Raw genomic sequence first — 72,089 nt, forward strand, 5'->3', positions numbered from 1 at the left:
CCGGAAGGGAAGCGGAAGACGTTTTACATGGGGAGACAGACAAGTCCATCTGCAAAATCCTTAGAGAAAAGCAACAGTTGAAACAATCCGTCCACCTGCAAATCTCAGCATGCACCGAGGACGGTGCAATCTTTAAGTGTGGGGAGGTCGACACCGATCTCCATGGGTTAGTTATTCTCTTCTCAACACCAATGTCTTATTTTCTTCATTAGTTCATTGTTGCATTACATAATAGATTGCATGTGTAGTTGATTATTTGCATTTAAATACTACTTGGTTGAAAAATAATAAATTTCTTCTAAAGACCCTATTTTTGAAAAAATTTCACTAATTCAAATTGAAAATTTTTAAGTTAAAACTTGTTTGAGGTTGTAATTGGAGCATGGTTTTTGAGCCAAAGAACACACAACCTGTGAGATTTTGAGCTTATTTATATGGTTACATTATTTAACCATAAATTTTTATTCTTGTGTGTTTTCTTCTCTATGATTGTAATCTATATTTTGTTCCAATATATATGTCCATTATTTAGTGTATTTACATGCTTGCATATGATTGAGGCCATTATTTGTTATTAGCTCACTTATCCCAAATAAGCCTACCCTTTAAATCACCCTTGTTAGCCACTTTGAGCCTTTTAATCCCTTTCTGTTCTATTTTACCACATCACTAGCCTTAAGCAGAAAAACAAAAGTAATATCCCAATTGAATCTTTGGTTAGCTTAAGATAGAGATTGTGCATCAACTAAGTGTGGGGAAACTGTGGGAACATGGGTTAATAAGGGAATGTATCATGTTTCTAATTTATTTGAATATTGGGAATTTGGGAACCTACTCATAAAAAACCAAAATAGAAAAATAATGAAAAATCCATGTGCATTGATAAGTTATGTTTGCTTTTATGTTAAAAAAAAAAGAAAAAGAGAAAAGAAAAAAAATTATATATATAATATAAATAAATAAATAAGGGGACAAAATTACCCCAATGCTAAGTTAATGAAAACATCAATGCACATGTGACAAAAGTAAAGAAATATCAAAATTTGGTACATGAGTATGGAAATCATACAAAAGTGAGAATTATGGGTAGCTAGGTATGATTTTAAAGTTATATAGAGTATATGTATGTTAGGTGAGAACTTAGGTTAGTCAAAGATTCAAATTATAGCTCACTTAGCCATATATATATCCTTACCTTTACCTTAACCCCATTACAACCATGAAAAGACCTCATGATGTTTGTATTGGTATACTAAATTTTGTTGATTGGTTAGATGAAGAACAAAGTTTTAGAAAGCATGATTAGAGAAGACTAGAGTGAATTACCCTATACACTTGAGAGATTAGAGTGATATACACTTCCAGTGAGGGTTCAACGCTTAAATTCTATGTTCCCTGCTTTCATGAGCTGTCTTCTTACAAGTTCACTTGCTTTTTATTGTATGATTTGAATTAGTGAAAATTGGTTTGTATTTGTCTTGGAGAACTTATTTACTCTTAACCAAGTAAGTAAAAGCATTTAGCATGTAATTGCATTCATTTGTTGCATTTCATACCATTCCTCTTCATCTTTATAGCTTCTCTTGAGCTTAGCATGAGGACATGCTAATTTTTAAGTGTGGGGAGGTTGATAAACTACTATTTTATGGTTTATCTTGTGCTCAATTGAGTAGTTTTTATCTACTCTTTACCCACTTATTCATACTATTTGCATGGTTTTACATTTGCCTTCCTAATTATGTGCTTTGATTGAAAACATGCTTCTTTGATCTTATATTTGCTTATTATTAATCCTCTCTTATCACCATTAGATACCTTGATATGTGTATTAAGTGTTTTCAGATATTATAGGGCAGGAATGGCTCAGAGGATGGAAAGGAAGCATGCAAAAGTGGAAGGAATACAAGAAGTTGGAGAAGTTGCTAAGCTGTCCAGCCTGACCTCTCTGCACTCAAACAGCTATAACTTGAGCTACAGAGATCCAAACGATGCGGTTCCAGTTGCATTGGAAAGATAACGTCCGGGGCTTCGATTTAATATATAATATGCTATAGTTTCTCTGACGCTAGGCGACACGACCGCGTGCTCTATGCGGCCGCGTCGCAGTGACAGAATTCCAGCGTGGTTGAATTCGAGACCAGCGAATTCTGGGCTGTTTCTGACCCAGTTCTCGGCCCAGAAAACATAGATTAGAGGCTATAAAGTAGAGGAATACATCCATTTATGAGGAGGCTCTCATAATTTAGATTAGTTTTGAGAGAGCTTCTCTCCTCTCTCTCTTAGGATTTAGGACTTCTCTTAGTTTTAGGAGTGACTCTCAATCCCAGGTTCTTTATTTTTATTTAATTTATGAACTCTTCCATGTTACATATAATTTTCTTAATTAATGTTATTTGAGGTATTTCAATTCATGATTGCTTTCTTTTATTTACATGATTACTGCTTCCCATCTGAAGACATTTTTATTCCAATAGGTTTACTCTTTTCCTTTTGATTTTGGTTGAGAAATCAGTAACTCAGGAGTTATCCAATTCAACAGCATAATTGTTAATTGTTATCTTGCCAATTGAGTTGAACTTCAATAATCCCAATCTTTTCTTAGGAAATAAATAGGATTCAAAGATCAAACTAATTAATCCCTTGACTTTCCTTTACTCTAGTAAAGGTTGACTAAGTGGAATTAACATTCAATTTTCATTATCATTGATAAGGATAACTTGGTCTGGACTTCCAATTTCTAATACATTGCCAAGAGTTTATGTTTATTGTTATTATTTTATTCCCTCTGCCATTGCTTTTCTAACTTTTTACCTTGATCCAAATTTTCCTAATTTACAAACTCATAACCAATAATAAGAACATACCTCCCTGCAATTCCTGGAGAAGACGACCCGAGGTTTAAATACTCGGTTATCAATTTTAAAGGGGTTTGTTACTTGTGACAACCACACCTTTTGTAAGAAAGGTTGATTGCTTGGTTTAGTAACTATACTTACAATGAGAGTTTCTATAACCTCTAAACCATCAATCTTCAGTTCTTCAATCGCCTGTCAGGTAAATCACATTATTGTTTTTTAGATGGTTACACAGGTTATTTCCAGATTCATATAGCTCCTGAGGATTAGGAAAAGACCACTTTTACATGTCCTTTTGGGACTTATGCTTACAAGAGAATGCCCTTTGGCTTGTGCAATGCACCAGCTACTTTCCAGAGGTGCATGATGAGTCTTTTCTCTGATCTTATTGAGGACTGTATGGAGGTTTTTATGGATGATTTTAGTGTTTACGGCGATTCCTTTAGCCTTTGCTTAGATGGATTATCTAGAGTATTAGATAGATGTGTCAGTACAAACCTGGTATTAAATTTTGAAAAATGTCACTTTATGGTTAAACAAGGGATTGTACTAGGACATGTTGTGTCTAACACTGGCATTTCTGTAGACCCAGCAAAGGTAGATGTTATTTCTAGTTTACCTTACCCCTCTTCTGTGAGGGAGGTCCGTTCTTTTCTTGGCCATGCAGGTTTTTACAGGAGGTTCATTAAGGACTTCAGTAAGGTAGCACTTCCCTTATCCAGACTACTGCAGAAAGATATTGAGTTCGAGTTCAATGAAAATTGCAAACAAGCGTTTGATAAGCTGAAAACCGCCCTGACTCAAGCTCCAATTGTGAGAGGACCGGACTGGAGCCAACCATTTGAAATAATGTGTGATGCTTCCAACCATGCCGTAGGAGCAGCACTGGCTCAGCGTGAAGGTAAGGATCCTTTTGTTATTGCTTACGCGTCTAAAACCTTAGATGCCGCTCAGTCGAATTACACTACTACTGAGAAAAAGCTTCTTGCTATTGTTTTTGCTCTGGATAAATTCTGAGCCTATTTACTTGGTACTAAAGTAGTAGTGTATTCAGACCACGCAGGTCTAAAGTATTTATTAGCTAAAAAGGAGTCCAAACCAAGGCTTATACGTTGGATACTGCTATTACAAGAATTTGATTTGGAAATTAAGGACAGGAGTGGTAACCAGAATTTAGTAGCAGACCACCTGAGTCGCCTTGAGCACATTACAGATGACTTCACTCCTATAGCTGATAATTTCCCATTTGATAACTTGCAAGCAGTATCTGAGATAGTCCCTTGGTATGCACCTGTAGCTAATTATCTAGTTAGTCGCACTTTTCCTCCAAACTTTTCTAAGCATCAAAGAGACAAGCTGAAAAGCGAGTCTAAATATTATATATGGGATGACCCATATTTATGGAGATGGGCGCTGACCAGGTAATTAGACGGTGTGTGCCTCAATCAGAATTCCAGTCAATCTTAGAGGCCTGTCACTCATCTGAGAGTGGAGGACATTTTGGCCCTCAAAGAACTGCTAGAAAAATCTTAGACTGTGGATTCTGGTGGCCTACTCTTTTTAAGGATGCTGCTGAATTTTGTAGATCTTGTTTTCCATGCCAGAAATTTGGTAATATATCCAGGAGGGATGAGATGCCTCAACAGATTATGCTTTTCTGTGAAATTTTTGATGTTTGGGGCATTGACTTCATGGGTCCATTTCCAAATTCTAATGGTTATTTCTATATATTGTTAGCTGTGGATTACGTTTCCAAATGGGTAGAAGCAATTCCTACCTATACTGATGATGCTAACACTGTTGTTTCCTTTGTGAAAAACCATATTATTTGTCGCTTTGGATCACCACGAGCAATCGTGAGCGATCAAGGCACCCATTTTTGTAACAGGAGACTAACAGGACTAATGAAGAAGCATGGGATAATTCATAAAGTTGCAACAGCCTACCATCCTAAGACTAATGGGCAAGCCGAGGTGTCAAATAGAGAGATAAATCATATCTTGCAGAAGATAGTCAAACCTCATAGAAGAGACTGGAGCACCAGGCTACAAGATGCACTCTGGGCATACAGAACAACATACAAAACACCCATTGGGATGAGTCCTTTCCGCTTAGTTTATGGAAAAGCTTGTCATCTCCCTGTTGAAGTAGAGCACAAAGCCTTTTGGACAGTAAAAGAATGCAACATGGGAATTGAAAAAGCTGGAGTAGAAAGAAAGTTGCAACTGTAGGAACTGGAGAGCCTTCGCCTAGAAGCTTATGAGAACTCAAGACTATACAAGGAGAAGATGAAGGCTGTACATGATCAGCACATTAAGAGGAAAGAGTTCTAACCTGGGGACTTAGTCCTCCTTTATAAATCTCAACTGAGGCTCATGCCAGGCAAGTTGAGATCAAGATGGGAAGGTCCATACAGAGTAGAGAAGGCAGAACCGTACAGAGTCTATCACCTAAGCCATCCTTCAAGCTCTGAACTTATCAAAGTTAATGGACATCGTTTAAAGCTGTACCATGGCGAGAAGCTGAAGAAAAACAAGGAGCTTGAGATCTTTCTCTTGGAAGATCCCCACATAGCCGAAGACTGAGCTAGTGGAGCGTCCAACTTACGGACGTTAAAGCAAAGTGCTAGATAGGAGACAACCCACCGTGGTATGGTTGTTCTTTTCTTTATTTTTAATTTTCTTATTCAATAACTCTTCTCTTCATTAGTACATTTCGTGCATCTGCATTTCCATACTTTTATTTTAATTAAAAAAATCATGCGACGCGACCGCCTCATTGACGCGTCCGCGTCGCGGGTGTTGGGAGAGCATAATAAAATGAACAGAGAGTCACGCGAGAGCGTGGCTGGAGGCGTGCCAATGGCACAAATCGTCCCACGTGACCGCGTCGCTGACGCGACTGCGTCATATGGGAATAATGGCCTCCCACGCGGCCGCGTGACCAGGATTTCGACGTCAAAGTGGTGCACGACCGAAAGTTGTGCGAGAGTGGTGCTGGATTGGTGCTGAATGCATAATCCTTCCCACGCGGCCGCGTGATCCACGCGACCGCGTGATCCACGCGACCGCGTGATCCACGCGACCGCGTCATTTCCTTCTAAAGCCCACCCACGCGATCGCATGCCCCACGCGATCGCGTCACCCGAAATTTTGCACTAATATGATTTTGAACAGAGAGTTGTGCAAGTGCGAGGCTGCCCTCGCGCCAATAGCATAAAACGGGTCACGCGACCGCGTAACCGACGCGACCGCGTCATTCAGTTTAAGCGCAAGTCGCGCGATCGCGTGCCCCACGCGACCGCGTCGCTTGCACCGCACAGTTTTCCTAATTTGCCATTTATCATATCTTTTTCTCCCCAAATCCTATTTTCTCTTTTCCCTCCTTATTTCTTCTCCCTCCCTTCCCCCCTTCTTCCTTCTTTCTCACTTTTTACTCTCTCTCACCCCCATTAACAAGGTTTTTCTTTTTTTCTCCTTCCCTCCTTACTTTTCTATTATTCTTCTTATTTTTATATGCCATCTTCTTTTCTTTTCTTTTTACCTTCATTATTCATATTTTCTTTTCTTTCTTTTTCCTTTTTACTTGGTGTTATAAATTTATTTGAGTCATTGTTTTTCATTATATGCTTGTGGATTGTTGTAAATTTGTTGACAATTATATATTGCCTTTTAAGGGATTACTTGCATGTTCAAATTCTTATTTTCAAGAGCTTCTTCTACATGCCTGCTATGTGTTTGTGAAAAAGCCCATTGACGAGCGGATAATTTATACGCTTTTTGGCATTGTTTTTAGTATATTTTTAGTAGGATCTAGTTACTTTTAGGGATGTTTTTATTAGTTTTTATGTTAAATTCACATTTCTAGACTTTACTATGAGTTTGTGTGTTTTTCTATGATTTCAGGTATTTTCTGGCTGAAATTGAGGGGCTTGAGCAAAAATCAGATTCAGAGGTTGAAGAAGGACTACTGATGCTGTTGGATTCTGACCTCCCTGCACTCAAAGTGGATTTTCTGGAGCTATAGAACTTCAAATGGCGCGCTCTCAACGGAATTGGAAAGTAGACATCCATGGCTTTCCAGCAATATATAATAGTCCATACTTTGCCCGAGTTTAGACGACGCAAAAGGGCATTGAACGCCAGTTCTACGCTGTTGTCTGGAGTTAAACGCCAGAAACACGTCACGAACCAGAGTTGAACGCCAAAAACACGTTACAACTTGGTGTTCAACTCCAAAAGAAGCCTCTGTACGTGTAAACTTCAAGCTCAGCCCAAGCACACACCAAGTGAGCCCCGGAAGTGGATTTATGCATCAATTACTTACTTCTGTAAACCCTAGTAACTAGTTTAGTATAAATAGGACTTTTTACTATTGTATTTACATCTTAGGATCATCTTAAGATCTTGGGATGTCTAGTTCTTAGATCATGGGGGCTGGCCATTCGGCCATGCCTGAACCTTTCACTTATGTATTTTTCAACGGTAGAGTTTCTGCACTCCATAGATTAAGGTGTGGAGCTCTGCTGTTCCTCATGATTTAATGCAAAGTACTACTGTTTTATATTCACTTCAAATTATTCTGCTTCTAAGATATCCATTCGCACCCAAGAACATGATGAATGCGATGATTATGTGACGCTCATCATCATTCTCACTTATGAACGCGTGCCTGACAAACACTTCCGTTCTACATGCAAACAAGCTAGAATGAGTATCTCTTAGATATCTAATACAAGGGACCGAGTCCGAGATATTAGAATCTTCGTGGTATAAGTTAGAACCCATGGATGGCCATTCCTGAGATCCGGAAAGTCTAAACCTTGTCTGTGGTATTCCGAGTAGGATCTGGGAAGGGATGGCTATGACGAACTTCAAACTCGCGAGTGCTAGGCATAGTGACAGACGCAAAAGGAGAGTGAATCCTATTCCAGTATGATCGAGAGCCTCCAGATGATTAGCCGTGCCGTGACAGAGCATTTGGACCTTTTTCACAGAGAGGATGGGATGTAGGCATTGACAACGGTGATGCCTTATATAAAGCTTCCCATGGAAAGGAGTAGGAATGATTGGATGAAGACAGCAGGAAAGCAGAGGTTCAGAGGAACGAAAGCATCTCTATACGCTTATCGGAAATTCTCACCAATGAATTACATAAGTATTTCTATCTTTATTTTCTGTTTATTTATTATTATTATTCGAAAACTCCATAACCATTTGATATCCGCCTGACTGAGATTTACAAGATGACCATAGCTTGCTTCATACCAACAATCTCTGTGGGATCGACCCTTACTCACGTAAGGTTTTATTACTTGGACGACCCAGTGCACTTGCTGGTTAGTTGTATCGAAGTTGTGACAAATTATGAATTAAGATTAGAGCACCAAGTTTTTGGAGCCATTACCAGGGATCACAATTTCATGCACCACCCACATGGCATTATGAACTTCTCTACATTTTTCTACTCTAATATTCAATGCTTGCTTTTCGCAAATTCCCTTTACTATTTTATTCATTGAATTTAATTTTCAATACAAACGTGATGGTTAGTTACGAGTGATAACATATTTAAATTGGACATTGAATGCTTGATCTATGCTACTCATGCCTTTGCCTGCATGCCAATAAACCTCTCGCATTTCATTGTCCTACATGCACTTGCTATATTTCCATTGATGAACTTTTCACATGTAGTCCGGACCATGTGTTAACGTCATTCTTCTTTATTGTGTATTGATTATCACTTACATCACCTTCTTCCTTGCTTCACCCCTTTAAATTTAATTTACTTTCTCTTCCCTTTTTCAGGATGGCCACCAAGAAAGGAAAGGAGAAAGCTACCCCCAAACAACCAGCAAGAAGAGGTACAAAAAGAGCATTAGTGGTAGAACCCTCTTCAATTGCGGTAAAGCCCTCAACAAAGAAGATTAAGAGGATCATAAAAGTTGATGATAAAGAAAGAGCCTTCCCAGCAAAGGACACTGCGCGATTCCCCAATCGCTACTGTGAGCAGATGTTCCCCATCCTGGCAGAAAGAAGTTACAACAACGAATACCTTCTTCTCCTCCCGCCCAATATTGCTACCTTTGTTGAGCCGCAAATTGCCCGAAGACAATGGGGTTTCCTACGGAGACACCCAAGGCAGGTCAATCTTTCTTGGGTAGTCGAGTTCTACTCCAACTTCCACCTGCCGACCCTGCAGTCTATCTATGTCCGTCAGAAGCAAGTCCCCATTACTGAAGAAGCCATTCAAAAAGCTCTAGGTCTTCCCCCTCTTCCAAAAGGATTGGATGCCTTTCAAGAAGCCGCACTCAAGCGCCAGATGTACTAATTTGACTGGGACGCCATTCTCAGAGTTATCGCACTACCTGGCAGTAGATGGATCTACGGATACCATCATACCCGCCCTAAGGGAATTTCGGCTTCAGCACTTACCTTGGAGGCTCGCGTATGGGCACAGATCATGTCCCAATACGTCTTTCCGAGCACTCACGAGTCCTCCTTCACTGCGGACATGGCCGTTCTACTATGGTGCATCCTTACAGACCAACCTCTGAATCTACCAAGACATATCCGGAATGCCATGGGACACGTACAAATCACGGGCAACTTACCTTTTCCAGCCCTGGTCTCAGATCTTGTCTCAGCAGCCGGAGTCTCCTACAGAGCTGGGGACACCAAAGCCATGCTTCCACGGGATGATCAGTATGTCCCCAACGGGAAGTACCTTAGACTTCCAGCAGCCACTATCAGTCAGCCTACTGAACCAGTTGAAGATATTCCTTCTTCAACGCCACAAGCACCTACAACAGCCCAACTGCTCCATCAGATACTTGAAAAGTTGGATCGGCATGCACAGAAAGCTAAGATGTGAGAGCACCGTAACGAGCGCCGATTCACATACCTCAAGGAGATGATTATGGGAAAATTCAAGGACTCAGACACCCTGGACTCCACTTCCTTTACCAGCACAGGGAGCCATGATGGTCCCGACTGTGGAGATACTACTACCAGCCCACCTTTGTTCTTGACAGATGGCACCGAGGATGGTGCAAAGCCTTAAGTGTGGGGAGGTCGGTCAGTACCTGACTTCCGGAGGTAATTTCTCTTCCCTAGCACCAATAAATTAGGATATTTAGTTAGACTTTTCTTTTCTAGAATAGGATATTTAGTTGCATGCATGTTCTGCTTGATTGAAAAGACAATAAGTTTCTTCTAAGACCCTATCGTTGGAACAAAATTTCACTAATTTTAATTACTTCTTTTATGTTAAATTTGCTTGAAGTTGTATTTGGAACATGATTTTTGAGCTAAAAAACACACAACCTGTGAGATTTGAGCCTTTATGAATGGTTACATTATTTAACTATAATTATTTTATTCTTGTGTGTTTACTTCTCTATGATTGTAATCTATATTTTGTTTCATCCTATATGTCCAATGTTTATTATATTTATATGTTTGCATATGATTGAGGCCATTATTTGTTTAGCTCACTTATCCAAATAAAGCCTACCCTTTCAATTACCTTTGTTAGCCACTTTGAGCCTTTAAATCCCATTTGTTCTATATTTTACCACATTACTAGCCTTAAGCGGAAAAACAAGTATATACCCCAAATTGAATTTTTGGTTAGCTTAAGATAGAATCGTGTGTGTTATCCAAGTATGGGAAATTGTGGGAACAAAGGATAATAAGGGAATGAGTCATGATAATATAATGGGAATTTGGATACCTACTCATGTGAAACTATAAGAATTAAAACTCTATGTGCATTGATAAGCTATGTTATTTCTATGTTTCTATGTTTATGAAAAAAAAAATCCAAAAATATTCAACAAATAAATAAGGGGACAAAATTACTCCAATGCTAAGTCAAGCATTCAAAGATCAATGCATGTATGATAAAATCAAAATAAAAGGTTGATACATGAGTATGGATGTGAAAGAAATTTTTGGGTAGCTAGGTATGAATTCTAAAGTTATATAGCATATATATAGGTTATGTTAAAGCTTGGGTTAATTAAAGATTCAATTTATAAGCTTACTTAGCCATATATATATCCTTACCCTCACCTTGGCCCCATTACAACCTTGAAAAGACCTCATGATGTTTGCATTGGTATATTAAATGTTGTTGATTGGTTAGGAGAAGAACGAAAATTAGAGAGCATGATTAGAGAAGGATAGAGTGATGACCCTATACACTAGAGAGACTAGAGTGTACATACATCATCAGTGAGGGTTCCATGCTTGAATTTCTATGTTCCCTACTTTCATGAGCTATCTTCTTGCATTTTTATCTGCTCTTGCTTTATAAGAATTGGATTAGTGGAATTTGATTTGTAATTGTTTTGAAGAGCTTAGTTACTTTAGATCAAGTGGATAGTTGCATTCGCATATATAGGCTGTATTGCATTGCATGGGTTTTGCATGTTCCCACTCATTCATTTTATCTCCTTCAACTAAGCATGAGGACATGCTAATGTTTAAGTGTGGGGAGGTTGATAAACCACTATTTTTTGGTTTATATTGCGTTTAATTGTGTGGTTTTATCATGATCTTTACCCACTTATTCATTAAATAAGCATGCATTTATAATTCCTTCCTAAAGTTATTGCATGACTGAAAACTTGCTTCCTAGAGACTTTTAATTATGTATTTTATTTCTCCTTTCTTCCATTTGATGCCGTGATCTGTGTGTTAAGTGTTTCAGGCTTTATAGGGCATGAATGAGTTGGAGATTGGAAAGGAAGCTTGCAAAAATGGAAGGAACACAAGAAATTGAGGAGATGACCAGCGAGAAGCGACGCGGCCGCATGGATGACGCGACCGCGCGGACGAGAGTAAATCGCAATGACACGGCCGCATGGATGATGCGGCCGCGCGAATTGGAAACTGCACAAGTGATGCGGAGGCGTGGATGACGCGCCCGCGTGGCAAAGCGAAACGCCGAATGACGCGTCCACCTGAATGACGCGTCCGCGTGACATGCGCAGTCTGCATAATCTGCAGAATCGCTGGGGGTAATTTCGGGCCTTATTTTGACCCAGTTTTTGGCCCAGAAAAGCATACTAGAGCCAGAGAACATGCAGAAACCAGGAACAACATTCATTTCGCATAAGTTTTAGTTTTGGATCCAGTTTTCCTCTCCTCTAGGTTTTCTCTCTACACATTCATAGTTTAAAGGATTTGTTATTTTCATTGTTTTTGCATTGGGATATTGAGAAGAGTTATTGCCTCATCAAAACTTCGACATTCTAGTTCGTTCTCTTTACTTGTCTCTTACTCTTCCATGTTCCTTAATTTACTTAATTTTACTATTGGACTATTTTAGCATTTATTAATACAAGAATTACTTTTATTTTTAATTAATCTTTTGATCATTATTTATCATGTCTTTCTTTAATTCCCTTTCTTATGTTATGAATTTTACATTTACAATGAGCGAGTAGTTCCCTAACTTGATGGGGGAGTTGATTGAAAGGAACCTTTGAGTTGGGATGCTCAAGAGAAAGATTGTAATTGGGTTTATTGTTGGACTGCTCTCTAGTCACTAACACCAATCCTCCCAAGAGCGGATTGGAACTTGTGGATAGAAACAGCATTCTAACTTATTTGACTTTTCCTTACTTAGTGAGGGACAACTAAACATAATAACCCCCAATTGTCAATTGATCTTGAAAGTACTCCAACACGAATAGGGCTTCCAGCTAATCAACTCCCAGTCAAGGCTTTTATTTAAATTTATATAAATTCTCTAATTTAATTTTCTGCCATTCAACTCAAACCTTTTTGAAAACATCTGATTAATAAAATAGCACACTTTTCTGCAACTCGTTGGGAGACGACTTGGGATCCATACTCCCAGTATTTTAATTTTAATTTCTGTGACACCCTTCTAAATTGATAAGCGGATTTCTGGTTGGTTGAGAACTATACTTGCAACGCATATTTTATAATCATTCTTAACTCGCCAATTTCCGCCAACATCACCTTGCCTTTTGGTTTTAAGGGCTATTGACTTTTTCTGCTTGCTTTTTTTCTTTCTTTTTTTTTTCCTTCTCTTTTTTTTCGCAAGCTTTTCTCTATTCACTGCTTTTTCTTGCTTCAAGAATCATTTTTATGATTTTTTAGATCATCAAATAACATTTCTCCTTTTTCATTTTTCTTTCAAGAGCCAACAATTTTAACATTCATAGACAACAAATTCAAAAGACATATGCACTGTTCAAGCATTCATTCAGAAAATAAAAAGTATTATCACCACATCAAAATAATTAAACTAATTTCAAGGATGAATTCGAAACCATGTACTTCTTGTTCTTTTGGTTTTAGAACATTTTTCAATTAAGATAGGTGATGGATTCATAGGACATTCATAGCTTTAAGACATAGAAACTTAAACACTAATGATCATATAGTAAAGACACAAACATAAATAAAACAAAAGGCTCAAGAACCGAAAAATAGGAAAATAAGAACAAGGAGATTAAGGAACGGGTCCACCTTAGTGATGGTGGCGTCTTCCTCTTCTTGAAGAACCAATGGTGCTCTTGAGCTCCTCTATGTCTCTTCCTTGTCTTTGTTGCTCCTCCTTCATAGCTCTTTGATCTTCTCTAATCTCATGGAGAATGATGGAGTGCTCTTGGTGTTCTATCCTTAGTTGTCCCATGTTGGAACTTAATTCTCCTAGGGAGGTGTTGATTTGCTCCCAATAGTTTTGTGGAGGGAAGTGCATCCCTTGAGGCATCTCAGGGATTTCATGGTGAGGAATTTCCTCATGCTCTTGTTGAGGTCCATGATCTCTTGTTTTCTCCATCCTTTTCTTCGTGATGGGATTGTCCTCATCAATGAGGATATCTCCCTCTATGTCAATTCCAGCCGAATTGCAGAGGTGGCAAATGAGGTCAGAAAAGGCTAACCTTGCCAAAGTGGATGACTTGTGGTGCACGAAATTGTGATCCCTGGTAATGGCTCCAAAAAATTGGTGCTCTAATCTTAATTCATAATTTGTCACAACTTCGATACAACTAACCAGCAAGTGCACTGGGTCGTCCAAGTAATAAAACCTTACGTGAGTAAGGGTCGATCCCACGGAGATTGTTGGTATGAAGCAAGCTATGGTCACCTTGTAAATCTCAGTCAGGCGGATATCAAATGGTTATGGAGTTTTCGAATAATAATAATAAATAAACAGAAAATAAAGATAGAAATACTTATGTATATCATTGGTGAGAATTTCAAATAAGCGTATAGAGATGCTTTCGTTCCTCTGAACCTCTGCTTTCCTGCTGTCTTCATCCAATCATTCCTACTCCTTTCCATGGCAAGCTTTCTGTAAGGCATCACCATTGTCAATGGCTACATCCCATCCTCTCTGTGAAAAAGGTCCAAATGCTCTGTCACAGCACGGCTAATCATCTGGAGGTTCTCGATCATACTGAAATAGGATTCACCCTCCTTTTACATCTGTCACTACGCCCAGCACTCGCGAGTTTGAAGTTTGTCACAGCCATCCCTTCCCAGATCCTACTCGGAATACCACAGACAAGGTTTAGACTTTCCGGATCTCAGGAATGGCCATCCATGGGTTCTAACCTATACCACGAAGACACTGATAACTCGGACTCGGTCCCCAGTATTAGATATCCAAGAGATATTCATTCTAGCTTGTTTGCATGTAGAACGGAAGTGTTTGTCAGGCACGCGTTCATAAGTGAGAATGATGATGAGCGTCACATAATCATCACATTCATCATGTTCTTGGGTGCGAATGAATATCTTAGAAGCAGAATAAGTTGAATTGAATAGAAAATAGTAGTACTTTGCATTAAATCATAAAGAACAGCAGAGCTCCATACCTTAATCTATGGAGTGCAGAAACTCTACCGTTGAAAATACATAAGTGATAATGGAGTTCATTGGTCTCGGCCCCAGAGGGGAACCGGATTAACCAAGACTCTAAATGATCCGAAGATGAAAATACAATAGTAAAAAGTCCTATTTATACTAAACTAGTTACTAGGGTTTACAGAAGTAAGTAATTGATGCATAAATCCACTTCCGGGGCCCAATTGGTGTGTGCTTGGACTAAGCTTGAAGTTTACACGTGCAGAGGCTTCTTTTGGAGTTGAACGCCAAGTTGTAACGTGTTTTTGGCGTTCAACTCTGGTTCGTGACGTGTTTCTGGCGTTTAACTCCAGACAGCAGCGTAGAACTGGCGTTCAACGCCCTTTTGCGTCGTCTAAACTCGGGCTAAGTATGGACTATTATATATTTCTGGAAAGCCCTAGATTTCTACTTTCCAATGCCATTGAGAGCGCGCCATTTGGAGTTCTGTAGCTCCAGAAAATCCACTTTGAGTGCAGGGAGGTCAGAATCCAACAGCATCAGCAGTCCTTCTTCAACCTCTGAATCTGATTTTTGCTCAAGTCCCTCAATTTCAGCCAGAAAAATACCTGAAATCACAGAAAAACACACAAACTCATAGTAAAGTCTAGAAATGTGAATTTAACATAAAAACTAATAAAAACATCCCTAAAAGTAACTAGATCCTACTAAAAACATACTAAAAACAATGCCAAAAAGCGTATAAATTATCCGCTCATCACAACACCAAACTTAAGTTGTTGCTTGTCCCAAGAAACTGAAAATCAAATAGGATAAAAAGAAGAGAATATACTATAAATTCTAAACTATCAATGAAACATAGCTCCAATCAGATGAGCGGGACTTGTAGCTTTTTGCCTCTTGAATAGTTTTGGCATCTCACTTTATCCATTGAGGTTCAGAATGATTGGCATCTATAGGAACTCAGAGTTCAGATAGTGTTATTGATTCTCCTAGTTCAGTATGTTGATTCTTGAACACAGCTACTTTATGAGTCTTGGCCGTGGCCCTAAGCACTTTGTTTTCTAGTATTACCACCGGATACATAAATGCCACAGACACATAACTGGGTGAACCTTTTCAGATTGGGACTCAGCTTTGCTAAAGTCCCCAATTAGAGGTGTCTAGGGTTCTTAAGCACACTCTATTTTTGCTTTGGACCTTGACTTTAACCGCTCAGTCTCAAGTTTTCACTTGACACCTTCACGCCACAAGCACATGGTTAGGGACAGCTCGGTTTAGCCGCTTAGGCCAGGATTTTATTCCTTTAGGCCCTCCTATCCACTGATGCTCAAAGCCTTGGGATCCTTTTTATTTACCCTTGCCTTTTGGTTTTAAGGGTTATTGGCTTTTTGCTTTTGCCTTTTGGTTTTAAGAGCTTTTGGCTTTTTCTGCTTGCTCTTTCTTTTTCTATTTTTTTTGCCATCTTTTTTTTTCTGCAAGCTTTGTATTCACCGCTTTTTCTTGCTTCAAGAATCATTTTTATGATTTTTTAGATTATCAAATAACATGTCTCCTTGTCATCATTCTTTCAAGAGCCAACATGTTTAACTTTCTTAATCAACAACTTCAAAAGACATATGCATTGTTCAAGCATTCATTCAGAAAACAAAAAGTATTGTCACCACATTAATATAATTAAACTAAGTTCAAGGATAAATTCGAAACTCATGTACTTCTTGTTCTTTTGAATTAAAAACATTTTTCATTTAAGAGAGGTGATGGATTCATAGGACATTCATAACTTTAAGACAAAGTTACTAAATACTAATGATCATGTAATAAGACACTAACATAGATAAGCACTTAACATAAAGAAAACGAAAAACAGAAAATTTGAGAACAAGAAATGAGTCTACCTTAGTGATGGTGGCGTTTTCTTCTTGAGAAACCAATGATGTCCTTGAGCTCTTCAATGTCTCTTCCTTGTCTTTGTTGCTCCTCCCTTATTGCTCTTTGATCTTCTCTAATTTCATGAAGGATGATGGAGTGCTCTTGATGTTCCACCCTTAGTTGTCCCATGTTGGAACTCAGTTCTCCTAGGAAGGTGTTGATTTTCTCCCAAAAATTCTGTGGAGGAAAGTGCATCCCTTGAGGCATCTCATGGTTTTCTTGGTGATGAGCTTCTTCATGCGTCTCTTGAGATCCATGAATGGGCTCTCTTGTTTGCTCCATCCTTTTCTTAGTGATGGGCTTGTCCTCATCAATGAGGATATCTCCCTCTATGTCAATCCCAGCCGAATTGCATAGATGGCAAATGAGGTGAGGAAAAGCTAACCTTGGCATAGTGGAGGACTTGTCAGCCACCTTATAGAGTTCTTGAGGTATAATCTCATTGAACCTCCACTTCCTCCCCAATCATGATGCTATGGATCATGATGGCCCGGTCTATTGTAACTTTAGACCGGTTGCTAGTGGGAATGATTGAGCGTTGAATGAACTCCAACCATCCTCTAGCTACAGGCTTAAGGTCCAGTCTTCTCAGTTGAACCGGTTTGCCTTTTGAGTCAATCTTCCATTGAGCTCCTTCCACACATATGTCCATGAGGACTTGGTCCAACCTTTGATCAAAGTTGACTCTTCTTGCGTAGGGGCGTGCGTTCTCTTCCATCATTGGCAAGTTGAACGCCAACCTCACATTTTTCGAACTAAAATCTAAGTATTTCTTCCGAACCATGGTGAGATAATTCTTTGGGTTCGGGTTCTTACTTTGATCATGGTTCCTAGCGATCCATGCATTAGCATAGAACTCTTGAACCATTAGAATTCTAACTTTTTGGATGGGGTTTGTTAGAACTTCCCAACCTCTTCTATAGATCTCATGTCGGATCTCCGGATACTCATTTTTCTTGAGTTTGAAAGGGACCTCGGGGATCACCTTCTTCTTGGCCACAACATCATAGAAGTGGTCTTGATGGGCTTTGGAGATGAATCTTTCCATCTCCCATGACTCGGAGGTGGAAGCTTTTGTCTTCCCTTTCCCTTTTCTAGAGGATTCTCCGGTCTTAGGTGCCATCAATGGTAATGGAAAAACAAAAAGCTTATGTTTTTACCACACCAAACTTAGAATATTGCTCGCCCTCGAGCAAGAAAAGAAAGAAGAGATGATGAAGAAGAAGAAATGGAGGAGAGGGAGAGAGGTTATGTTTCGGCCAAGAAGAAGAAGAGAGGATTGTGTTGGGTGAAAATGAATAAGAATTGAGGGGTTTATATAGTGGAGGGAGAGGGGTTAAGGTTCGGCCATATGGGAAGGGTTTGGGTGGAAAAGTGATTTTGAATTTTGAAGGTAGGTGGGGTTTATGAGGTAGGTTTATGGGGAAGAGTGGATGGATGTGAGTGGTGAATAGGTGATAGGGAAGAGAGCTTGAGGTGATTGGTGAAGGGTTTTGGGGAAGGGTGTTTATTGGGAAGAGAGGATGAACATTGAGAATAGGGAAGAGTATGAGTGGAGGTAGGTGGGGATCCTGTGGGGTCCACAGATGCTGAGATGATCTTGTGGGGTCCACAGATCCTGAGGTGTCAAGGAATTGCATCCCTGCACCAATTATGCATGTAAGATGCCTTTGCATGCAATTCTGGCGTTTAAACGCCGAATTGGTGCTTGTTCTGGGTGTTCAGCGCCCAGATGCAGCATGTTTCTGGCGTTCAGTGCCAGCTTTCCTCAGTGTGCATTCCTGGCGTCTGAACACCAGGATGCTGCTTGTTTTGGGCGTTCAACGTCAGATCCATGCTCTGTTCTGGCGTTGAACGCCAGCCAGATGCTCCTTACTGGCGTTTAAACGCCAGAAAGTCCTTCCTCCAGGGTGTGATTTTTCTTCTGCTGTTTTTGATTCTATTTTTGATTTTTCTATTTATTTTGTGACTCCACATGATCATAAACCTAATAGAACATGAAAGAACAATAAAAATAAAAATAAAATTAGATAAATAAAAATTGGGTTGCCTCCCAACAAGCGCTTCTTTAATGTCAATAGCTTGACAGTGGGCTCTCATGGAGCCACACAAGTGATCAGGTCAATTTTATAAACTCCCAACACCAAACTTAGAGTTTGGATATGGGAGTTCAACACCAAACTTAGAGTTTGGCTGAGGCTTCTCAACACCAAACTTAGAGTTTGACTGTGGGGGCTCTGGTTGACTCTGTTTTGAGAGAAGCTTACTGTGCCTTGGTGCACGAAATTGTGATGTCCAGGCTTGAACAATCCCTGGCAACGTGAGCAACTTGGTATGCGTAATCGTGATTACACTTTAATTATGTAAAATTCATGGCTCTTTCTTTCCCTGGCAATGGCGCCAAGAACATGGTGCCAATACCATGGTTCACAACTTCGATACAACTAACCAGCAAGTGCACTGGGTCATCCAAGTATTACCTTACGTGAGTAAGGGTCGAATCCCACGGAGATTGTTGGTATGAAGCAAGCTATGGTCACCTTGCAAATCTCAGTCAGGTAGATATAAATTGATAATGATGTTTTCGAATAATAAATAATAGAATAGGGATAGAGGTACTTATGTAAATCATTGGTAGAAATTTCAGATAAGCGAATGGAGATGCTTTTCGTTCCTCTGAATCTTTGCTTTCCTGCTATCTTCATCCAATCAGTCTTACTCCTTTCCATGGCTGGCTGTATGCAAGGGCATCACCGTTGTCAGTGGCTACATCCCCTCCTCTCAGTGAATAATATGCTCACGCACCCTGTCACGGCACGTCTATTCATCTGTCGGTTCTCGATCATGCTGGAATAGGATTCACCCTCCTTTTACGTCTGTCACTAACGCCCAGCACTCGCGAGTTTGAAGCTCGTCACATCATTCAATCATTGAATCCTACTCAGAATACCACAGACAAGGTTTAGACTTTCTGGATTCTCTTGAATGCCGCCATCATTCTAGCGTACGCCACGAAGATTCCGGTTAAGAGATCTAAGAGATATTCATTCTAGCTTATTTCATGTAGAATAGAAGTGTTTGTCAGGCACGTGTTCATAGAGGGGAATGGTGATGAGCGTCACACATAATCATCACCTTCATCACGTTCTTGGGTGCGAATGGATATCTTAGAAGCGAAATAAGATGAATTGAATAGAAAATAGTAGTACTTTGCATTAATATTTGAGGAACAGCAGAGCTCCACACCTTAATCTATGGAGTGTAGAAACTCTACCGTTAAAAATACATAAGTGAAAGGTCCAGGCATGGCCGAGATGGCCAGCCCCCTAAAACGTGATCAATAGTCTCCTAAGATGAACAATGGATTAAAACTGAGACCAAAGATGTCTAAAAGACTAGTAAAAGGTCCTATTTATAATAAACTAGTCACTAGGGTTTACATGAATAAGTAATTGATGCATAAATCCACTTCCTGGGCCTACTTGGTGTGTGTTTGGGCTGAGCTTGAGTGTTGCACGTGCAGAGGCCATATGTGGAGTTGAACGCCAGCTTTTGTGCCAGTTTGGGCATTCAACTCTGGTTTTGGCTCCTTTTCTGACGCTGGACGCCAGATTTGGGCAGAGAGCTGGCGTTGAACGCCAGTTTACATCGTCTATTCTTAGCCAAAGTATGGACTATTATATATTGCTGGAAAGCGCTGGATGTCTTCTTTCCAACGCAATTAGAAGCGCGCCATTTCGAGTTCTGTAGCTCCAGAAAATCCACTTTGAGTGCAGGGAGGTCAGAATCCAACAGCATCAGCAGTCCTTTTTCAACCTCTGAATCTGATTTCTGCTCAAGTCCCTCAATTTCAGCCAGAAAATACCTGAAATCACAGAAAAACACACAAACTCATAGTAAAGTCCAGAAATGTGAATTTAACATAAAAACTAATGAAAACATCCCTAAAAGTAACTAGATCCTACTAAAAACATACTAAAAACAATGCCAAAAAGCGTATAAATTATCCGCTCATCACAACACCAAACTTAAATTGTTGCTTGTCCCCAAGCAACTGAAAATCAAATAGGATAAAAAGAAGAGAATATACTATAAATTCCAAACTACCAATGAAACAGAGCTTCAATCATATGAGCGGGACTTATAGCTTTTTGCCTCTTGAATAGTTTTGGCATCTCACTTTATCCATTGAGGTTCAGAATGATTGGCATCTATAGGAACTTCAGATTTCGAATAGTGTTATTGACTCTCCTAGTTCAGTATGATGATTCTTGAACACAGCTTCTTTATGAGTCTTGGCCGTGGCCCTAAGCACTTTGTTTTCCAGTATTACCACCGGATACATAAATGCCACAGACACATAATTGGGTGAACCTTTTCAGATTGTGACTCAGCTTTGCTAAAGTCCCTAATTAAAGGTGTCCAGGGTTCTTAAGCACACTCTTTTTTTGCTTTGGACCTTGACTTTAACCGCTCAGTCTCAAGTTTTCACTTGACACCTACACGCCACAAGCACATGGTTAGGGACAGCTTGGTTTAGCCGCTTAGACCAGGATTTTATTCCTTTAGGCCCTCCTATCCACTGATGCTCAAAGCCTTGGGATCCTTTTTATTTGCTCTTGCCTTTTGGTTTTAAGGGTTATTGGCTTTTTGCTCTTGCCTCTTGGTTTTAAGAGCTTTTGGCTTTTTCTGCTTGCTTTTTCTTTCTATATTTTTTTTCTATTTTTTTTTCGCCTATTTTTTTTTTCTGCAAGCTTTGTTCTTTGCTGCTTTTTCTTGCTTCAAGAATCATTTTTATGATTTTTCAGATTATCAAATAACATGTCTCCTAGTCATCATTCTTTCAAGAGCCAACATACTTAACATTCTTAAACAACAACTTCAAAAGACATATGCACTGTTCAAGCATACATTCAGAAAACAAGAAGCATTGTCACCACATCAATATAATTAAACTAAGTTCAAGGATAAATTCGAAACTCATGTACTTCTTGTTCTTTTGAATTAAAACATTTTTCATTTAAGAGAGGTGATGGATTCATAGGACATTCATAACTTTAAGACATAGTTACTAACTACTAATGATCATGTAATAAAGACACAAACATAGATAAGCACATAACATAGAAAACGAAAAATAGAGAAAGCAAGAACAAGGAATGAATCCACCTTAGTGATGGTGGCGTTTCCTTCTTGAGGAACCAATGATGTCCTTGAGCTCTGGCGTTTCCTTCTTGAGGAACCAATGATGTCCTTGAGCTCTTCTATGTCTCTTCCTTGTCTTTGTTACTCCTCCCTCATTGCTTTTTGATCTTCTCTAATTTCATGAAGCATGATGGAGTGCTCTTGATGTTCCACCCTTAGTTGTCCCATATTGGAACTCAATTCTCCTAGGGAGGTGTTGATTTGCTCCCAATAGTTTTGTGGAGGGAAGTGCATTTGAGGCATCTCCGGGATCTCATGGTGATGAGCTTCCTGCGCCTCTTGAGCTCCATGAATGGGCTCTCTTGCTTGCTCCATCTTTTTCTTAGTGATAGGCTTGTCCTCTTTAATGAGGATATCTCCTTCTATGAAAGCTCCAACTGAGTAGCATAGATGGCAAATGAGGTGAGGGAAGGCTAACCTTGCCATAGTGAAGGACTTGTCAGCCACCTTGTAGAGTTCTTGAGGTATAATCTCATGAACTTCCACCTCTTCTCCAATCATGATGCTATGGATCATGATGGCCCGGTCTATAGTAACTTCAGACCGGTTGCTAGTGGGAATGATTGAGCATTGAATGAACTCCAACCATCCTCTAGCTATAGGCTTGATGTCCAATCTTCTTAGTTGAACCGGCTTGCCTTTGGAGTCAATCTTCCATTGAGCTCCTTCTACACATATGTCCATAAGGACTTGGTCCAACCTTTGATGAAAGTTGACTCTCCTTGTGTAGGGGCGTGCGTTCTCTTCCATGTTTGGCAAGTTGAACGCCAACCTCACATTTTCCAGACTAAAATCTAAGTATTTCCCCCGAACCATTGTAATATAGTTCTTTGGATCCGGGTTCTTACTTTGATCATGGTTCTTGGTGATCCATGCATTAGCATAGAACTCTTGAACCATTAGGATGCCGACTTGTTGGATGGGATTTGTTAGAACTTCCCAACCTCTTCTTTGAATTTTATGTTGGATCTCCGGATACTCATTTCTTTTGAGTTTGAAAGGGACCTCAAGGATCACCTTCTTCTTGGCCACAACATCATAGAAGTGGTCTTGATGGGCTTTGGAGATGAACCTTTCCATCTCCCATGACTCGGAGGTGGAAGCTTTTATCTTCCCTTTCCCCTTTCTAGAGAATTCTCCGGTCTTAGGTGCCATCAATGGTAATGGAAAAACAAAAAGCTTATGCTTTTACCACACCAAACTTAGAATATTGCTCGCCCTCGAGCCATAAACAAAAGAATAGAAGAAGAAGAAGAAGAAATATGGAGAGGGAGATGTGGTTTCGGCCAAGAGGAGTGTAGAGGGATGTGTTGTGTGAATTTGATGAAGAATGGAGGTCTTTATATAGGGAAGGGAAGGGGGGGAAGGTTTCAGCCATATGGGTGGGTTTGGGTGGGAAATTGGTTTTGAATTTTTGAAGGTAGGTGGAGTTTATGAGGTAGGTTTATGGGGAAGAGTGGATGGATGTGAGTGGAGGTAGTGGGGATCCTGTGGGGTCCACAGATCCTGAGTGGATCCTGTGGGGTCCACAGATCCTGAGGTGTTCAAGGATTTACATCCCTGCACCCATTAGGCATGTAAAAATGCCTTTGCACACAACTCTGGGCGTTCAGCGCCCATTTGTGTGCCATTTCTGGCGTTGAACGCCAGAACCATGCCTGTTCTGGCGTTCAGTGCCCAGAAGCTGCCCATTTTGGGCGTTCAGCGCCAGCACCATGCTCTGTTCTGGCGCTGAACGCCAGACAGATGCTCCTCCAGGGTGTGATTTTTCTTCTGCTGTTTTTTATTCCATTTTCAATTTTTATATTTATTTTGTGACTCCACATGATCATGAACCTACAAAGACATATAACTAAGGAAAATATAGTTAGATAAATAAAAATTGGGTTGCCTCCCAACAAGCGCTTCTTTAATGTCAATAGCTTGACAGTGGGCTCTCATGGAGCCTCACAGATGTGCAGAGCTTTGTTGAGACTCTCCAACACCAAACTTAAAGTTTGGATATGGGAGTTCAACACCAAACTTAGAGTTTGGTTATGGCCTCCCAACACCAAACTTAGAGTTTGACTGTGGGGGCTCTGGTTGACTCTGCTTTGAGAGAAGCTTTTTCTGCTTCCTCTCCATGGTTGCAGAGGGAGATCCTTGAGTTTTAAACACAAGGGAGTCCTCATTCCATTGAAGGACTATTTCACCTCTGTCAACATCAATCACAGCTCTTGCTGTGGCCAGGAAAGGTCTTCCTAGGATGATGGATTCATCCTCTTCCTTTCCAGTATCCAGGACTATGAAATCAGCAGGGATGTAAAGGCCTTCAACCTTTACTAACACGTCCTCTACTTGTCCATAAGCCTGTTTTCTTGAACTGTCTGCCATCTCTAATGAGATTTTAGCAGCTTGCACCCCATAGATTCCCAGTTTCTCTATTACAGAGAGGGGCATGAGGTTTATTCCTGAACCAAGGTCACACAAAGCCTTAAAGATCATGGTGCCTATGGTACAGGGTATTATGAACTTTCCAGGATCCTGTCTCTTCTGAGGCAATGTCAGTTGATCCAGATCACTTAGTTCATTGATGAACAAGGGAGGTTCAACTTCCCAAGTATCAATGCCAAATAATTTGGCATTCAGCTTCATGATTGCACCAAGAAACTTGGCAGTTTGCTCTTCAGTGACATCCTCATTCTCTTCAGAAGAGGAATACTCATCAGAGTTCATGAAGGGCATAAGGAGGTTCAATGGAATCTCTATGGTCTCTAGATGAGCCTCAGAGTCCTTTGGTTCCTCAGAGGGAAGCTCCTTATTGATCACTGGACGTCCCAGGAGGTCTTCCTCCTTGGGATTCACGTCCTCTCCTCTCCTCATAGGTTCGGCCATGATGCTTATATCAATGGCCTTGCACTCTCCCTTTGGATTCTCTTCTGTATTGCTTGGGAGAGTACTGGGAGGGATTTCAGTGATCCTTTTACTCAGCTGGCCCACATGTGCTTCCAAATTTCTAATGGAAGACCTTGTTTCATTCATGAAACTCACAGTGGCCTTAGATAGATCAGAGACTAAGTTTGCTAAGCTAGATGGATTCTTCTCAGAATTCTCTGTCTGTTGCTGAGCGGATGATGGAGAAGGCTTGCTATTGCTAAACCTGTTTCTTCCACCATTATTAAAGCCTTGTTGAGGCTTTTGATCCTTCCATGAGAAATTTGGATGATTTCTCCATGATGAGTTATAGGTGTTTCCATAAGGTTCACCTAAGTAATTCACCTCTGCTATTGCAGGATTCTCAGGATCATAAGCTTCTTCTTCAGAAGATGCCTCTTGAGTACTGTTGGATGCATCTTGCATTCCATTCAGACTCTGAGAAATCATATTGACTTGTTGAGTCAATATTTTATTCTGAGCCAATATCGCATTCAGAGTGTCAACTTCAAGAACTCCATTCTTCATAGGCGTCCTATTACTCACAGGATTCCTTTCAGAAGTGTACATGAACTGGTTATTAGCAACCATGTCAATGAGTTCTTGAGCTTCTGCAGGCGTTTTCTTTAGGTGAATGGAACCACCTGCAGAAGTGTCCAGTGACATCTTTGATAGCTCAGATAAACCATCATAGAATATATCCAGGATGGTCCATTCTGAAAGCATGTCAGAAGGACACTTTTTGGTCAACTGTTTGTATCTTTCCCAAGCTTCATAGAGGGGTTCACCTTCTTTCTGTCTGAAGGTTTGAACATCAGCTCTAAGCTTGCTCAGCTTTTGAGGAGGAAAGTACTTGGCTAAGAAAGCCGTGACCAGCTTATCCCAAGAGTTCAGGCTGTCTTTGGGTTGAGAATCCAACCATAATCTAGCTTTGTCTCTTACAGCAAAAGGGAAAAGCATGAGCCTATAGACTTCAGGATCTACTCCATTAGTCTTAACAGTATCACATATCTGCAAGAATTCAGTTAAGAACTGAAAAGGATCTTCAGATGGAAGTCCATGAAACTTGCAGTTCTGCTGCATCAGAGAAACTAATTGAGGTTTCAGCTCAAAGTTGTTTGCTCCAATGGCAGGAATGGAGATGCTTCTTCCATGTAAATTGGAATTAGGTGCAGTAAAGTCACCAAGCATCTTCCTTACATTATTATTATTTTCGGCTGCCATCTCCTCTTCCTGTTCGAAAATTTCTGAAAGGTTATCTCTGGATTGTTGTATTTTAGCTTCTCTTAATTTTTTCTTCAGAGTCTTTTCAGGTTCTGGATCTGCTTCCACAAGAATGTTCTTATCCTTGCTCCTGCTCATATGACAAAAAAGAGGGCACAGAAAAATAATAATAATAATAGAGATCCTTTATACCACAGTATAGGGATCCCTGTGTGAGTAGAAGAAGAGGGGGAGACAAAGAATGTAATATAATGGAAGAAACACAACTGTGAGGATGGCAGAGATGTGTGATGAGATGTTAGTAGATGAATAAATAAATAGAATAAGATGAGAGAGAAGGGATAATTTTCGAAAATTATTTTGAAAAAGAGTTAGTGATTGTCGAAAATGGTTTTTGAAAATTGTTAGTATTTTTTCGAAAATTTTTTTTTTAAAAATTAAAAATAAAAATAAGAATAATTAGTTAATTAAAAAGAAATTTTTGAAAAAGAGGGAAGATATTTTCGAAAATTAGAGAGAGAGAGTTAGTTAGGTAGTTTTGAAAAAGTTAAGAAACAAACAAAAAGTTAGTTAGTTAGTAGAAACAAATTTTGAAAAGATAATAAGTTAGGAAGTTAGAAAAGATATTTTGAAAAGATATTTTTGAAAAAGATAAGATAAGAAGATATTTTTGAAAAGATATGATTGAAATTAGTTTTGAAAAAGATTTGATTTTTAAAATCTCAATTAATGACTTGATTCATAAGAAATCACAAGATATGATTCTAGAACTTAAAGTTTGAATCTTTCTTAACAAGCAAGTAACAAACTTAAAATTTTTGAATCAAAACATTAATTGTTTATGTTATTTTCGAAAATTTGATATAAAAATAAGAAAAAGATTTTTGAAAAATATTTTTGGAATTTTCGAAAATAACTAAGAATTTTGAAAAAGATTTGATTTTTGAAAAAGATTTTGAAAAAGATAAGATTTTCAAACTGAAAATTTGATTTGACTCATAAGAAACAACTTGATTTTAAAATTTTTGAAAAAGTCAACTCAATTTTCGAATTTGATGAGAGAAAAAGGGAAAGATATTTTTTTTTATTTTTGAAATTTTTATGAAAAACATGAAAATTATGCAATGCATGAAATTTTTAGATCAAAACAATGAATTCATGCAAGAATGCTATGAATGTCAAGATGAACACCAAGAACACTATGAATGTCAAGATGAACATCATAGACACAATTTTGAAAAATTTTTAATGCAAAAAAAATATGCAAGACACCAAACGTAGAATTCTTTAATGCTTACGCACTAAGAATTCAAGAATGCATATGATAAACATGAAAAGACACAAAACAAAAAATCATCAAGATCAAACAAGAAGACTTACCAAGAACAACTTGAAGATCATGAAGAGCACTATGAATGCATGATATTTTCGAAAAAATGCAAGATGCATATGCAATTGACACCAAACTTATAACATGACTCAAGACTCAAACAAGAAACACAAAAATATTTTTGATTTTTTTGATTTTCTAATTTTTTTGGATTTTTTTTTTTGAAAATTATATGAAAAAGAAAAAATAAGGATTCCAAAATTTTTAACATGAATTCCAGGAATCTTGCATTCTTAGTCTAAAGCTTCAGTCCAGGAATTAGACATGGCTCATTAGCCAGCCAAGCTTTCAATGAAAGCTCCAGTCCAAAACACTAGACATGGCCAATGGCCAGCCAAGCTTCAGCATTTAACACCAGAGTATATTGCTCTTGATAACAAATTGCAAGCCTCAGTCCAAATAAATTTAGACATGGCTTTACAGCCAGCCAGGCTTTACATGCTTCATGAAACACTAGAATTCATCTTTAAAAATTTTGAATCAAATTTTTGAAAACATTTTTATAATTTTTTCGAAAACAGATGAGAAAATTTTAGAAATATTTTTTAAAAAATTTTTGAAAATAAAATAAAAAGAAAATTACCTAATCTGAGCAACAAGATGAACCGTCAGTTGTCCAAACTCGAACAATCCCCGGCAACGGCGCCAAAAACTTGGTGCACGAAATTGTGATGTCCAGGCTTGAACAATCCCTGGCAATGTGAGCAACTTGGTACGCGTAATCGTGATTACACTTTAATTATGTAAAATTCATGGCTCTTTCTTTCCCTGGCAATGGCGCCAAGAACATGGTGCCAATACCATGGTTCACAACTTCGATACAACTAACAAGCAAGTGCACTGGGTCGTCCAAGTAATACCTTACGTGAGTAAGGGTCGAATCCCACGGAGATTGTTGGTATGAAGCAAGCTATGGTCACCTTGCAAATCTCAGTCAGGCAGATATAAATTGATAATGATGTTTTCGAATAATAAATAATAGAATAGGGATAGAGGTACTTATGTAAATCATTGGTAGGAATTTCAGATAAGCGAATGGAGATGCTTTTCGTTCCTCTGAATCTCTGCTTTCCTGCTATCTTCATCCAATCAGTCTTACTCCTTTCCATGGCTGGCTGTATGCAAGGGCATCACCGTTGTCAGTGGCTACATCCCCTCCTCTCAGTGAATAATATGCTCACGCACCCTGTCACGGCACGGCTATTCATCTGTCGGTTCTCGATCATGCTGGAATAGGATTCACCCTCCTTTTGCGTCTGTCACTAACGCCCAGCACTCGCGAGTTTGAAGCTCGTCACAGTCATTCAATCATTGAATCCTACTCGGAATACCACAGACAAGGTTTAGACTTTTCGGATTCTCTTGAATGCCGCCATCATTCAAGCGTACGCCACGAAGATTCCGGTTAAGAGATCTAAGAGATATTCATTCTAGCTTATTTCATGTAGAACAGAAGTGTTTGTCAGGCACGTGTTCATAGAGGGGAATGGTGATGAGCGTCACACATAATCATCACCTTCATCACGTTCTTGGGTGTGAATGGATATCTTAGAAGCGAAATAAGATGAATTGAATAGAAAACAGTAGTACTTTGCATTAATCTTTGAGGAACAGCAGAGCTCCACACCTTAATCTATGGAGTGTAGAAACTCTACCGTTAAAAATACATAAGTGAAAGGTCCAGGCATGGCCGAGATGGCCAGCCCCCTAAAACGTGATCAATAGTCTCCTAAGATGAACAATGGATTAAAACTGAGACCAAAGATGTCTAAAAGACTAGTAAAAGGTCCTATTTATAATAAACTAGTCACTAGGGTTTACATGAGTAAGTAATTGATGCATAAATCCACTTCCTGGGCCCACTTGGTGTGTGTTTGGGCTGAGCTTGAGTGTTGCACGTGCAGAGGCCATTTGTGGAGTTGAACGCCAGCTTTTGTGCCAGTTTGGGCGTTCAACTCTGGTTTTGGGTCCTTTTCTGGCGCTGGACGCCAGATTTGGGCAGAGAGCTGGTGTTGAACGCCAGTTTACATCGTCTATTCTTGGCCAAAGTATGGACTATTATATATGGCTGGAAAGCCCTGGATGTCTTCTTTCCAACGCAATTGAAAGCGCGCCATTTCGAGTTCTGTAGCTCCAGAAAATCCACTTTGAGTGCAGGGAGGTCAGAATCCAACAGCATCAGCAGTCCTTTTTCAACCTCTGAATCTGATTTCTGCTCAAGTCCCTCAATTTCAGCCAGAAAATACCTGAAATTACAGAAAAACACACAAACTCATAGTAAGGTCCAGAAATGTGAATTTAACATAAAAACTAATGAAAACATCCCTAAAAGTAACTAGATCCTACTAAAAACATACTAAAAATAATGCCAAAAAGCGTATAAATTATCCGCTCATCATGCCTCTTTTCCATGTTTACAGAAAGGTGACCTTGAGTTTTAAACACAAGGGAGTCCTCATTCAATTGAAGGACTAATTCACCTCTGTCTACATCAATCACAGCTCTTGTTGTGGCTAGGAAGGGTCTTCCAAGAATGATGGATTCATCCTCATCCTTTCCAGTATCCAGGATTATGAAATCAGCAGGGATGTAAAGGCCTTCAACCTTTACTAACACGTCCTCTACTTGTCCATAAGCCTCTTTTCTTGAGTTGTTTGCCATCTCTAATGAGATTTTAGCAGCTTGCACCTCAAAGATTCCCAGTTTCTTCATTACAGAGAGTGGCATGAGGTTTATTCCTGACCCAAGGTCACATAGAGCCTTCTCAAAGGTTATGGTGCCTATGGTACAAGGTATTAGGAACTTTCCAGGATCCTGTTTCTTCTGAGGCAGTCTCAGTTGATCCAATGCATTTAGTTCATTGGTGAACAGGGGAGGTTCATCTCCCCAAGTCTGTTTACCAAATAAATTGGCATTCAGCTTCATGATTGCACCAAGAAACTTGGCAACTTGCTCTTCAGTAACATCTTCATTCTCTTCAGAAGAAGAGTACTCTTCAGAGCTCATGAATGGCATAAGGAGGTTCAATGGAATCTCTATGGTCTCTAGATGAGTCTCAGATTCCTTTGGTTCCTCAGAGGGAAACTCCTTATTGATCACTGGACGTCCCAGGAGGTCTTTCTCCTTGGGATTCACGTCCTCCCCTTCCTCCTTGGGTTCGGCTATGATGGTTATATCAATGGCCTTGCACTCTCCTTTTGGATTTTCTTCTGTATTGCTTGGGAGAGCACTAGGAGGGGTTTCAGTGATCTTCTTACTCAGCTGGCTCACTTGTGCCTCTAAATTTCTAATGGAGGACCTTGTTTCATTCATGAAACTCATAGTGGCCATAGATAGATCAGAGACTAAGTTTGCTAAATTAGAGGTATTTTGTTCATAGTTCTCTGTCTGTTGCTGAGTGGATGATGGAAAAGGCTTGCTATTGCTAAACTGTTTCTTCCACCATTATTAAAGCCTTGTTGAGGCTTTTGTTGATCCTTCCATGAGAAATTTGGGTGATTTCTCCATGAGGGGTTATAGGTGTTCCCATAAGGTTCACCCATGTAATTCACCTCTGCTATTGTAGGATTCTCAGGATCATAAGCTTCTTCTTCAGAAGATGCCTCTTGAGTACTGTTGGATGCAGCTTGCATTCCATTCAGACTCTGAGAAATCATATTAACTTGCTAAGTCAATATTTTATTCTGAGCCAATATGGCATTCAGAGTATCAACTTCAAGAACTCCCTTCTTCTGAGGCGTCCCATTACTCACAGGATTCCTCTCAGAAGTGTACATAAACTGGTTGTTAGCAACCATGTCAATGAGTTCTTGAGCTTCTGTAGGCGTTTTCTTTAGGTGAATGGATCCACCTGCAGAAGTATCCAATGACATCTTAGCTAATTCAGATAGACCATCATAGAATATATCCAGGATGGTCCATTCTGAAAGCATGTCAGAAGGACACTTTTTAGTCAGTTCCTTGTATCTCTCCCAAGCTTCATAGAGGGATTCACCTTCTTTCTGTCTGAAGGTTTGAACATCCACTCTAAGCTTACTCAGCTTTTGAGGAGGAAAGAACTTGGCTAAGAAAGCCTTGACCAGCTTATCCCAAGAGTTCATGCTATCCTTAGGTTGAGAGTCCAACCATATTCTAGCTCTGTCTCTTACAACAAACGGGAAAAGCATGAGCCTGTAGACTTCAGGATCTACTCTATTAGTCTTAACAGTGTCACACATCTGCAAGAATTCAGTTAAGAACTGAAAGGGATCTTCAGATGGAAGTCCATGAAACTTACAGTTTTGTTGCATCAGAGAAACTAATTGAGGTTTAAGCTCAAAATTGTTTGCTCCAATGGTAGGGATGGAGATGCTTCTTCCATGTAAATTGGAATTAGGTGCAGTAAAGTCACCAAGCATCCTCCTTGCATTATTATTATTTTCGGCTGCTATCTCCTCTTCCTGTTCGAAAATTCCTATAAGGTTGTCTTTGGATTGTTGTATTTTAGCTTCTCTTAGTTTCCTCTTCAGAGTCCTTTCAGGTTCAGGATCTGCTTCAACAAGAATGTTCTTGTCCTTGCTCCTGCTCATATGACAAAGAAGGGAATAACAAAGAAAATATGGAATCCTCTATGTCACAGTATAGAGATTCCTTTGTGTGAGTAGAAGAAGAAAAGAATGTAATGCAAGGAAAGAGAAGGGAGGAGAATCCAAACACAAGGGTGAGGAGAGCAGAGATATGAGATGAAGAGAAGTGTTAGTAAGTAATTAAATAAATAGAAGAAGATGAGGTAGAGGGAATTTCGAAAATTAATTTTGAAAAAGAGTTAATGATTTTTGAAAATTAAGATAAAATTAAAATTAAAATTAAAAAATTGAAACAATTAATTAATTATAAAGAATTTTTGAAAAAGAGGGAGGTATTTTCGAAAATTAGAGAGGGATAGTTAGTTAGGTAGTTTTGAAAAAGATAAGAGACAAAAAATCAATTAGTTAGTTGAAAGAGATTTGAAATTCAATTTTGAAAATATAAGAAGATAAGAAGTTAGAAAAGATATTTTAAAATCAAATTTTTGAAAAAAATATGATTTAAAAAGATATGATAGAAAGATATGATTAAAATTAGTTTTGAAAAAGATTTGATTTTAAAAATCAAAATTAATGACTTGACTCACAAGTAATTACAAGATATGATTCTAGAACTTAAAGTTTGAATCTTTCTTAACAAGTAAGTAACAAACTTGAAATTTTTGAATCAAAACATTAATTGTTGATGATATTTTCGAAAATATGATGTAAAATTAAGAAAAAGATTTTTAAAAAAATATTTTTAAAATTTTCGAAAATAAATAAGAAAATGAAAAAGATTTGATTTTTGAAAAAGATTTTGAAAAAGATAAGATTTTTAAATTGAAAATTTGATTTGACTCATAAGAAACAATTAAATTTTAAAAATTTTTGAAAGAGTCAATCCAATTTTTGAAATTTTATGAGTGAAAAAGGGAAAGATATTTTTTTTTTATTTTTGAATTTTTAATGATGAAAGAGAAAAACATGAAAAAGACTCATAACATAAAAATTATGAATCAAAACACACAATGCATGCAAGAACACTATGAATGTTAAGATGAACACCAAGAATACTTTGAAGATCAAGATGAACATCAAGACTTATTTTTGAAAAATTTTCAAGAAAAGAAAACATGCAAGACACCAAACTTAAAAATTTTTTATGTATAGACACTATGAATGCAAGAATGCATATGAAAAACAAGAAAAGATACAAAACAATAAAATATGAAGATCAAACAAGAAGACTGGCCAAGAACAACTTGAAGATCATGAAGAACACTATGAATGTATGAATTTTCGAAAAATGCATAAATTTTTAGAAAAAATACAATTGACACCAAACTTAAAAATTTGACTCAAGACTCAAACAAGAAATACAAAATATTTTTTGATTTTTTATGATTTTATAAATTTTTTTTTGTATTTTTATTTTATATTTTTCGAAAAACATATAGGAAAAGGAAAATAAGAAATTCAAAATTTTTAATAAGAATCCCAGGAATCTTTCAATGTTGGCCTAAAGCTCCAATCCAAGGGTTGGGCATGGCTTAATAGCCAGCCAGCTTTAAGATATAAATCAGGCATGCAACAGCTGATATTCCAATTAACTTGCCTCTATGCTGATGGTTGGAAGCCACAGTCCAAAAGGATTAAACATGGCTTTACAGCCAGCCAGGCTTCAACATGCTTCATGAAACACTAGAATTCATTCTTAAAAATTTAGAATAATTTTCGAAAACAGATGAGAAATTTTTGAAAGATTTTTGAAAAATTTTTGAAAATAAAACAAAAAGAAAATTACCTAATCTGAGCAACAAGATGAACCGTCAGTTGTCCAAACTTGAACAATCCCCAGCAACGGCGCCAAAAACTTGGTGCACGAAATTGTGATCCCTAGTAATGGCTCCAAAAACTTGGTGCTCTAATCTTAATTCATAATTTGTCACAACTTCGATACAACTAACCAGCAAGTGCACTGGGTCGTCCAAGTAATAAAACCTTACGTGAGTAAGGGTCGATCCCACGGAGATTGTTGGTGTGAAGCAAGCTATGGTCACCTTGTAAATCTCAGTCAGGCGGATATCAAATGGTTATGGAGTTTTCGAATAATAATAATAATAAATAAACAGAAAATAAAGATAGAAATACTTATGTATATCATTGGTGAGAATTTCAAATAAGCGTATAGAGATGCTTTCGTTCCTCTGAACCTCTGCTTTCCTGCTGTCTTCATCCAATCATTCCTACTCCTTTCCATGGCAAGCTTTCTGTAAGGCATCACCGTTGTCAATGGCTACATCCCATCCTCTCTGTGAAAAAGGTCCAAATGCTCTGTCACGGCACGGCTAATCATCTGGAGGTTCTCGAACATACTGGAATAGGATTCACCCTCCTTTTGCACCTGTCACTACGCCCAGCACTCGCGAGTTTGAAGTTCGTCACAGCCATCCCTTCCCAGATCCTACTCAGAATACCACAGACAAGGTTTAGACTTTTCGGATCTCAGGAATGGCCATCCATGGGTTCTAACTTATACCACGAAGACACTGATAACTTGGACTCAGTCCCCTGTATTAGATATCCAAGAGATATTCATTCTAGCTTGTTTGCATGTAGAACAGAAGTGTTTGTCAGGCACGCATTCATAAGTGAAAATGATGATGAGAGTCACATAATCATCACATTCATCATGTTCTTGGGTGCGAATGGATATCTTAGAAGCGGAATAAGTTGAATTGAATAGAAAACAGTAGTACTTTGCATTAAATCATAAGGAACAGCAGAGCTCCACACCTTAATCTATGGAGTGCAGAAACTCTACCGTTGAAAATACATAAGTGATAATGGAGTTCATTGGTCTCGGCCCCAGAGGAGAACTGGAGTAACCAAGACTCTAAATGATCTGAAGATGAAAATACAATAGTAAAAAGTCCTATTTATACTAAACTAGTTACTAGGGTTTACAGAAGTAAGTAATTGATGCATAAATCCACTTCCAGGGCCCACTTGGTGTGTGCTTGGGCTGAGCTTGAAGTTTACACGTGCAGAGGCTTCTTTTGGAGTTGAACGCCAAGTTGTAACATGTTTTTGGCGTTCAACTCTGGTTCGTGAGGTGTTTCTGGCGTTTAACTCCAGACAGCAGCGTAGAACTGGCGTTCAACGCCCTTTTGCGTCGTCTAAACTCGAGAAAAGTATAGACTATTATATATTGCTGGAAAGCCCTAGATGTCTACTTTCCAATGCCGTTGAGAGCGCGCCATGTGGAGTTCTGTAGCTCCAGAAAATCTACTTTGAGTGCAGGGAGGTCAGAATCCAACAGCATCAGCAGTCCTTCTTCAACCTCTGAATCTGATTTTTGCTCAAGTCCCTCAATTTCAGCCAGAAAATACCTGAAATCACAGAAAAACACACAAACTCATAGTAAAGTCCAGAAATATAAATTTAACATAAAAACTAATAAAAACATCCCTAAAAGTAACTAGATCCTACTAAAAACATACTAAAATCAATGCCAAAAAGCGTATAAATTATCCGCTCATCAACTTGTCAGCCACCTTGTATAGTTCTTGAGGTATAATCTCATGAACTTCCACTTCCTCCCAATCATGATACTATGGATCATGATGGCCCGGTCTACAGTAACTTCAAACCGGTTGCTAGTAGGAATAATTGAGCGTTGGATGAACTCCAACCATCCTCTAGCTACAGGCTTAAGGTCCGGTCTTCTCAATTGAACCGGCTTGCCTCTTGAGTCAACTTTCCATTGAGCTCCTTCCACACATATGTCCATGAGAACTTGGTCCAACCTTTGATCAAAGTTGACCCTTCTAGTGTAGGGGCGTGCGTTTTCTTGCATCATTGGCAAGTTGAACGCCAACCTTACATTTTCCGGACTGAAATCTAAGCATTTCCCCCGAACCATTGTAAGCCAATTCTTTGGATTCGGGTTCCTACTTTGATCATGGTTCCTAGTGATCCATGCGTTTGCATAGAACTCTTGAACTATTAAGATCCCGACATGTTGAATAGGATTAGAGAGAACTTCCCATCCTCTTCTTCTAATCTCTTGTCAAATCTCTGGATATTCGCTCTTTTTGAGCTTAAAAGGGACCTCAGGGATCACCTTTTTCTTGGCCACAACTTCATAGAAGTGGTCTTGATGGACCTTTGAGATGCATCTCTCCATCTCCCATGGCTCAGAGGTGGAAGCAATTGCCTTCCCTTTCCTCTTTCTTGAGGTTTCTCTGGCCTTAAGTGCCATTAATGGTTATGAAAAAACAAAAAGCAATACTTTTACCACACCAAACTTAAAAGGTTTGCTCGTCCCCGAGCAAAAGAAGAAAGGAAGTGGTAGAAGAAGAAGAAAATGAAGGAGATGGAGGGAGAAGGTGTATTCGGCCAAGGGGGAGAAGTGGTGGTTGTAATGTGTGAAAATAGAGTAGTGTTGAGGGGTTTATATAGGGGTGGGGTGGAGGTTAGGTTTCGGCCATTAGGGTTGGGTTTGGAAGGGAAAAGAATTTGAATTTTGGAGGTAGGTGGGGTTTATGGGGAAGAGTGGATGGATGTGAGTGGTTAAGGGTAGTTAGGGAAGAGGTATAGAGGTGATTGGTGAAGGGTATTTGGGGAAGAGAGGTATGAAAAGGTGTGAAGAGGAGAGAAGAAGAGGTGGGGTAGGTGGGGATCCTGTGGGGTCCACAGATCCAGAGGGGTCAAGGACTTAACATCCCTGCTCCATTTAGGCGTGCAAACGCCCTTAGAATGCATGTCTGGCGTTAAACGCCAGCTTGCTGCTTGTTCCTAGCGTTTAACACCAATTCCATGCTCTGTTCTGGTGTTAAACGCCAGTCTGGTGCTTGTTTCTGGCATTTAACGCTTGCTTGATGCTTCTTTCTAGCGTTAAACGCCAGTTTGATGCTTCTTACTGGTGTTTAAACGCCAGTAAGCTCTTCCTCCAGGGTGAGCTATTTTTAATGCTGTTTTTCATTTTGTTTTTGATTTTTCAGTAGTTTTTGTGACTTCACATGATCATCAACCTAAAGAAAACATAAAATAGCAATGAAAAATAAATAGATATAATTAAATAACATTGGGTTGCCTCCCAACAAGCGCTTCTTTAATGTCAATAGCTTGACAGTGAGCTCTCATGGAGCCTCACAGATGTTCAGAGCATTGTTGGGACCTCCCAACACCAAACTTAGAGTTTGAATGTGGGGGTTCAACACCAAACTTAAAGTTTGGTTGTGGCCTCCCAACACCAAATTTAGAGTTTGACTGTGGGGGCTTTGGTTGACTCTGCAGTGAGAGAAGATTTTCATGCTTCCTCTCCATGGTTACAAAAGGAGAACCTTGAGTCTTACATACAAGGTAGTCCTCATTCAGTTGAAGGACCAACTCTCCTCTGTCCACATCAATCACAGCTTTTGCTGTGGCTAGGAAGGGTCTTCCAAGGATGATGGATTCATCCTCATCCTTCCCAGTGTCTAGGATTATGAAATCAGTAGGGATGTAAAGGCCTTCAACCTTTACTAACAAGTCCTCTACCAATCTATAAGCCTATTTCATTGATTTATCTGCCATCTCTAGTGAGATTCTTGCAGCTTGTACCTCATAGATTCCCAGTTTCTCTATTACAGAGAGTGGCAGGAGGTTTATCCCTGACCCAAGGTCACACAGAGCCTTCTCAAAGGTCATGGTGCCTATGGTACAAGGTATGAAGAACTTTTCGGGATCCGGTTTCTTCTGAGGCAATGTCTGCCTCATCAATGCACTTAGTTCATTGGTGAACAAGGGGGATTCATCCTCCCAAGTATCATTACCAAATAAACTGGCATTCAACTTCATGATGGCTCCTAGATATTTAGCAACCTACTCTTCAATGATGTCTTCATCCTCTTCAGAGGAAGAATAGTCATCAGAGCTCATGAATGGTAAAAGGAGGTTCAATGGTATCTCTATGGTCTCTAGATGAGCCTCAGATTCCTTTGGTTCCTCAAAGGGAAACTTCTTATTGGTGAGTGAACGTCCCAGGAGGTCTTCCACACTAGGATTCATGTCCTTCTCCTCCTTTCTAGGTTTGGCCACACCAAGTAAGGTTATGGCCTTGCACTCTCTTTTTGGATTCTCTTCTGTATTGCTTGGGAGAGTACTAGGAGGAGTTTCAGTGACTCTTTTACTCAGCTGGCCCACTTGTGCCTCCAAATTTCTAATGGAGGACCTTGTTTCATTCATGAAGCTTAGAGTGGCCTTAGATAGATCAGAGACTATATTTGCTAAGCTAGATGGATTCTGCTCAAAATTCTCTGTCTGTTGCTGAGAGGATGATGGAGAAGGTTTGCTATTGCTAAACCTATTTCTTCCACCATTATTAAAGCTTTGTTGAGGCTTTTGTTGATCCTTCCATGAGAAATTTGGATGATTTCTCCATTAGGGATTATAGGTGTTTCCATAGGGTTCTCCCATGTAATTCACCTCTGCTATTGCAGGGTTCTCAGGATCATAAGCTTCTTCTTCAGAAGATGCTTCTTTAGTACTGTTGGATGCAGCTTGTAATCCATTCAGACTCTGAGAAATCATATTGACTTGCTGAGTCAATATTTTATTCTGAGCCAATATGGCATTCAGAGTATCAATTTCAAGAACTACCTTCCTCTGAGGCGTCCCATTACTCACAGGATTCCTTTCAGAAGTGTACACAAATTGGTTATTTGCAACCATGTCAATGAGTTCCTGAGCTTCTGTAGGCGTTTTCTTTAGGTGAATGGATCCACCTGCAGAATGGTCCAATGACATCTTTGATAATTCAGACAGACCATCATAGAATATATCCAGGATGGTCCATTCTGAAAGCATGTCAGAAGGACACTTTTTGGTGAGTTGCTTGTATCTCTCCCAAGCTTCATAGAGGGATTCACCTTCTTTCTGTTTAAAGGTTTGAACATCCACTCTAAGCTTGCTAAGCTTTTGAGGAGGAAAGAACTTGGCTAAGAAAGCCGTGACCAGCTTATCCCTAGAGTTCAGGCTATCTTTAGGTTGAGAGTCCAACCATATTCTAGCTCTGTCTCTTATAGCAAACAGGAAAAGCATAAGCCTGTAGACCTCGGGATCAACCCCATTGGTCTTAACAGTATCACAGATTTGCAAGAATTCAGTTAAGAACTGAAAAGGATCTTCTGATGGAAGTCCATGAAACTTGCAATCTGTTGCATCAGAGAAACTAATTGAGGCTTTAGCTCAAAATTGTTTGCTCCAATGGCAGGGATTAAGATGCTTCTTCCATGTAAGTTGGAATTTGGTGCAGTAAATTCACCAAGCACCTTCCTTGCATCTCCACCATTGTTATTATTTTCGGCTGCCATCTCTACTTCTTTTTTGAAAATTTCTTTTAGGACCTCTCCAGAGTTTTGTGCTTTAGATTCTCTTAGTTTCCTCTTTAGAGTCCTTTCAGGTTCAGGATTAGTTTCAATAAGAATGCCTTTGTCCTTGTTCCTACTCATATGAAAGAGAAGAGAACAAGAAAGTATGGAATCCTCTATGTCATAGTATAGAGATTCCTTTATGTGAGTAGAAGAAGAGAAGAATAGAAGAAGGAGAAGAGAAAAATTCGAAAATTAATTAAAATAAAATAAAAATATTTTTGTTTTTATTTTAAATATTAATTAAAAATTTAAAAATTAAAAAGAGAAATAAAATTAAATTAAAATTTAAAATAATTAGTTAATTAAAAGGAATTTTGAAAAAAAAAGGGGGAGGAGTTTTCGAAAATTAGAGAGAGAAAATTAGTTAGGTGATTTTGAAAAAGATATGATTGAAATAGTAAACTTTTAAAATCAAACAAAAAGTTAAGTGGTTAATTGAAAAAGATTTGAAAATCAATTTTGAAAAGATAAGAAGTTAGAAAAGAATTTGAAATTGATTTTGAAAAAGATATGATTGAAAATCATTTTGAAAAAGATTTAAAAAGAAAATTAAAAAGATTTGATTTTTGAAATTAAAGTTGATTACTTGACTAACAAGAAACTAAAAGATATGATTTTAAAATTCAAAGATTGAACCTTTCTTAATAGGCAAGTAACAACTTGAAAAATTTTTTGATTAAAACATTAAATGTGAGAAAGATTTTCGAAAATATGAAGTAAGAATGAGAAAAAGATTTTGAAAATAAATAAAATATTTCGAAAATATGTAGAAATAAATGAAAAAGATCTGATTTTTCAAAAAGATTTGAAAAGATAGGATTTTGAAATTGAAAATTTGACTTGACTCATAAGAAACAACCAAATTTTTAAAAATTTTGAAAAAGTCAACTCAAATATTCGAAATTTATGAGAAAATAAGAGAATGATATTTTTTTAATTTTGAATTTTTAATGAGAAAAGAGAAAAAGAAGATATCATTTTTATGTTTTTCTCTTTTTCTTTCAAACAACAAAAATGAAACAACACATAAAATTTAAGATCAAAATAAAAATGCATGCAAGAACACTTTGAATGTCAAGATGAACACCAAGAACACTTTGAATGTCAAGATGAACACCAAAAACTTATTTTTGAAAATTTTTAAGAAAAAAAAATGCAGGACACCAAACTTAGAAATTTTCAAACTTTAGACTCTAACAAATTGAAAATACACATGAAAAACAAGAAAAGACACAAAACATGAAAATGCAAAGATCAAACAAAGAAGATCATCAAGAACAACTTGAAGATCATGAAGAACACCATGCATGTGTTTCAAAATTTTTAGGAAATTAAAAAAAATGCAATTGACACCAAACTTACAATTTGACACTAGACTCAAACAATAAACACAAAATTATTTTTAGCTTTATGATTTTATTAATTTTTTTTATTTTTCGAAAATTAATTGGAAAAAGAAAAATAAGGATTTCAAAATTTCTAATGAGAATTCCATGAATCATGCAATGTTAGTCTAAAGCTCGGGTCCAGGAATTAGACATGGCTTACTAGCCAGCCAAGCTTTCAGCGAAAGCTCCGGTCCAAAACACTAGACATGGACAATGGCCAGCCAAGCTTTAGCAGATCATTACATACAAAAGCTAAATTGCTGAGAAAGACAAAGAAGCTCTTCTCTAATGATAGTTGAAACCTCGGTCCAAAGGATTAGACATGACTTTACAGCCAGCCAGACTTCAACAGATCATCATGAAACTGTAGAATTCATTCTTAAAAATTTTGAAGAACATAGAATAATTAAATTTTTTTATTGAAAATTTTTCGAAAATAAAAAAGAATAAAAACAAAGACTTAAAATTAAAATAAAATTACCTAATCTAAGCAACAAGATGAACCGTCAGTTGTCCAAACTCGAACAATCCCCGGCAACGGCGCCAAAAACTTGGTGCACAAAATTGTGATCGTTCATTCCTTGGTAACGGCGCTAAAAACTTAATACGCACGTTCATAATCTTAGTTCTTTGTCACAACGTCGCACAACTAACCAGCAAGTGCACTGGGTCGTCCAAGTAATAAACCTTACGTGAGTAAGGGTCGATCCCACGGAGATTGTCGGTTTTAAGGAAGCTATGATCACCTTGTAAATCTTAGTCAGGCGGATTCAATTGGTTATGGAGATTTGATAATTAAAATATAATTAAAATATAAAATAGGATAGAAATACTTATGTAATTCATTGGTGAGAATTTCAAATAAGCGTATGGAGATGCTTTTATTCCTTCTGAACCTCTGCTTTCCTACTGCTTTCATCCAAATCATTCATACTCCTTTCCATGGCAAGCTGTATATTGGGCATCATCGTTGTCAATGGCTACATCCCGTCTTCTCAGTGAAAATGGTCTAAATGCACTGTCACCGTACTGCTAATCATCTGTCGGTTCTCGATCATGCTAGAATAGGATTCAGTAATCCTTTTGCGTCTGTCACTACACCCAGCACTCACGAGTTTGAAGCTCGTCACAGCCATCCATTCCCAGATCCTACTCAGAATACCACAGACAAGGTTTAGACTTTCTGGATCTCAAGAATGGCCGCCAATAATTCTAGCCTATACCACGAAGACTCTGATCGTAGATCAGGAGGCTAAGAGATATGCATTCAAGCTTGCTTTCATGTAGAACGGAAATGTTTGTCAGGCACGCGTTCATAAGTGAGAATGGTGATGAGCGTCACATAATCATCACATTCATCATGTTCTTGTGTGCGAATGAATATCTTAGAGAAGAAATAGGCTTAAGTTGAATAGAAAAACAATAGTACTTTGCATTAATTCATGAGGAACAGCAGAGCTCCACACCTTAATCTATGGTGTGTAGAAACTCTACCGTTGAAAATACATAAGAACAAGGTCCAGGCATGGCCGAATGGCCAGCCCCCTAAACATGATCTCAGAACATAAAATTAGTCAAAGACTAACCAGAGATGTAAATACAATAGTAAAAAGTCCTATTTATACTAAACTAGTTACTAGGGTTTACAAAAATGAGTAAATGATGCAGAAATCCACTTCCGGGCCCACTTGGTGTGTGCTTGGGCTGAGCGTTGAAGCTTTCACATGTAGAGGTCTTTCTTGGAGTTGAACGCCAGTTTGTAACTTGTTTCTGGCGTTTAACTCTGCTTTGCAACTTGTTTCTGGCGTTTAACGCCAGAATAGGGCAGAAAGCTGGCGTTGAACGCCAGTTTGCGTCGTCTAAACTTGGAAAAAGTATAGACTATTATATATTGCTGGAAATCTCTGAATGTCTACTTTCCAACGCAATTAAGAGCGCACCATTTGGGTTTCTATAGCTCCAGAAAATCCATTTTGAGTGAAAAGAGGTCAGAATCCAATAGCATCTGCAGTCCTTCTTCAGCCTCTGAATCAGATTTTTGCTCAAGTCCTTCAATTTCAGTCAGAAAATACCTGAAATCATAGAAAAACACACAAACTCCTAGTAAAGTCCAGAAATGTGATTTTTAATTAAAAACTAATAAAAATATACTAAAAACTAATTAAATCATACTAAAAACTATGTAAAAATAATGTCAAAAAGCGTATAAATTATCCGCTCATCAGACATCATGCAAAATAAATAAATAAACATTCTCAGGACACCTTGCCTTTGAGAAGCACACTATTGATTCTTTTCTATTTTGGTTATTTTAAACGTGTTCCTCTTCCAAAAATTAGAAAACAAGACTAATTTCTTTGGAATATCAACTTACTCCTATATGCTATTCTCTTTGTGCAATACTATTTGTTAGATTAATAGATTTTGACTATTTTTTTTTAATCTGAATTGATGTTGTATAGTGTAATTTCAATCCCACACAAGATTTAAGTGAAAAAAAAATAAGAAAATTTTGTTCGGTGCGAAATCACCCTTTACAGACTCATTTCAAAAAATAAATAAATAAAAGGATCCAATTTTGCTTTAAAATTGCTCAAAAATATAAATTTGAGATAGAATTTGTATTCCGAACAAAATTGACTTTTTCATGTGTACGAACTCCATATATACCGGCTTTGATATTTACATGCGCTCCTTTGTTATAACATTTTCTTTTGACATGGTTAGTTATACATAATTGGATACATAAGGCTTCAACATTTTATCTTTGTACACAAACTTCACATTGCTCAAGAGGAAAAGTGAATATTATTCCACCATGAAATGCAGCTCCAAAATCCAAACCTCTTTGATTTATTCACATCGGGTAAATATTCCACAAAATTTACCATCGACAGATGCCAGGTGCCTCTGTTATGTTAAATGCAAGTACTTCATCATATTTGGAAGCATACACAAAGCCCCATAACTGTGTATATGAGAGAAAGACCAATAATTTTTCTTCAGCTATAAATTTTTCTTGAAATTAGCAACCAGAAAAAGATAAAAAAGAAAGGATGAAGGAGTGTGTAACATTGTGTGCATGTGAGAAGAATCGAAGAAGTTGCATGAGCACCTCTACTTCCTTCACTTCAAAATCTTGAGAATTCGCAAGACAAGGATTTTCGTAGGTTTCCGAGACCGACCTTGAGCCATTCAATCTTCAAGAATATTGCAAGAGTTTGAAAGGGATTAAATAAAAACACAAGGTGATGATATATGATTGAAGACATGTTCACATTTCTTCCTTTTTATATTTTTCAATTTTTTTCTTTTGGCAGTATAAGAGTAACAATTTAAGCAAAGAGATAGCGATGGAAGTAGAAAGTTCTTACAAATCACCATCCAAATAAACCGCAAAATGGCTTCCCCCTCCAATTGCTAAGAACTCACTGTTGCATAGTGTGAAATAGCGGGTTAACCCTGCAATGTTGTGATTAGTTTAGGGTTTTGCATTTAGAATTCTAAAACCAAGCAAAAGAAAAGAAAGGGAAAAAAAAGAGAAAGGAAAACCAAACAAACAAATGTATTCCAAAATTTGAGAAAAGCCTCATGCTAAGGCTGAAGATTTAGTAATAGAATTCAAGGTTCCAAGATTCTACTAGAGGCAACTATTGAACATGATAGCATTTTTATTATCTTTAACAATTCATAGATATTCGGATGAATGTGAAATTATGATGGAGCAAATTCAACTCTCATTGACAAACTAATAATTGAATGTTGCAGACGACATTCTCACATTTCTGAATAAAAGTAAACTCAAGCATTCCTCATTGGCGCATAGGAAATGGTTCTTATATATAGTTGAAAGATGACATTATGTTCACCATATTTCACACAATTCCTGAAATTTAACCTTTTAATGATCTTCATGGGCATAATTTCTAAGGTTTGCACCATAGATTCAAATGTCAATGCACCACATAACAAGAAAAACTAACACCGATTCATTAATCTTGGATTTTGATTGCTAGCTAAGCATCGTATAATTATGACAGCAAAAAAGATGAAAGAGTAACATGTTCAAACTTGGACGGAAGAAGATACCTGTTGGACGATATATAACAGGATGGCCAGAAATATTTGTGAAAACAAATGTACTATTTGTTCCCTGTACCAAATATTTGTTATCAATAATACAATAACAGATACAATCTATCGGATAATCTTTGGATAACGAATTTTGGTTTGACCTGGTATTTCTTGTTGGATGGTCTAAGAGGCGCTTCGACTAAGCTTCCAAACACTGCTCCTCTTTGGTCTCCGACAACCTGAAATGTAATAACTAACATTTGGAACCAATCCATGATAGAAACGAAGAAAAATTAACCTTACAAGTTACAAATAAAAGATTCCAATACTGAATATATCTCTAATAATTCAAAACGTATTAAGAGTTTTCAATCCATAGCAAAGAACTCAAATGTCATGTAGGACTTTCAGGCTTCCAAACTAGGACTTGAATTTGTAGAAAACATGAACTATCCCATTCTACAACTAATGCTAGTGTTGAAACTCTATATAGAGTATAGTATACATTACAAACACCACAGAGAAGTGTGTGCTTATGATTCAAATTTGCTCAGGGAAAGTTGTAGGGTACCAGCAAACTCAATCCAGGCCAAAGCATTCTTATAAATCATGGCACCCAAGCTCCCCAACTAAGGGAAGAACACCCATCATCAAAGTATGAGCCTCTTAACCTATCCGCAATGTGCCAAGCTCCCCATCTAAGGGAAGAACACCCATCATCAAAGCCGAATTCGGCATTATTCCTTCATCTACCATCAACCTCACCTACTGCAATGCTTCAATCCAAATCCCATGGTGTGCAAAACCAGTAACCATGGCACCCCACAAAGCAACATCTCTCTCAGAACATTCATCAAATACATTTCTCCGCGCAAGCTCAATTTTCCCACACCTAAAATACATTCTAACCAAACAGACCTTAATATATAAACTAGCATCAAAACAACTATTCTTAACCAAAATGGCATGAACCTTAAACCCTTCTTGAACCGCATTTGCATCACCCAAGCTTTCAATAACATTCACAATAGAACAGGCATAATGTCACTGTCCTAAGACAAAATATGCCCAATTTGGTATCTATCCAAAAGTTGGGGACCAGGAAAATTGAGACAGTGACATAAATATATTCTCTGGCTATAAGCCCAGTCATATGAAAAACGAAGTTCTCGATTACTGATGAAAGGAATAGGGGAATTTGTTAGATCTCACCAAATCATGAAGAAGCTTCTGATTGTGCGAGGGAAGCTGACGGTGAGACTCAAAGCAATAATTTGTGGGGGTAAATGCCCTCATTAATATTTTGAAAAAGTATATCATCGTGTGTGTATATATATATATATGCTCCCATTAAATAATTATACTTGCCCCCATACTAAAAGAAATTATCTATTAAATTTTGTGTTAAAATATTTTAAGAATTTTATTAACCTATGCCATAAGAGCCAATTTTAAAAATACCATAAAAAATGTTTGACAAAAAATTATTGATTTTTTTTATTTTTAACATATTAACTATATTAAAAATTAAAAAAATTATTATTATACTCTAAACATGTTTTCTTAGGATACAAGTTAGCTAACTCTTTCTCTCTATATATATATATAATTTTTAGAACTAAATTTTGATATATTATTAGTATAAAATAAATTTACACGTGTATCCAATTACGTAATGTCATGTCATAAAAAAAACTAATTTTTACATTAATCGTGTAAAATGATCATCTAAAAGAACATACATAATTAAACAACCATATAAAATATTTTATATCGTCAGTACATCAAAATTAAACTCTAATTTATATATAAAAGTATAAAATAAAAATATTCATTAAATCAATTTAATAAAAATAAAACATTACTAGCTATAGCATTATAAATTAAGAATTTATTTAATTAAAATTTATATCCTTGAATTTTTTTACTCAAATTTTTTTATTATTATTAGTATTATTATTATTATATTATTACTATTATGTAGTTAATTTATAAAAAATTGAATTAATAACTACGTTATTAGTTATTAATATATCAATATTGATAATTAATAAATAAAAAATTATTTAATATTTTCATGTTATTTATTTTTATATATTTTGATATGTTTATATGCTTTTTTTTAATTACTTTTATGTGCTATATATTTGTCCTCACCACTTAAAATTTCTGAATCCGTGTATATATATATATATATATATGTCTACGAAAAATTATTTAAAGTGTCAAGGGGGGAGAAAATCATGAAAAAAAAAAGACAAAGCAAATATCAAATAAGAAATGAGTAAGATTTCAGAAAAGTTTTTGATCAAAGAAAAGCATGAGGAAATCCCACATCATAATCAAAGAAATATTCCTACGAAGTTGAGTTGTAAATCCGAGAAGTAATTACAAAAAAGAGTTGTGGAATCAGTAAATCTCATAACATGACAGAAGACAATTTTATCTTGATGCAACAAAATTAATAAAATCACGATTTCAAGTCTTTGGAAACTGAAATCTAACAATATTGGACCATTACAAGAAGAGTTTAGACTTATAAAGAAAAAGAAAATATACTAAATTTTGTTTGAGACGAATTCACTTGACTTATACATCAATAATAAAACAAAAGAAAAATTAGTCATTAACAAATCTGACAAAGATAGACATAAGAAAAAAAACCTGACAATGATGAATTGATTAGACCTATAACCCAATATAAAAAATAGTTCACTATAACTATGTTTGTTTACAGACACGAAATATTGAAATAAGAATACAGAGATATAAAATTATATTTAGCAGATAAGACATAAACAAAGATATTATATTAAGAGATATTAAATTAATGTATTTTGTATTTATGCTAACATTTAGAACGCAGAAACATAATTTATTTTTTATTTTTTTATTATTCTTGTTAATTTTTTATAATGATATTTTTCTTTTCAATTTTTTTGAATGAAAAAATAAAAATAAATTAGACTTTCATAATTTGTTCTAATTTATCACTAAATAAAATACAAAAATACTTATTTTTGTGACTTATTCTTAGTGTCTTATCATCTTATTTTCAGAACCAAACATAACCTACTAATCAAAGTGTCAAACTAGCTCATATCGTCTAACAACTAAGTATAATGATATTGGTATACCATACACAAATCTTAAATAGCTAATTGAATGGTACAACGTTAAGTGTGTTTTTATTAAGTTTCCAGAGTCCAAATGCTAGACCACAAAAAATGATTTTTTTTCTTATATAAATAAAAAAAAATTAATTCAAAAGAGAAAATAAGAAGCAGAATGCATTTTTTTTGCCTTCCATTTAGTTCTTTTATTGGGTAAGCAATCTAGTCTAGCTCGTCCAACGATGCGGCGATCTGCCTTTCTATCACTCACTTCGTCTATTCACTCGATGAATTGTTCCCATTACCTAATTCCTTGTAGTATAAAGAGGACCATTTTTCACCTCATTTACCTTATCAGAATTTGGAAGAGGAAATAACAAATGAATGACTTATGCAGTACATCCGATGGTATATCTTGCAGATCATAGGGGGATATGGATTGATGTGGTCATCTATCTTAGGGATCAGCCGTGCTGGCTTTTTTGTACCAAAGGATAGGTCGAGCCACAAATTACAAGCAACAAAACTTGAGTGGATGTGGATGTTTGCTTCTCTTTTGGGCGTATCATCATATCACTGCGTGTCGATCCCACGAATTCAAAGGGCAGGGGTTTCCTTTGGTGGAAAGGTATTTATGCATTTTTTTTATTTGTTTGATTGTTCTATAAGTTATAGTATATGGATGTATAATTTTTGACAACTTATGACATTGCAGGTGGGTAGAATACGGGCCACACCAGGACATTGCGAAGACCATACTTTAGAGTTAGAGATAGGTTCTCAACAACATTGGGATTAATGACATACTTAATCAATACATTTGTATTTAAATATATTTGTGTTCTTGTTATTTTTTGGTTTGAACAATTGTCTTGTTATTGACTTTGTGATATGTGGATTGTGTGTAGGTTGAATGAACTCCATATGTTAACCTTCATGTCTAGCACATTATACCACAGAGCATATCTAAGGGTGAAGGTTCATGGAGTATCATATGTTCACTCTTGTGCTTTTCAATCGTAGAGTGGAATTAGGTGAACTGTGTTGTTGTTAGGCAATTCAGTATTTTGCAACACATCCTTACTTCATCATTGAACATTGGCGAGTGATACCCAAACGTTTTGTAGGGTTAGTACGACATGTGGCAGGCTCGGAATAACCATCACTTGCACTTATATCACAACTTTGATCTAAGTCTGTCATAATAGTATTTATGATGGTACTTCTAGTGAGCATATTTAGTGTTTCTTGATTTGGGTAGCAAGTAGGATCACATTGTTAGACGCATATTGGATGATCTACCTATTTACACTCTAGAGGATCCATAGTTGTATTAGGCCGAGGATGGCGATTTACAAAATTTAGACCCTCGAGAAAGCAAACCTGGCAGGGAATATCCCAGGCTTAAGAAAGTAGATCAACAGGCCAGAGTAGTTGATGTGTGGAAAACGATCCAACACAAAACTCACCGGCAAGTGCACCGGGTCGCATCAAGTAATAACAACTCACGGGAGTGAGGTCGATCCCACAGGGATTGAAGGATTGAGCAATTTTAGTTTAGTGGTTGATTTAGTCAAGCGAATCAAGATTTGGTTGAGAGATTTGTGATTTGCAGAATTTAAATTGCATGAAATTAAAGAGAACTGAAATTTAAAGTGCTGAATCTTAAAGAGCAAGAAATTAAAGAGCAGAAGCTTAGAACGCAAGAAATGTAAATTGCAGAATCTTAGAGTGCAAGAAATGTAAATGGCTTGAATTATAAAGGGAATTGGGAATTGGATTTGCAGAAATTAAACAAGGAAAAGTAAAATTCAACACACAGAAGAGTAGAAGATGGCTTGGATTGAACCGGATCTAAAACGGAAATGTAAATGAACATGAAAAGCGTTAAACAGAGAAAGTAAAATGATAATTCAGATCTCAGGACCCAAGAGACTAGATAACCAAGTCTAGATCTCAATGCCTTCCTAGATCCAACAAGAGCAATTGCAAAGGAAATGTAAATTGCAGAGAAAGTAGATGAAGAAGCAAGTAACAGAAATGGAAATTCAATTATGCAGTAAAATTAAACAGAGAGATCTCAGGATGAGATTGAAACAGAATTCCATCAATTCTCCAACCCAAGATCCAAGACAAGAAAAGTAAAGAGTGCTGGGCAAGAACAAGGAAGAAGAGAGATCAATTCTCCTCCCAAATTCTCTTGAATTAAAACAACAATGCTAAATGTAAAGTTGAGCTCTCTACTAAGTGCACTCAATCCAAACCGAAAAGAAAAACTCCCGAAAAACTTAAATCCTATGCTATTTATACACTTTCTTCAAATGGTCTTCAAGCCTTCAATTGGGCCTTTGCTCTTGATGGAATTGGGTTGATAGAGGCCTTGGTTGATTGCTCTTGGAGTTTGGAGAAGAACCGAAGTGAACCGGGTTTGGAATCATGTAAGCTTGAGTAAAAGTTTGAGTAAAAGTTTGAGGCAAACTTTTACTCAAACTTTTCATATCAGCCACCCCATCCTTGCTGCTACCAACGTTTGAGCCAAAGTTTGGGGTCAAACTTTTGCTCAAACGTTGGCTCCCTCTTGCACACTCATGGCGCCAACGTTTGCCAAAAAGTTTGAGGCAAACGTTGGCGCAAACTTTTTCTCTCCAGGGTGTGTTGTTCATGGCGCCAACGTTTGCCAAAAAGTTTGAGGCAAACGTTGGCGCAAACTTTTGCTCTCCAGGGTGTTGATTTGTGATGCCAACGTTTGCCAAAAAGTTTGAGGCAAACGTTGGCTCAAGCTTTTCTCCCAAAAGTTTGCCAAAAAGTTTGAGGCAAACTTTTGCTCAAGCTTTTTGCCCAAAAGTTTGTGCAAAAGTTTGAGGCAAACTTTTGGTCAAGCTTTTTGCTCCCTGGTTCATTTTCACTTATTCCAAAAGTTTGAGCTAAAGTTTGAGGCAAACTTTTGCTCAAACTTTTTGTCCTCTCTTTCTCCTAGCCATTCCTTCTTGCATCAACCTTTCTCCAAGCTTTCTTCACCTATCATTAATCAACCAAACACATCAAAGCTATGCTCAAAATCATGAGTTTGTCATTCTTTCATAATATGTAGCAATTATAGCATAAATCCTCATGAAATTGTATTAATTCATCTATGGTTGATTAAATCAAAGGAAGCATGAAAATCTACCAATTGGCTTGCTTATGGCTCAAGAAAGTGCATAAATCAATTGAAAACAAAAGAGAAAGGCTAGTGAAACTAGGCTAAGATGACTTGTCATCACAACACCAAACTTAAAGCTTGCTTGTCCTCAAGCAAGAAAAGATTTATTGAGAAGAAAGAATGAAATGGAAGATGATGTTCATGCTAGCAGAGTATTATTGGTAGTTCATGGGGTTTTATGTGGATTTGTAAACACTCACTTCTTATTGACTCTTAGGCCTAGAAAGTCTTCTTCAAGCATCAAGCAACACACTGCTATGACCTCTCATTATTCCTTTATCCTTGGCTATTATTTTGTTCATAAGCTTTATTTGAGTGTCATGTGTAACAAGTTCATTGATTTCTTTATACTTGACACATTATTCACTATAGACACTTGGCTCACATTCCTTCTTAAAACATTGATGCCCAGCACCTCTTTGGGTTACTAAATGCCTTGTAGTTAGGTTGCTCTTGATAGTGGATTTTCAGCTGATGATCCCGGGTTAGTTAACCCAAGTCACCAAGTGTTGATGCACTCCAAAGAGCTTAATAATCCAAGCAGATCCTAGTACAAAGACACCACAGGCATATATTCTAAGGTTCAAGCTATTGGTGTCTAACTTTGTTTCTTTTTGTTTTTCTTTTGTTCTGCTGTCATTTTTGGCTTTTTCTTTTCTCTTTTTTTTTTGTTTTTCTTTTTAACCAAGGATTTTTATTTGATTGAGATTCATAGACAGTAGGCCACTTTCTACTTAAGAGGAGACATCCTAGTTCTCTTATTCATTAAAAGTGAGCTATTATGCAATCACACATTCTTACCACCACTTACTTTTATTGTACTTCTATCTAACAGAGAACTATCTTACTTCACATTCAAACATTTCTTTTATTGAATTAAAGATGCAGGGGACAAAGCATGCTTTTTGTTCAGTGAAAGTAAACACGCAAGCACACACATAGGCTAGCTTACTTATTTTAAGAGTGATTCTACTTGTACTAGATGAACACTTTAGCAAGACACAAGTCAAAGCATTTTTCAACAGTAAGAGTTAAGTGTAGATACCACCTATTGGTTTGCAGTTCCTTTGTTCTTCCTTCTGTTGGGCCCTTTTGAGTTATGATGCATAGTGTCTTCAAATTGTAGTGAGTTCCCTGCATTCTCAAAAGTTGCTTGCTTCTCAAGCCCTTAGGTGACTGGTTAGTATGCATGAATTGAGTGTGGCTTTTGGGTTTGATTTGGTGTAGGAACACCAAACTTAATTCCTTGCCACTTTCTCTGATGCAACAGGTTGACTATATGTAAAATCTTGTTTCCTTACTAAAGGTTATGAAATTAAAACTAGAAATCAGTTAAGTAAGTGAATAACCTGTTTGATTGCTTAGAGCTAGTATTGTGCAGGAGGTGAGAATGTGCTTTTCAAATGAGGTTTTGGTGAAACACCAAACTTAGAATCCTTCATTCTCCCTTAAATTGTTTTGGTGTGCAACACCAAACTTAGCTCCTTGCAATGCATACCAATTATTCAACATTTTTATTGAAAAGGCTATGAAAAGAAAACTACCTCAGGTTGGGTTGCCTCCCAACAAGCGCTTCTTTATTGTCATTAGCTTGACATTCTTCAATTCTTTTCAAGAAGGTTGTAGGTTCTGAACCTCTTTTTCCTTATCCCATTGTCCTCCCAAGTACAGCTTTGCTCTGTGACCGTTTACTGTAAATTGACTCTTTCTTGCTTCATCTAGCAATTCAATACTCCCATAAGGAAAAACATTTGTCACCAAGTACGGGCCAGTCCACTTAGACTTAAGTTTGCCAGGGAAGATCTTAAGCCTTGAGTTATACAGGAGCACTTGTTGTCCTGGCTTGAACTCCTTCTTTGTGATCTTCTTATCATGCCACCTCTTAGCTCTTTCCTTGTATATCTTAGCACTCTCATAGGCTTCTAGCCTGAATTCATCTAACTCATTTAGTTGTAACAACCTTTTCTCTCCTGCAGCTTGGGAATCAAGGTTGAGGAGTTTAGTGGCCCAAAAAGCTCTGTGTTCCAGCTCTACAGGGAGGTGACAGGATTTGCCATATAATAACTGAAAGGGTGACTTGCCAATAGGGGTTTTGTACGCTGTCCTATATGCCCATAAGGCATCTTCTAACTTCCTAGCCCAATCCTTTCTCGTGCTTCCCACTGTTTTCTCTAGGATCTTCTTCAGTTTCCTATTTGCGAGTTCAGCCTGGCCATTAGTCTGAGGGTGGTAAGGTGTGGCTACTTTATGGATTACTCCATATTTGTGGAGGAGTTTCTCCATCTGTTTGTTGCAAAAGTGACCACCACCATCACTAACCAGCCCCTTGGGCACCCCATATCTTGTGAAAATGTGCTTTTTAAGGAATTGGAGGACGATCTGTGCATCACAGGTGGTTGTGGCTATGGCTTCCACCCACTTTGATACATACTCTACTGCCACCAGGATATATCTGAAAGAGTAGGAAGGAGGAAAAGGTCCCATGAAATCAATGCTCCATAAGTCAAACACCTCCACTTCCAGGATGAAGTTTTGAGGCATCTCATTTCTCTTTGTTAATCCTCTAGTTCTTTGACATTCATTGCATTGGTGAACAAACTCTCTGGCATCCTTGAAGATGGTTGGCCAATAAAACCCACTCTGTAATACCTTTGCAGCTGTTCTCTCTGGTCTAAAGTGTCCACCATATGCTGAGCCATGGCAATGCCATAGTATATCCTTCATTTCACTTTCAGGGACACACTTCCTAATCATTCTATCAGAGCATCTCTTGAATAGAAAAGGTTCATCCCACAAGAACTTCCTTGCTTCATTGAGTAATTTCTTCATTTGTTGCTTGGAAAATTCTTGAGGTATCTTCCTTCCTACCTTGTAGTTTGCTATGTCAGCAAACCAAGGTGTTTGTTGAATTTGGAAGAGATGTTCATCAGGGAAGTTCTCATTGACTTGATGTGGTTTGTCTTGCTTAGCTTCTTGTGGCACTCTTGATAGATGATCTGCTACTTGATTTTCACTTCCCTTCCTATCCCTCACTTCAATATCAAATTCTTGTAGCAGCAACACCCACCTAATAAGCCTTGGCTTTGAATGCTGTTTAGACATTAAATACTTGAGAGCAGAATGGTCAGTGTATACTATAACTTTTGAACCGATCAAGTATTGTCTAAACTTATCAAATGCATATACAATTGCTAAAAGTTCTTTTTCAGTGGTGGTGTAATTTTTCTGTGTTTCATTCAACACTTTGCTAGCATAATATATGACATGATGTAATTTGTCCTTCTTTTGCCCCAGTACAGCACCAATAGCAAGGTTGCTTGCATCACACATAAGTTCAAAAGGTAAATTCCAATCAGGAGGTGTGATGATTGGTGCTGTAATGAGCTTTCTCTTGAGAGTTTCAAAGGCATGTCTATAGTTATCATCAAAAATGAAGGGAACATCATTCATTAGTAAATTGCTCAATGGTTTTGCTATTTTTGAAAAGTCTTTGATGAACCTTCTGTAGAAGCCAACATGCCCAAGAAAACTTCTTACTGCTTTCACATTAACAGGTATAGGGAGTTTTTCAATAACTTCTATTTTAGCTTTATCAACTTCTATACCTCTACATGACACTTTATGCCCAAGAACTATTCCTTCCGAAACCATGAAATGGCATTTTTCCCAATTCAACACCAAATTAATTTCTTGGCATCTTTTCAAAACAAGAGTTAAGTTATGCAAGCAAGTGTTAAATGAATTGCCAAAAACAGAAAAATCATCCATGAAGACTTCTAAAAATTTTTCCACCATATCAGAAAAAATAGAAAGCATACACCTTTGAAAAGTGGCTGGGGCGTTGCACAGCCCAAAGGGCATCCTTCTATAGGCAAAAACTCCAAATGGGCATGTGAAGGAGGTCTTCTCTTGATCCTTGGGGTCCACCACTATTTGATTGTAACCCGAATACCCATCCAGGAAACAATAATAAGCATGGCCTGCTAGTCTTTCCAACATTTGATCGATGAATGGCAAAGGAAAATTATCTTTTCTTGTTGCATCATTCAATCTCCTGTAGTCTATGCACATTCTCCACCCAGTCACTGTCCTAGTGGGGATCAACTCATTCTTTTCATTGGTGATGACTGTCATTCCTCCCTTTTTTGGCACAACTTGAACCGGACTCACCCAAGAGCTGTCTGAGATTGGAAAAATTATCCCTGCATTCCATAGCTTCATCACTTCTTTTTGAATCACCTCTTTCATGGTTGGGTTGAGTCTTCTTTGAGGTTGAACCACAGGTTTTGATTCTTCCTCCAATAAAATTTTATGCATGCAAATAGCAGGGCTGATGCCTTTGATGTCCTCAATTGTCCACCCCAAGGCCGTTTTGTGAGTTTTTAATACTTCAATCAACCTTGCTTCCTCATCCATGTTCAAAGAGGAATTTATAATCACTGGTAATGCCTCTGCTTCCCCAAGAAACACGTATTTGAGGTGAGGAGGGAGAGGTTTCAACTCCTTTGGTTTATCCTCTTTCTTGTCTTCAATGAGTATTTCTATCACTTCCTCTCTTTGTTCTTTCTGATGCTCCAAATAGTCGTCTTCAAACATTTCTTCTACCAGCCCTTCTATCATATCCACATTCATGTAGTTTTCTTGCTCTGAGGGGTGTTGCATTGATTTGAAGACATTGATTACCATTTGTTCATTATGCACCCTGAAGGTCATTTCTCCCTTCTCCACATCAATAGTGGTTCTTGCTGTGGCTAGAAATGGTCTCCCCAAGATGATTGAGCTGCTTCCTTCCCCTTCTGTGTCTAAGATTACAAAGTCTGCGGGGAAGATAAACTTTCCAACCTTCACTAGTAAATTCTCCACAATACCATTAGGTGTCTTGATTGATCTATCGGCCATGACTAATGACATCCTGGTGGGTTTAATTTCTTCTATGGCAAGCTTTCTCATCAATGATAGAGGCATCAAGTTGATGCTGGCACCTAGATCACACAGGGCGTTTTCCAATGTTATATTGCCTATGGTGCATGAGACTATAAAACTCCCTGGATCTTTGAGCTTTGGTGGGATACCCATCTGGATCACAGCGCTACATTCTTCAGTGAGCATGATAGTTTCCTTTTCTTGCCAACTTCTCTTCTTGTTGATTAGCTCCTTCATGAACTTGGCATATAGGGGCATCTGCTTCAGTGCCTCAGCCAAGGGAATATTTATCTCCAACTTCTTGAAAGTCTCAAGGAACTTGTGAAATTGTTGGTCCTTTGCCTCCTTGTTGAATCTCTGGGGATATGGCAGTGGAGGTACAAAGGTCTTCTCTGCTTGTTGCTTTTGATTCTTTGTTGGCTCTTCAATTGCTTCATTCCCCTTTTTTGGAATTTTTGATTGTTCCTCCTTTTCTGGAGTTTGCTTTGAAACTTGCTTGCTTGCCATTGCATCATTATCATTGGCTTCCTCTTCTAGTGGTCTTTTGCTGCTCTCCAATGTTCTCCCACTCCTTAATTGTATTGCCTTGCATTCTTCCTTAGGATTTGGGATTGTGTCACTCGGCAATGAGCTTGAAGGTCTCTCAACAGAAATCTGTTTGGAGATCTGCCCAATTTGCCTCTCTAGGCTCTTTATGGAGGCTTCATGATTCTTGGTTGTCATTTCCTGGTGTTTCAACATTTTGTCTATCAAGGTCTCCAAGTTAGTGAGTCTTTGAGATTCAGGTGATGCTTGTGGTGGGTTGTGAGATGTGGATGGTGGATGGTAGGCATTTTGGTTGGTGGATTGGTTATTGGATTGGTACTGGTTGGGGTTGGGGTAGTTGTTTTGAGGTTTTCTATAGGGATTCTGGTTAGTTTGCTGCTGGTTGTGGTTTTGGTTGCTTCTTGGGTTGTTTTGGTTTGAGTTCCTCTGCCATGGTTGTTGGTTTTGGGTGTGATTATCTCCCCATCTGAGGTTTGGGTGGTTCTTCCAGGATGGATTGTATGTATCACCATACACTTCATTTGGTCCTTGGTTGTGCATATACTGTACTTGCTCTTGTTGTTATTCTTCTTGAGTTTCTTCATTTTGCCCCCATGTGGATGATGGTTGGCTTGTGTTAACTGCTGCAACTTGGAGGCTATCAATCCTCTTGGCCATTTGTTCAAATTGTTGTTGAATTTGCTGCTGCATCATCTTGTTTTGAGCCAAGATTGAGTCCACCCCTTCTAGCTCTATTACTCCTCTCCTTTGTGATGGTTGGTGATTTCTTTGGTGAGCAAAGAAATATTGATTGTTGGCCACCATGTCAATAAGATTTTGAGCTTCTTCTACTGTTTTCATCAGCTGCAATGATCCTCCAGCTGAGTGGTCAAGTGATTCTTGAGCCTTTAGAGTGAGTCCTTCATAGAAGTTCTGTAGCTTGTCCCACTCAGTGAACATTTTTGGTGGACATTTCCTCAGCAGAGCCTTGTATCTCTCCCATGCTTCATACAGATTTTCAGCATCCAATTGTGTGAATGTTTGCACCTCAGTTTTCAGTCTGATGACTCTTTGAGGTGGATAGAATTTGGCTAGAAATTTAGTCACCAAATCATCCCAACTAGTGATGCTTCCTTGAGGAAAAGTTTCAAGCCATTGTGTGGCCTTGTCCCTTAATGAGAACGGGAACAGCAGAAGCTTGTAAGTTTCAGGATTCACGCCATTGGACTTGACAGTGTCACAAATCCTTAAGAAGGTAGATAGATGTTGATTTGGATCCTCCAATGGTCCTCCCCCAAAGGAGCAGTTGTTTTGAACCAATGTAATGAGTTGTGGCTTCAATTCAAAGTTATTTGCATTGCCATTAGGGGTGAGAATGCTGCTTCCACAATGTCTAGCATTTGCAAAGGTATAGGAGGCCAATACTCTCCTCTGCTATGGGTTATTGTTAACCCCTCCTCCTGGATTAGATGGATCTCCTTCCATCTCGTGATATTCTTCCTCAGATTCTTTCTCTCCAACAATATTTTTCCCTCTTTCAGCTCTTCTCAACCTTCTAAGAGTTCTCTGGTCAGTTTCAGATAAAACAGGAATGGATCTTCCTGTACCTGACATACAAACAAAACACAAGAAACACCACCAGTAACTCTTCAGTCTATTGCTAGAACGAAGTTTAGTTTAAGCAAAATTTCAAACAGTTAGCGTGTTAGTCAAAGATTAGAGAAACAGAAAATAAAAATGCTAGATCTAGATCACCACCTCACTTAATCATTGTCAATCTAATCAATCCCCAGCAACGGCGCCAAAAACTTGATGTGTGGAAAACGATCCAACACAAAACTCACCGGCAAGTGCACGGGTCGCATCAAGTAATAATAACTCACGGGAGTGAGGTCGATCCCACAGGGATTGAAGGATTGAGCAATTTTAGTTTAGTGGTTGATTTAGTCAAGCGAATCAAGATTTGGTTGAGAGATTTGTGATTTGCAGAATTTAAATTGCATGAAATTAAAGAGAACTGAAATTTAAAGTGCTGAATCTTAAAGAGCAAGAAATTAAAGAGCAGAAGCTTAGAACGCAAGAAATGTAAATTGCAGAATCTTAGAGTGCAAGAAATGTAAATGGCTTGAATTATAAAGGGAATTGGGAATTGGATTTGCAGAAATTAAACAAGAAAAAGTAAAATTCAACACACAGAAGAGTAGAAGATGGCTTGGATTGAACCGGATCTAAAACGGAAATGTAAATGAACATGAAAAGCATTAAACAGAGAAAGTAAAATGATAATTCAGATCTCAGGACCCAAGAGACTAGATAACCAAGTCTAGATCTCAATGCCTTCCTAGATCCAACAAGAGCAATTGCAAAGGAAATGTAAATTGCAGAGAAAGTAGATGAAGAAGCAAGTAACAGAAATGGAAATTCAATTATACAGTAAAATTAAACAGAGAGATCTCAGGATGAGATTGAAACAGAATTCCTTCAATTCTCCAACCCAAGATCCAAGACAAGAAAAGTAAAGAGTGCTGGGCAAGAACAAGGAAGAAGAGAGATCAATTCTCCTCCCAAATTCTCTTGAATTAAAATAACAATGCTAAATGTAAAGTTGAGCTCTCTACTAAGTGCACTACATCCAAACCGAAAAGAAAAACTCCCAAAAAACTTAAATCCTATGCTATTTATACACTTTCTTCAAATGGTCTTCAAGCCTTCAATTGGGCCTTTGCTCTTGATGGAATTGGGTTGATAGAGGCCTTGGTTGATTGCTCTTGGAGTTTGGAGAAGAACCGAAGTGAACCGGGTTTGGAATCATGTAAGCTTGAGTAAAAGTTTGAGGCAAACTTTTACTCAAACTTTTCGTATCAGCCACCCCATCCTTGCTGCTACCAACGTTTGAGCCAAAGTTTGGGGTCAAACTTTTGCTCAAACGTTGGCTCCCCTTGCACACTCATGGCGCCAACGTTTGCCAAAAAGTTTGAGGCAAACGTTGGCGCAAACTTTTGCTCTCCATGGTGTGTTGTTCATGGCGCCAACGTTTGCCAAAAAGTTTGGGGCAAACGTTGGCGCAAACTTTTGCTCTCCAGGGTGTTGATTTGTGATGCCAACGTTTGCCAAAAAGTTTGAGGCAAACGTTGGCTCAAGCTTTTCTCCCAAAAGTTTGCCAAAAAGTTTGAGGCAAACTTTTGCTCAAGCTTTTTGCCCAAAAGTTTGAGGCAAACTTTTGGTCAAGCTTTTTGCTCCCTGGTTCATTTTCACTTATTCCAAAAGTTTGAGCTAAAGTTTGAGGCAAACTTTTGCTCAAACTTTTTGTCCTCTCTTCCTCTTAGCCATTCCTTCTTGCTTCAACCTTTCTCCAAGCTTTCTTCACCTATCATTAATCAACCAAACACATCAAAGCTATGCTCAAAATCATGAGTTTGTCATTCTTTCATAATATGTGGCAATTATAGCACAAATCCTCATGAAATTGAATTAATTCATCTATGGTTGATTAAATCAAAGGAAGAATGAAAATCTACCCAATTGGCTTGCTTATGGCTCAAGAAAGTGCATAAATCAATTAAAAACAAAAGAAAAAGGCTAGTGAAACTAGGCTAAGATGACTTGTCATCAGTAGTCGTTAACCTCTATAGAGCAGAGGAACACACAAATGAGGATATCAGGGAGTTGCTATTTACAAGTGCCATCCCTGAAGATTATCTAACCTTGAGCTATCCTGTATGAAATAGTTTTTACAGCCAGCAATTGATGCAGATACAAACCTCAATCACTAGATGATGCCACTTGTACATCTTATGGGTTTTAGTCAGCTGGTTCTTGATCAACTTGATTATTCCCAGTGTTATCAGCCTGAGCTCCATCATATGCTTCGTTAGTGTTTGCAAAAATTCAACCTTTACTTGAAATCATGCTTGAGCTTTTATGTCTTTTCTTGAAAAAAGCTCCCCCAATCAGAAGTATGTTGACTTGACAAAAGTGGTTATTGGCAGATTATGAGTGGCCTTCATCACAACATTGATGGAGTTAGATATATTTGTGGTCATGTGATTGAACTGATGATCTTCATTAATATACTGTGTCTAGTGTGAATATGACATTTTCTCTAGCCAGTTAGTGATAGCCATGTTCTCTACTCCCAGCTACCAAAGTAGTGAGCAAACTCCCTACGTGATTTTGAATATGTTGCATTGACAAGTATGTTCTTCAAGTCTTTGTTCTTGAAGTATTTTATGAAGTTGGCCATAATATATCATGTACAAAAGGCCTAGAAGGGATGGGGTTCTTGCTAGCCATTCCCATCACCATTCAGTGTAGAATTAATTGACTTATGCTTGTTAGAAATTACCAAGATGCCATGCTAGGGTGTGACTTGTTGCCTGAGGTAAGACAAAAAAAATGACCAAGCCTCCTTTGTCCCCTTTAACTACTGCAAATACAATAGAAAATATGTTTAAGTTACCATCTTGGACAATAGCCATAAGCATAATGCCTTTATATTTACCATAGAAGTGATGAGTACTATCAATGGAGATAAGTGATTTACAAAGCTTGAAAGTCTCAAGACAAGGTGAAAATATCCAGAACACCTAATGAAACATAGCACTGTCATCATCACCGTGGTTTGGTTAGGTTACAAGTTAAACCCAAGTATCTAATTTACAACAACTGTTAGAACATAACATCATTTAAAATTGCATATGTAACCAAAGGCAATGTAATGAATCATATCAAGTAAGTACATCTGCATTTCAAATAACTACTTGAGAAGCTTGTTGTATGATTCCTCCTAATCTTTTTATATTCTAGTGATTACTATTTGCATTGCAAGACAAACATTTTGATAAGATACTTTGTAACTAAAGTGATTCTCAATAGATCTTCGCAAAACTCTTATGCTAATGGTCGAATCTGCTTGTACCATTGTGAAGATCCCTTGAGCTTTCACTTTTGAGTCTAACCATCAATGATCCTGCCAAATTAATGCTTGCATACGGGAAGGGACTATTGTATATGTAACATCCCTTATTTTTGAAAATTCAATTAAAAATAAGTTATGACATTAGTTTGAGTTTTTTATTTTTAGAAACCATCTTATTAAAGTTAATTAAATTGATTTTATGACAATTTCAGTTTAAATTAATTAATAATCTTATATAATTTTTATTATTGTTTGGATATTTTGTATAATTGAAATTAAAGTTTCAATAATTGAAAAATGATAAAAAATTGAAGTATTTGATATTTTGGGTTTAAATTATATCTTATAAAAGATGATTAACTTATTCATTTTAAAATTTAAATTAGAAATAATTATTTGAACTTATTGGTATGTTGATGAATAAAAATTTTGTGTTTTCAAAGTAATTTTATAGTATTATATTGTAATCCTAAATTATTGTCTTATTCCAAAAATTTTGTAAAATTTTTATACTACCAGTGCATATTTTTCCTAATCGTAACACTAAGTTCCTTATTTTACACACACCGCTATTATCTAACACGTATACTCCTCACACCACTCACTCAGATACACGCACACAAATACTCGTCACACTCACATCACTAACAAAATATGCATATCGCTCTCTTCACTCCTACACACACATTCTCCTTTCACTCATCCTCACCTAGAAATGAAGAAAGAAGAAGCAGAGAGGGAGAGACGCGAGAATTAGAATGTGTAGAGAGAGGAAGAAGAAGAAAGAGAGAAGAGAGGATGGAGGAGGGTACGGCGGTCTCCTTCGCCACCGGGATCACCGTGAAGAGGAGATGTGAAAAGGAGAAGATTGGACGTGAGGGAGAACAGGGGTGAGTTTTGACAAGCATAAGAGAGGAGGAAGGGGTCCTTCGCCACTGCCAGGGTTGCTGACAAGTTGCACGCCGCCATTGGAGTCATCGTTCTGTTACTGTCGAGCATAAAAGGAAATGCCACTAATGTTGTCTCTGATAGCACCATCATTCCATTTTGGTTCCCATTCTTCCATTCTTGAAACTTTTTGCCACTTTACTTCTCTTTTCTTTCTACTACAACTATCTTGAGTATTGGTGTTGATGCTGCCATGGAATTGTTTGAAGCTGTTGCTGGTTCTGTTTGGAAGTTGTTGCTGCCGGTAACGCTGATTGATGGCGGATGACAAAGCTGCTACGTTGTTGGTGTAGTCCAGCTAGCTGCCACCTTCACGATTGCATCATTTATTTATTTTAATTATGATGAACTGAGGTAGAGGATACATTTTTAAAATTAAAGGATTAATTTATAAATGCCTATAAATCTTAGTAAATAATTACAAATAGATTAATAATTGTTGTGTTATTAAATTTTGGTTGTGTGATGAGCGGATATTTTATATGCTTTTTGGCATCATTTTCATATAGTTTTCATTATGTTTTTTTTAAGTTTTATTATATTTTCATAGGTTTTAGTGCAAAATTCATATTTTTGGATTCTACTTTGAGTTTTTGTATTTTATGATGATGTCAGGTAATTTCTTACTGAAATTAAGGAGTTTTGGCAAAGTCTGATTCAGAGACAGAGAAAGGACTGCAGATGCTGTCAGATTCTAACCTCTATGCACTCGAAGGAGAATTTCTAGAGCTACAGAAGTTCAAATGGCACGCTCTTAACGGATATGGAAAGTTAACATCCAGGGCTTTCCAGAAATATATAATAGTCTATATTTTTCTCTGGAAATGAAGGCCCAAAACTGGCGTTCAACGCCATCCACCAACCCTATTCCTGGCGTTGGACGCCTAAAAGGGAGCAGCTGGCATCCAATGCCTATTTAGGAGTCCAAAGTTGGCGTCCAACGCCCATAAGGGAGTACCAACTCATGGCTTCACTCAAGCTCAACCCAAACACTCACCAAGTAAGCCCAGAAAGTGGATTTTTGCACTACAAGACTAGTTTATCTTATTTCTCTAAACCCTAGCTATTAGATTAGTATTTAAAGGAGAAGATCACCCTTGTTTAGGATCATCTTCCTCCCCCATTCGAACCTTTCATTACTTTCTGTAAGTTATGAATCACTAACCTCCTAGGTTAAGGTTAGGAGATCTGTTGATTTCTATGGATTAATCATATCATAGTTCTCTTTCAATCTATGCTTAATTCTATTCTAAGATGTATCTTCGTTCTTCATCCTAATGAATTAGGAGTGTAACTTGACTGTCATCCCTATTCTATATGGGTTCTTGCGAGTCCTTGATGGGATAGTACTGAACCACAAGCTTGATTATACATCTCTTAGACGGCTATTCCACGACTTCATTGGGGACTTGGAGATATCAGTTTACCTGAGGTACGGGGCGATTAGGGCCTTTGTGGTATAGGCTAGAATCATGAAGCAGTGTTCTCTGATCCGGAAGATCCGACTTTGTCTGTGGCGCTTTGAGTAGGATCACCAATGGAATGGACTGCAAGAGCTTCACCCTCATTCAAATTGGATGACCACTGACCTGGCGTTTGATTTGAAGTAGAGGAGATTAATGACCACTGACCTGGTGTTAATCACTTACAGCTTGCCATGGAATGAATCATCAGAAGTTAAAGTAGACAGTGAGAAAAGTTGATCCAGAAGGAGGATGCATCTCCGAAGCCTCGACCGTTCTCTCATCATTGATTTCACACCAATTAAGTAGTTTTATCTTTATTTATTCTGTTTTTATGTGTTTCTCACAACAACTATATTTCCTATCCGCCTGACTAAGTTCTACAAGATAGCCATTGCTTGTTCAATCCGACAATCTCCGTGGGATCGACCCTCACTCACTTGAGGTATTACTTGGACGACCTGCTGTACTTGTCGGTGTATCTGTGCGAAACTTGCGGAGTCAATTTCGTGCAGTAAATCTTTATCTTTTCAACTTATTTTCAAATCTTTATCTTATCTTGTTTCAAATTCAAAATTCAAAATCAAATCCTTTTCAAATCTTTTCAATTCTTATCTTGTTGAGTTTTCCTTTCCAATTTTTAAATTTAAAATTTTTTAAAATCAATTCATTTTCAAATCTCTTATCTTATCTTATTTTCAAATCTTTCTTAATTAGTTATTTGTTTAATCTTATTTTAATTTTAAAAATTTGGTATCTCTTTAATACTCTCCTTTATTTTCCCTCTTTTTCAAACTTCCTAACTAATTCATCCCTCTTCTTTTTCGAAAATCACACTCAATTTTCAAATCTTTTTAATTCAATTAATAATTAAAATAAAAACAAAAATATTTTAATTCTAGTTTTCCTTTTTACTTCTTAATATTAGAATTCTCCTACTTTTCTTCACCATGAATCCAAATGGAAATGAACAATTCAGAAGAACTTTGGGGTCTTATACGGCCCCCACTCCTGACTTCTATGGGAGAAGTATCAGTATACGCCCCATTAGAGCAAGTAATTTTGAGCTAAACCCTCAGCTCATTACTCTGGTACAGCAAAACTGTCGGTACTCTGGACTTCCACAGGAAGAGCCTTCTGAGTTTTTAGCAATTTTTTACAAATTATTGACACAGTACACACTGAGGGAGTGGATCAGGATGTCTACAGACTGCTCTTCTTTCTCTTTGCTATAAGAGACTGAGCGAAGAGGTGGTTAGATAACCAACCCAAATCCAGCTTGAAAACTTGGAAGCAGCTGGTAGACAAGTTCATGAATCAATACTTTCCCCCAAGAAAGTTAACCAAGTTACGGCTGGATATCCAAGGCTTCAAGCAAGAGAATAATGAATCTCTTCATGATGTCTGGGGGAGGTATAGAAGAATGCTACAGAAATGCCCCACTGAAATGTTTTCAGAATGGGTGCAATTGAACATCTTTTACTACGGCCTAACAGACATGGCTAGGATGTCTCTAGACCACTCTGCTGGTGGTTCTATACATATGAGGAACACAATTGAAGAAGCTCACAAACTTATTGAGACAGTTGCCACAAACCAGCATCTGTACTCGGTTGATGAGACCTCCCTGAAAGGAGAGGTTAAGACAATATCTGCTGAATCTAACCCTCCATAACAAAATGGCCTATAGACTCAGCAGCTTCACGCCCTTGCACAGCTTTTGCTGGAATTGCAAGAGACTTTGCGAGAAACTCATACTTCTAACAGAAATATAGAAGCACAACTGAGCCAAACAAGGTAGCAATTATCTAAACAGATAAAAGAAGAATGTCAAGCTATTCAACAAAGGAGTGGGAAAACATTACACACCCAACCTCAGTACAACAGAAAACTAGGAGAGGAACAGTTGACAGAAGGTAACCAGCCTGCAGACCAAGGCACCTCTGAGGGCATTGAATGCCCAGAGAGGAATGTCATTGGCATTCAATGCCAAGAAGGGGGCAGCGCTCCTGGCGTTGAACGCCCAAGAGGGGACAATAGTCCTGGCATTGAACACCAAGAAGGGGCAGCATTCCTGATCTTAAACGCTAGGAAAGGGGCAACATCCCTAGCGTTTAACGCCCAAATAGAGATGGTCAGACACGTACAAGTGCTGATAAGACCCTTTCTAAACAGGCCAGTAAACCCTCTTCTAATTCTATAGGCATTCAACCTACATCAAATAAGGTTGATGAGTATAGGGCCAAAATGCCATTTCCTTAGAAACTCCATCAAGCGGAAAAAGATAAGCAGTTTGCCCACTTTACGGATTATCTCAAGACATTTGAGATCAAGATCCCTTTCGCAAAGGCTCTTGAGCAGATACCTTCTTATGATAAGTTTATAAAAGACATCTTAGGTCATAAGAAGGATTGGAGAGAGGAAGAAACAATCCTCCTCACTGAAGAATGCAGTGCAATAATCCAAAAGAGGTTACCAGAGAAACTCAAAGACCCTGGGAGCTTTATGTACCATGCACCTTAGGGGATGCCTGCACAAAGACAGCCCTATGTGATCTCGGAGCAAGTATTAACCTAATACCTGCATCACTAATAAAGAAGCTCTGTTTAACTCACGAAGGTAAACCGACCCGCATATGTCTTCAACTTGCTGATAGCTTTGTTAAGCTTCCATCAGGCGTGATTGAGGACATGATTGTTAGGGTTGGACCCTTTGCTCTCCCCACAGATTTTGTGGTACTAGAAATGGATGAGCACAACAGTGCATCTCTCATTCTAGGAAGACCCTTCCTAGCTACAGGATGGACCCTTATTGACTTTCAAAAAGGGGAAGTAACCCTGAGAGTCAATGAGGATGAGTTCATGCTAAATGCTGTCAAAGCTATGTAGTATTCAGACACTCCAGAGGAGTGCTGATACGGAATTTATAACCACAAACTAACCGGCAAGTGCACCGGGTCGTACCAAGTAATACCTCAGGTGAGTGAGGGTCGATCCCACGAGGATTGAAGGACTAAGAAACAATGGTTGATTAATTTACTTAGTTAGACAAGCAGAAAATAATGTTTGAGAGTTCAAAAGCATTAAATAGTAAATTCAGAATATTAGAAGACATGCAAGTAAATAAGTTGGAAAAACAATATGGAGAAAGTAGTTAAGGCTTCAGAGTTATCTATTTTCCGGATTGATTTTTTTTATTAATTTATTTTAATCATGCAAGATTTAATTCATGGCAAACTATATGTGGCTAGACCCTAATTCCTTAGACCTTTCTTGTCTCCTCTAACTTTCATCGACTGCCAATTCCTTGGTCAATTAATTCCAATTAGGGGGTGAAGTTCAATTCTAGTTTATATGCCACAGAAATCCTAATTATCCAAATATAAGAGGATTATATGTCACGTATCCCGTTAAGTCCAGATAATTAGAATTTAGGAGAAATTGTTTTCAAGCTGTTGTTCAAGTAAAGAGCTTTTCCAAGTTATACAAGAACTCAATTAGAAAGAGGGTCATACTTTTGTTCCACCCAATTTCATAAGATAAAGAACGAAAACAATTCTTGAATTATAAATCAGTACATGAATTAAAATAGAAAAATAATAGAATCAATCCATACAATAGACAGAGCTCCTAACCTTAACAGTGGAGGTTTAGTTGCTCATGGTTTAGAGAGAAAAACTAGGATTCTCTTAAATTGTGAATTCGAATGGAATAATGTTCGAATGGAATTCCCCCCAGAAGAGAAGTTTCTTTTCTCTTTTATATATAATCCTAATTAATTAAAAATGTATTTTCTAAAACTAAATAATATATTTTCCTATTTTTAAATAAAGTAAAGTTTAAATCAGAATTAATAGAAATAAGCGTTTGCTGCGTTTTCTGCACGTGGCGCATGTCACGCGTACGCGTCAGTCACGCGTACGTGTCGATGGTCTTCTTCGCGTGTCACGCGTACGCGTCAGATATGCGCACGCGTCGCCATGGAAAGCTCCGAATCACGCGCACGCGTCAAGTACGCGCACGCGTCGCTCCTCGCTGGTCAACTCTTTTAATTCTTGTGCTCCTTCCATTTGTGCAAGGTTCCTCTCCATCCTCTAAGTCATTGCTGCCCTATATAGCCTTCTTCTTATTTTCTGCGGAAGCTCCATCAACTCCAACCAAATGCTACCTAAAATAAACAGAATTGTACAATACTCAAAGTAGCATCTATAGTGGCTAAAAGATAATTAATTCTTGATTAAACTCAATAAATTAAGTGCAAATTCACTAGGAAAAGATAGGAAAGATGCTCACGCATCACAACACCAAACTTGAATTGTTGCTTGTCCTCAAGCAACTAAACTTATATAGGCTTATGATGTGAATTTGCATGAGAGTGTGAGTTCGATTAAACTCATGTCTCTTCTTATAGTGGGGTTTATAACTGTAGTCCTGAATAGTTCTGGCATCCCATTCTCCTTTGAATTAGAAGGATGTTACTGTCATTCGGAATTAGAATCCGGATAATATTACGAATTCTCTGATCTTTTGTAACTCAATTTAACCCTTGAACACAGCAATTTTTCTTTTGATTTTCTTTTCTTTGGTGCTTTGCACCTTGAGCCTAGCCGTGACTTTAAATATTTTGTCTCAAGCTTCACTTGACACAGAAACACTACAAGCACTTAACTGGGGAACTCTCTTTAAGTTTCGATTTTCCTTTCAGTTACTCCGAGACAGTGGTGCTCAAAGCCTTTGGCATACTCTGTTAATTGCAATTGATCTCGACTCTAAATGTTTTGTCTCAAGGATTACTTGATATAAGAACACCACAAGCATATGACTAGGGAAAGAACTCTTTGAGCTTTTAATGATGTCTGACCTCCCTAGTAATTGATGCTTAGAGCCTTGGACCTTGCTTTTATATCCTTTTTTTTTCTTTGCTATTTCTTTTACTTCAAGGATTAAATTTTTGTTTATTTCAGAGAAGTCATAACAATTCTCTAAATCCCTGTTCCTTGTACATCAACATTCTTTGATTTAAATTTAAATATGAGACCAGCACAACTTTCGGCCATGCACCCATTTACGTCGATTTTTCAAGGCACACGTGCGCGCCATGTGTGCTCCCGTGTGGATTGCCAGGAACCAGAGTGACGCGTACGCGTCTGGTACGCGTACGCGTGGGTGAGCTGGTGCACGAGGCATAGTTCCTGCACAACTCCAGCTTAACTTTCGGCCTTTCTTCTTTTTTTTTTCCGAAGTGTTCGGTTCCTGTTCTAAAATAGTTGCTTGATCAGAACACACTTAAGGATACGAAATTATCGGGTTGCCTCCCAACAAGCGCTTCTTTAATGTCACTAGCTTGACACTTGATTGTTGAATTTTCTTTCTCTTCTTCCAGTTGGTTAAAAGAAATGTCTCCAAGGGGGGAGAGGTGAAAATTAGTGCCCCCTGATATAAATTCCTCCAAACAAGCTTTCTTTTATTGTGATTAACTTGATTCACCTTGCTTGTTGGTGTAGAGGTTGGATTATTTTTTTCTGACCTTCTCTTTTTCATGGATATTTTCTTCGGTTTCTTGGTCACAATCCTCTTTTCAGTGCTTTCCTTGGTTTCCTTCACTTCTTTGATTTTAAAATTTGAGTGTTGTGTGGTGGTTAGAGTGTACCCTTCATCAAGAACTTTTTGAATTGATGGTTCAATAAACACACTATCTATGCTAGTCTCTACTTCATTGGAGTGTAGATTCCCATAATTATTTTCATCCCTTACAACCACCTTTGTTTGTGCATCTTCCTCCTTTGTTTTTGCATCTTCCTCTTCTTCCATGTGTGAGGGTGGAAAGTTCTCTAATTCATTGGAGTATAAACTTCTTTGATTGATTTCCTCACTTTCTTCTATAGGATCTTGCATTATATCTCTTGGAAAGGAATTTGCTTGTTCCTCTTCCTGGGACTTGATAATCAACTACATATGTTTCTCTACATTTTTGACACTCGTCTTTATATCATGTATGAATTCTTTCATGAGAAGCTCAAGATCTGATGGTACTTGATATGAATAAGGAGATGTTGGCTCTTGATATGAATAAGAAGGAGATGATGATTCTTGATAAGAGTAAAAAGATGATGGTTCTTGGTTTGAATAGGGAGATAGTGGCTCTTGATATGGGTAAAAAGATGATGGTTCTTGATATGGATAGAGAGGTGGTGGTTCTTGATATGAATATGGAGATGGTGGTTCTTGATAGTTGGAACTTGGAGCACTGAAGTTTCTTTGGGTTTGACTTTGCCACCCAAAATTTGGGTAGTTCCCCCATTCATAATAATATGAATCATTCCTTGGGTGTAGTAGTAACCCATTTGATCTCTCTCCATTATTTTTCTTAGCACAAAACATCAAAAAGAATTAAACGCACCATGTGGTAAACAGGAAAGCAAAGAAGAAAGAACAGAATTCTTTTTTTTTTTTTTTTGAAAATACTAAAGCAAAATTTAAATAAGAAAAATTAAAGTAAGACTAACTAGGAAACACCAAACTTAATTTCAGAAATTAAGAAAAATATTAGTGCTATTTATTTAATTTTTTTCGAAAATACTAAAGTAAAATTTAAATAAAATTAAAACTAAGATGCCTAATATAAGCAATCAAATAACTAATAGTTGTTAATCACCATCAATCTCCGATAACGGTGCCAAAAACTAGATGCGGAATTTATAACCACAAACTAACCGGCAAGTGCATCGGGTCATACCAAGTAATACCTCAGGTGAGTGAGGGTCGATCTCACGAGGATTGAAGGACTAAGCAACAATGGTTGATTAATTTACCTAGTTAGACAAGCAAAAAATAGTATTTGAGAGTTCAAAAGCATTAAACAGTAAATTCAGAATATAAGAAGACAGGCAAGTAAATAAGTTGGAAAAATAATATGGAGAAAGTAATTAAGCCTTCAGAGTTATCTATTTTCCGGATTAACTTTTCTTATTAATTTATTTTAATCATGCAAGATTTAATTCATGGCAAACTATATGTGACTAGACCCTAATTCCTTACACCTTTGTAGTCTCCTCTAACTTTCATCAACCGCCAATTCCTTGGTCAATTAATTCCAATTAGGGGGTGAAGTTCAATTCTAGTTTATTTGCCACAGAAATCCTAATTATCCAAATATAAGAGGATTATATGTCACGTATCCCGTTAAGTCCAGATAATTAGAATTTAGGAGAAATTGTTTTCAAGCTGTTGTTCAAGTAAAGAGCTTTTCCAAGTTATACAAGAACTCAATTAGAAAGAGGGTCATACTTCCGTTCCACCCAATTTCATAAGATAAAGAATGAAAATAATTCTTGAATTATAAATCAGTACATGAATTAAAATAGAAAAATAATAGAATCAATCCATACAATAGACAGAGCTCCTAACCTTAACAGTGGATGTTTAGTTGCTCATGGTTTAGAGAGAAAAACTAGGATTCTCTTAAACTGTGAATTGGAATGGAATAATGTTCGAATGGAATTCCCCCCAGAAGAGAAGTTTCTTTTCTCTTTTATATCTAATTCTAATTTATTAAAAATCTATTTTCTAAAACTAAATAATATCTTTTTCTAATTTTAAATAAAGTAAAGTTTAAATCAGAATTAATAGGAATCAGCATTTTTTGCACGTGGCACATGTCACGCGTTCGCGTCAGTCACGCGTGTCACGCATACGCGTCAAATACGCGCACGTGTCACTGTGAAACTTCACTTTTCACGCGTACTTATCAGGTACGCGCACGCGTCACCATGGAAAGCTCCAAATCACGCGCACGCGTCGCTCCTCGCTGGTCAACTCTTTTAATTCTTGTGCTCACTCCATTTGTGCAAGCTTCCTCTCCATCCTCTAAGTTATTCCTACCATATATAGCCTTCTTCTTATTTTCTGCGAAAGCTCCATCAACTCCAACCAAATGCTACCTAAAATAAACATAATTGCACAAGACTCAAAGTAGCATCCATAGTGGCTAAAAGATAATTAATTCTTGATTAAACTCAACAAATTAAGTGCAAATTCACTAGGAAAAGATAGGAAAGATGCTCACGCATCAAGTGCATGAGTATTAATATCGTTGATTCCCTGGTGGAAGAAGTGAACATGGTTGAGAGACTCGAAGAAGAGCTAAACGACATCTTTTATGATGCCCAACCCGATTTAAAGGAGTCAGAGGAAATAA

At 37.7% G+C, this 72,089-nt stretch overlaps 1 protein-coding gene, 1 long non-coding RNA gene and 3 other non-coding genes across 6 annotated transcripts; 4 read left to right on the forward strand and 1 right to left on the reverse strand.

The window, feature by feature from the left end:
• Positions 1-25,480: 25,480 nt before the first annotated feature.
• Positions 25,481-25,588, forward strand: LOC112774003 (small nucleolar RNA R71). The gene has a single exon (XR_003188518.1). It is a non-coding gene; the product is annotated as a small nucleolar RNA R71 (small nucleolar RNA).
• A 5,712-nt stretch (positions 25,589-31,300) lies between these two features.
• On the forward strand, positions 31,301-31,408 carry LOC112774707 (small nucleolar RNA R71). Its single transcript, XR_003189175.1, has one exon. It is a non-coding gene; the product is annotated as a small nucleolar RNA R71 (small nucleolar RNA).
• Positions 31,409-38,767: 7,359 nt separating this feature from the next.
• Positions 38,768-38,875, forward strand: LOC112774717 (small nucleolar RNA R71). The gene has a single exon (XR_003189183.1). It is a non-coding gene; the product is annotated as a small nucleolar RNA R71 (small nucleolar RNA).
• A 4,527-nt stretch (positions 38,876-43,402) lies between these two features.
• LOC112771747 (uncharacterized) lies at positions 43,403-46,080 on the reverse strand. 2 transcript variants are annotated; one of them, XM_025816557.2, is made up of 5 exons: positions 44,963-46,080; positions 44,817-44,880; positions 44,102-44,189; positions 43,843-43,927; positions 43,403-43,695 (listed from the first exon to the last, which is right to left on the reverse strand). In XM_025816557.2, the coding sequence occupies exons 1-5, from the start codon at positions 45,074-45,076 to the stop codon at positions 43,612-43,614; spliced, it is 435 nt and encodes a 144-aa protein (XP_025672342.1). In that variant the 5' UTR covers positions 45,077-46,080; the 3' UTR covers positions 43,403-43,611. The 2 variants fall into 2 exon arrangements, with proteins under 2 accessions (XP_025672342.1, XP_025672341.1); XM_025816556.2 differs by lacking the exon at positions 43,403-43,695 and having other exon boundaries at positions 43,706-43,927.
• Positions 46,081-47,979: 1,899 nt separating this feature from the next.
• Positions 47,980-48,851, forward strand: LOC140181596 (uncharacterized). Its single transcript, XR_011876500.1, has 2 exons — positions 47,980-48,542; positions 48,630-48,851. It is a non-coding gene; the product is annotated as an uncharacterized lncRNA (long non-coding RNA).
• Positions 48,852-72,089: the final 23,238 nt, after the last annotated feature.

Source organism: Arachis hypogaea, chromosome 18 (assembly GCF_003086295.3).
Source record: "Arachis hypogaea cultivar Tifrunner chromosome 18, arahy.Tifrunner.gnm2.J5K5, whole genome shotgun sequence".
Lineage (NCBI taxonomy): Eukaryota > Viridiplantae > Streptophyta > Magnoliopsida > Fabales > Fabaceae > Arachis > Arachis hypogaea.

Excerpts from the sequence above, each read along its gene's own strand:
- LOC112771747 (XM_025816556.2), bottom strand. The coding sequence starts at position 45,076 with ATGGATTGGTTCCAAATGTTAGTTATTACATTTCAGGTTGTCGGAGAC. Across the intron at positions 44,881-44,962 it reads CATCCAACAAGAAATACCAG|GGAACAAATAGTACATTTGT; the intron begins GTCAAACCAAAA and ends TATTTGGTACAG. Across the intron at positions 43,928-44,101 it reads GTTTATTTGGATGGTGATTT|ATTGAATGGCTCAAGGTCGG; the intron begins GTAAGAACTTTC and ends ATATTCTTGAAG.